The 72,089-nt window shown below is 36.2% G+C and overlaps 2 protein-coding genes across 3 annotated transcripts; both read right to left on the bottom strand.

The window, feature by feature from the left end:
* Nucleotides 1-13,023: 13,023 nt before the first annotated feature.
* Nucleotides 13,024-31,027, bottom strand: LOC129269240 (7-dehydrocholesterol reductase-like). 2 transcript variants are annotated; one of them, XR_010294849.1, is made up of 8 exons: nt 30,515-30,731; nt 23,617-23,758; nt 22,889-23,111; nt 20,028-20,297; nt 19,372-19,485; nt 18,054-18,308; nt 14,918-17,696; nt 13,024-14,546 (listed from the first exon to the last, which is right to left on the bottom strand). XR_010294849.1 is itself a non-coding variant. In XM_054906712.2 (7 exons), exons 1-7 carry the CDS (start codon nt 30,525-30,527, stop codon nt 17,232-17,234), a joined length of 1,482 nt encoding a protein of 493 aa, XP_054762687.2. In that variant the 5' UTR covers nt 30,528-31,027; the 3' UTR covers nt 13,024-17,231. The 2 variants fall into 2 exon arrangements, 1 of the variants encoding a protein (XP_054762687.2); XM_054906712.2 differs by having other exon boundaries at nt 13,024-17,696; nt 30,515-31,027.
* A 16,337-nt stretch (nt 31,028-47,364) lies between these two features.
* Nucleotides 47,365-70,356, bottom strand: LOC129270315 (uncharacterized). The gene is made up of 5 exons (XM_064106050.1): nt 70,214-70,356; nt 62,328-62,416; nt 54,564-54,693; nt 53,607-53,674; nt 47,365-48,890 (listed from the first exon to the last, which is right to left on the bottom strand). Exons 1-5 carry the CDS (start codon nt 70,354-70,356, stop codon nt 48,637-48,639), a joined length of 684 nt encoding a protein of 227 aa, XP_063962120.1. The 3' UTR covers nt 47,365-48,636.
* Between the last annotated feature and the right edge of the window lie 1,733 nt (nt 70,357-72,089).

A 72,089-nucleotide genomic window follows, 5' to 3' on the forward strand; every position in this document is an offset into this window, starting at 1 on the left:
ACCACCGATGACATCCTGCTATTCTCATAGGACCTTGACTCGTCTTCATGCATTCTCTGTATGCGGATGAGTTCTACAACCTTAATACATTGATCACAGGGATCAATAGTGGAAATAATGTGCAGGTGATGATTAATGTCTGAGGAACGGATGGATGACTAGGTTACAGCCACACCAAGAAACTCGAATCCAGAGATTTTACGCTATCGCAAGTTATAGACTAATATCGATCCGTTTTTAGGATTCACTTTTGTTGGTGTGACTCGCGCATCATCAAAACCTTTCCATTAACCATCGGACTACAAACGTAACGCGAGATGCACGGGACTTTCTTTTCGGTATCATCGGGATGGGCAAGCAACTTCGGAAGGCAATTACTGATTACTTTCACTTGGAAAGAGTGAACTGTCAAAATGTTGATTCAAAATGTGATATTGATACATTCATGTGGCAGACAGTGTCAGGAAATGACTCCCGATGATATTATTGAAATGAAAATCGAAATAAGCACATGATACTTTATCATGGTCATATTTCACGATTTCAGGCTCTACATTTTGATTCATGCCTTCAGCATCTTCAGATCAGATGCCAATTTGATCACGTGCAGAAATTGGTATCAGGATGTCTAGGGTGTCTGTATTTCGATTAGGGGTTTATGAAGCTATATGGGTAATGATGTGTAATGAATATGAGAGACTTGAATGCTTCTTTTTACTTTATTTTAGATCAGGGTATCCTTTGATTGAAAACAGAATATCTACCATGAGCAAAAACACCATTATGAACTCCTTATTCACAATATATTCTACATGATAATAGTACCAAAAAAAAACTGTTCTGCCTACCCCATTTAAGGTAAATTGTGACATTGGTTTATTCCAAACTAATCTTTTTTTCTTTTTTTCTTTTTGAATAACTGATTGATCAAATTAGAAATGTGTTGATACATATTATTGCTGTAAATCAATTATGAAGTTGATAAATTGCAAAAAAAAAATACAAACTAATGCAATGAAGGAAATTAAATAATTCGAATGGGAGGTTTGTGTAATTGCAACATACATAGTAATAATCACAATGATCGAGTATCAAGACGGTCTGACACTAACTGATTATTTCTTTTTTTTAATTCATTTTCTTCCCCATTTTCCCCATCATTGTTTAAAAACCCATCTTGACGTTATGACAATGAGCGAAAATAAATCAAACCACCAGACTGTTTGATTGATGCCTACAGATAAAATGCATCAGTGATATCCATCCCTTTCTAAATATATTGGTCCGATTCTGCTTCAATAATTACTCACACGATCTACTGCTTTTAACCTCGACGGAGTGACATCATCTATCCATCAAGGAACAGAAGAAAGCAAACACTTATTTCTTCATCTCTTCATTGGGGGGTAAATCTATAATGACCTCTGGCACTTGGAAGTACCTCTGTTACGAATTGTAATACGGGAGAGCATCTTTAGTTATAGAGTGATGAATTAATGAGACGCAGAATGGATATCGACCAATTAACCAACACGGATGGTAGTATGTGGGAAGCGTGTGTCGCCTTCTCATTTTCGACGCCATTCGTCTTTTTTTACTCGCAGCAATGATCACCGAAGGGTAGCTTCTGGACTTTGTCAAAGAAAGAGGGAGGGGAGAGGCGGTGTAATAAATGAGATCACCAGTTATGCTTTATAATTATGAAAACAGAGTACAGCGGTTCTTTAATAGCTATATTATGTATAAAGGCGCCAAAATTTTCCTTTTGTTTTCTTGGTCTTGTCGAACTTCTTACTTTGTTGTTCTTATTTATCTGCCTCTTCAGAAACTGGGTTAAAAGAGGGCGGGTGCTAGTACAACGGTGGGGGTAACGAAGAAGCCCCTCTTTACTCCTCCAAAACACCCCCATCCCCAACCCACCCAAGAAAAGTTATTATTATGCTTATTTTCAGAACTAGCGCGAAACTCGACCGCTCAAGTTTTTACAGAATTTCGATCCAAGCCCATTAAAACCCTATACCTAATTCTATTGCACGCTAAATACAGGCTACACAATAATATTCGTATTATAAATATAATTTGAGTGAAGACCTTTAAACTCATTTAAACCAAGCTCTGTTAAATTATGGACGATCGCAACAAGTTGCTCTATGAAACGCATATGGGTGTCGTCTGAGGCAATTCTCCGACCCATTATCAATCATCATACTAATGACTGTCATGAACGCTGGAAGGAAGAAATACAGTAAGACTCGTTAGTTTGAAAGCAATCGTTATTGAAGTTGATTACGGGAATGCTTTGAAATATTCCTCCAAGAATTGAAATCATTCCTTTCTTTATTTGTCCCAATGATGAAATGTTGGGAAAAGGTTTTCCTTTTCACCTTCTGAAATGTTCAGGGAGAAAAATATTTATATCGTGTATAATCATGTTCAGCGTGAATAAACATGATTTCGGGGAAAATCCCAAATAACTTCAAGGTAACTCATTTAGATTTCATGTTCATATCCGAGATATCATTTAATAGTTATCTGTGTTGACCAGAATGATTACTTGATTGCATCTTCACCATCACCATCATCATCATTATCATTATCATCATCGTCATCATAACGTAGGGGGAGGGTGGGACTGGATGTTATGACCGATTAGTTTCATTTCTTATTCTTATTGCATGTTATTTCATATTGTGTATAATTTATTTTTGATGTAATTTTCTTTTATGCTATATGAGGACCCCTCGGTAGACCAACAACACCGTGATTGATGCTGCTGAGTAGGGCCATACTCCCGTTTTTTTGCATTTATCAATTCACATGCATCATTTTATATGTATTGTTATTTGTTTTAAACGGAGATAAATAAATTCAATCATCATCATCATCGTCATCATATCATCATCGTCATCATCATCATTATCATCATCATAATCATCATCGTCAACATCATCATCGTCGTCATCATCATCATCAACATCATCATCATTATCATCACCAATATCATCATTATATTTACCACAGTTGATTTTTTCTTTCAATGTTAACATTATTTATCACAGACTCTGAAACCGTCAAGACGGTCTTATTTTTCAAACGCCGAAGAGTCTCACAAGCTCCAACTTGAAGCTATAGCTGATAACATGAAAATCATGGGAGATTTCCAGACTTCCAGAAACCCATTATGCATCGGTAGAACAGAGCTATTGGGTAAACGGATTCGGCATTTCATGTCACTGGGGTTTAGCTCTGGCTATTTTGAGGAATATGGATGAAGCAAAGGAAAGAGAAGCCGAAGCAAATGATGGAAGGGGCAACGCACTAATCCTTAGCTTCCCTTGATCTAGGTGTGCCCCAATTACAGACGTAACACGACGAGTGAAGGGAACCAAAAGGGAATATGTGAACCGAATAATGTAAAACTAACCCCATTTTAACGCCCCAAAGAAAATGACCTTTCGCTCGCTTGCATGGCATTAATGCGCTCAGACAAGACATAGAGCTCAGTTGAAACTTTACCTTAGGCATGTTAAGGCCACCGCACACCTTACGGCTGTTCGTGATCCGATTTTGGAACAAATCGCATTTTGCTCATTTTCTGAAAATGTGAATGGAACATATAATTTTATTTGAGGTTTAAATTAATTGAAAGAATACTAATATAACCATTTTGAAAGATTGCAAGCCTTTATTTCGGAGTAAAGGCCAAATTAGTTTCAAATCGTAGCCAATCGTACGACTGCTATGACGTCATTGCGACTAGATATTAAATTCGCTTTTATTCCAAGAAGGGTGATAGCATAGTCACAGATTTGAACATAGGTATTCGTACGATGATTTAGAACATTACACAGTAAGATATTCCAAGTCTCAATGTTAGCATCAAATTCTACTACATTTTATTCTGAAATCGGGTCGCAGACCAATCGTAAGGTGTGCGGTCGCCTTAAGGGTGCTCTAAGGAGAATGGGTGATCCAGGGGTTGTGGAAAGGGATGGGTGTTGGGGGAGGTGGGATGGGGTCTATCAAATTTGACGAGATCATACCTAGAAGATAAATGAACGATGCATACAATTTGTAATGTTTCAAGAATAGTTAGGAAACTTTAGGAAACTTAAATTAAGTGCACTTAAGTGCATTTATATAAACAAATGAATACATGGAATAGAGCTTTACGGTATATTGACACTTCAATGAGTAATAGATAACGAAATAATAAATGAAATAATTATCTTAATCCAAATAAGCTACTGATGAGTGAATTAAGAATTAACGGAATATATAGCCTATATATATTTTTATAATGCCATTCATCGAAATTTGGTAAACTATCTTGAATGTGATAAAGCAGTAAAGGGGATGGCAAACACGGTTTTGTGTAACATAATAATCAGAGCGCTAGAGTTTTCCTATTGCATCCCACCCGGATGTTATTTATTGAGCTCTTTTTTTCTTTTCTTAATTATCCACTGTTTTCATCTGGCATGGGAACCTTCAAATCAATTCGTCTCTTAACTCCACATTCCTGGACTATGATACATGATACTGTATTATTTTGAACGGTTGATGGCAGGAGGGAGAGGGGTGGGGTGTCTAATTCTGTCTTCCCACGAGATCCCCCCTCTCTCATGCTTATGAAAGGACAAATTGAGGGGTAAATATATAACATTGCATGCACCCACCTCGCACTCTCATCGGCAAGGTATCAATATGTAACTGGGCTATCTGTAGGTGTCATTTACATCAGATGATATCACTATAGTTTGATCATCAAAAAGATTAAGTGGCAAGATGAACCGGAACGAATTTCGAATTCTACTAGCTTTCGCCTGCACAGTGCACGCTATGCCTGTATTGAGACTGAATCACGTGTGAATTTTTAAGAGAAAGATAGTGTTGCAAGGATGAAAAAAAATTGTGAGGGATGAATAGGGAATACGGTTTACTATCTTTGAAATTTTGAGCAAGCGACGCGAGCATCCACCCCCACACAAACACGCAAAAAAGAATAAGAATGTGACATCTTTTTGAACAAACATAATTATTTTAACCACTGTGGTTATGGTATACGATTTGGAATGTAAATCAATCAAAACGGTCAGCTCTTCTTGGAAATTCAGTGATTATGAATATCATAATAAGATGTGGATAATTCTGGTACAAGAATTGAAGAAAAATAAGGCAATTTGGCGATTTCACTCTCTCCCACCTTGTAATCAAATAATTTAATTCATAAACATCAAATACGCCCCATGGCGTAATCTCGTCTTGAAATATCATTATTGGTTTTAGACGATTAAGCATTCTAAGCTTTATTTTACAAAGGAAAAGTCATGTGAGTGATATCAACTTCATCATGATACTTATTTTTTTCATTAATTATTCAATTTCATCAATATAGACTATTGTGCAAAATAATTTTAATGTTCTCCTGAGCGCCGAGGCGTATTAGTCAAGCAAAATATTTTTTGAATTAGTAGTAGGAACTCATAAACAAAAAATACAAAAAAATCTACCAAACGTTCTAGTTGGTCAAGAATCACATCGATTGGAATATATGTCATAATATTGAAAACCGTCTGTAGGTTAGGAGCTCGGTAAGCAATACATTGTCCCTCATTTCTTTAATTATTATAATTAATTATGGATCAAATGCAGTGAAACCAAATAAAAATAGAAAATGAATGCAAATGGAAATCTGAACAGATTGGTGTTAGAGAAAAAAAAGGAATCCTTCTTCATTTGACCATTTTTATTGTAATAAATGTTCATAGAGATCGAGATATTGACCGTGATTTATTACAATCGAACACAATAAAACATTCACATCGCGATATATATGTCAAACAGCTATTCAAGTACTTTACTGGATCATCATAAAAACAAATCTGAGCAACCATCATGATGAACTCTTCATAAACACTGCGAACATGAAGGAATGCAGAATGTAATGCCGCAGTCATACTTGCAAACCTACTCAAGACCGATCTTAGATATTACGTTATTACCATTGACATATCATCGGTCGGTTTGGACTCGGTTTCGTTGGTGTGACTGTATCACAGAACAGATAAAGGCAGTATCATAACTACTCAAATAGTACCCGACTCCTAACCCAAATGCAACATTATATTCTCTTGAGCACCCTCAGCACCCCCCCCCCCCCGCTTCCCAGGGCCATGTGCGTATATTACTGTTTTGTGAATATGCAAAATTGCTTAAAATCCTAAAACCTCCTTATTTTACCACATTCTTTTTAAAAATCTCAATACCAGTGATTATTTTGTTCTTCCTTTATTGTAATCAGCAGCATGTCGTCAAGGTTGTTGCTGAGGTGGACTTGGACTTTAAGCCTTTGACTGTAAATCCCGCCCTGTTCATGCTGAGATGTTTTACACCATGTGACAATAAAGTTTGTATCGCTATGATTTATTATTCAGTTTATAAACAGACAGTGGAAAATAACATGAATCTTAATTCTATATTTGGAGCAGGCTCACAATCCAAATAAATGCTAGGAACTATGGCAATTTTGTTTTATTATGAAAATGTTTGGTTGGCAGTTTTTCACAATTTTTCATTATGATATCGACCTCCTCCTTCTTCATTAGATCACTGATGCGATATTTGCTTCATCATTCTCATCCATCTTGATTGCAGTTTTCGGTACTTTCTTAAACTCTGAAAACAAATATTGGACAATTGATAGGAGTTGGCTGATATTGCCTCTAAGGCCCGTATTCTGAAGTCGGGTTTAAAGTTGTTGTTTAAGTATGGATAGCCGACTGTGACATAATTCACTAACAGTAGATATATGATATTTCAGCTCATTTGACTCTCAAATCTTTCTCAATTTCTGAGGAAGTATGAATAACTTAATTGTCTTCACCATTGAAGAATCAGAAAAGAGCACAGCAAACATTTTTTTTGTCTGTTGTTTGTAGTCTGGTTGTAATTGACCTATTGTAGATTTTATTGTTCTTTTAACTTCTTGATTTACCATGTCATAATGTATATTTTGTATGTAAGGGGATCACTGTTTAGCAAGCCATAGGCTTTTGTTGTGATTCCCATACACATTTTATTGTATATATCTGCTTTGCATTTTATGAATTATTAATAAATTGAAATTGAAATTGAAGAAACATACAATGTAATATTTTTTTTGACACTTATGGCTCCCCATAATTTTAGCACAGAGTTAGACCATGGTCTAAGTTAAACCTGACTTCAGAATACGGGCCTAAGTGTTCTATTGTTTTATTCATGTATTTGTAAAAGAGATTAAAAAAATCACAAATCTAAGTTATATTAACTATAGAGTTTTCTTGATGCTCAGTGGAACAGCGGTTACAGTCTGTTTTGGAAGATATTGATTAGAAGAAACTGAGTGATGTTTTGAGCCCCATCGCTAATGGTTAAACTAATCAATTTCATGCCGGGGCGGGGGGGGGGTGAACAGGTGAAACGAAAAGTTGAAAACATAATAGAATCCTTCTCCTGCTAATTGTGTTTGTTATATTAATTTGGTAGTAGATTATATCTGTCTAACATTATTGTTATCTATTGTTTTAGATATGTTATGTTTGTTAATTTATTAGTGGAAAAATGTATTTTTGAATGATATGAATGCAGAAAAAATAATAAAATTAAATCAAATCAAATATACCCTAACTCTAAAAATTTTAATCAGTCGTTCTGGTGAGTTCTTTGGGATTTCTGAACATAAGTGCGTATCAAAAAATGTTTACACTTTGAAAAAGCCCTGGAAATTAAAAAATATACAATATGTGGGTTCTTTTTTTCACATATAATCTTGGGTTTGGGTCTCATCTATCGAATAAAAGTAAAAGTTTTGACAGAATGTTACACTTGAGTGAGCACTGTCCATTTTTGTAAAGCTCGCAGACATCTGTTTGCGCAGAAATGCTCATTTTCACGCTGTTTCAAGGGGAAAGGGCGAAATCAAACTTACCCTGCGAAACATTTCTCATAAATTTCCCTTGCACTTTTAGACAATTGAAATAAAACGGATACATTCAAGCATTTTGTAACAATTTTGCCACCCAAATTGAAATTTCAACACTGTCTTAGTAGGCACAACATTTAACCTTTTTGTGCTAGCTGGATCTGAGGACATAAGTGAATCTAAACAAAAGTTTATTTCAGACATCTCCAGCATTTTTTCACTAAGTCTTTATAATTTAAAGTGGGTTTAAATTTCATTTTTGATGTAATACTTGTTTTTCCACACTTTTCCGAAGCTTGACAATGATTAACAAAATAAAAATCAAGCCCAAGACATTTCATGTAAATCACAGCTCAGCGTAAAGCAATTATCGTCACGATTGCCCCGGTGTGTGGGGGAGTGGTTGGGGCGCAATGCACTCTTCGAAGTGTTTTGGGCAAGGAAACAAGTTAAAAAGGTAAAAGATATCTTCTAATCAATTTTACTAGCTAAATTCCACGTGTTCTTCATGATTAAGGTCTACTTTAATGACGCATGCATGACTATTTCAAAGTCAATCATTTTTCACTAACTTTTCAAAAGTAAGTGATGCTCACTCAAGCGGAAATATTTTTCGACAGTTATATCTTCATTTGCTTAAAAGGATCTGTACCAATGTTAAAATTTGAAAAAATCTTCAGGATATTACAAATGTAAACTTTTTTGATACGCACTGTAGAGTTTTACTTTTTTCAAAATAGTGCACCATGATATTCAGCTTCTCAAAATCTCGGTTCATGATGCCATCGCTTCTTATATACAAACATGACAAAGTCACTGGCTGCGATCGAAGTTTGTCAGCCTTATGGCGAACTGGGAATTTCCCACCTTTGCTACAAATGCATCTTATTTGACAGTTACCATGACAACAGTGATATGCTGGTATAAATGTCGAGAGCATTGGGACAACATAAGCAGGGATAACAGAAAGATTTTTGCAATCAAGTCACACAGGAAAAATGATAATAATTTTAACCAGCCATTGCGGAAATCCGATTAGAAAGGTACGATACTAGAAATAGTAATTTCAATTTCGTATTACCAAAACGTGAAGGTCATAAAGGGAACACTTTTTATTTTAATGGCATCCAATTCTGTAATGCTTTTCCTAATCAAGTAAAAGCTGTTTAAGATTTTCCTCACTTTAAGAGCACCTAAAACTGGAATCTACTCGATAACAGTATTACAAGTAAAAATCACACATTTTGTCCAGTTGGTTTCTAGTATTGTAGATAATGTAGGATATATTAAAATATAATCTTGTTTCATATATTAGATAGATTATTGTTTGCTTCAGGTTTTTGCAAATTATTTGATTGATGGATATGTCTTTTTTTACCATGTTCCAGTAGTTGTCGTATTTTGTTGTTAGAATATATCAATGTTTTATACTGACAATAGGACCCCATTGGAAATAAACCTTTCGGCTTTCATGGGCTATATCCTGTCAAGGTATTCTTCAATTTCATTGTAATCTCCTGTGATATTCTTGACGATTAAAATCAATCAATCACTCACTCACTCACTCAATCAATCAATCAATCAATCAATCAATCAATCAATCAATCAATCAATCAATCAATCAATCAATCAATCAATCAATCAATCAATCAATCAATCAATCAATCAATCAATCAATCAATCAATCAATCAATCAATCAATCAACCAACCAACCAATCAATCAATCAATCAAAACTGTTGGATACAATCACCAAACATCTTCTTAAAGAAAATGATTATCATGGCTACGTCGGTAAGTAAGGCGACTAATACATTTCCTTATGTTTTATATTGTCACCTTTGCCGACGAAGTTTTAAACTTTAATACCATCTAATATTCGATCGAAGGAAGAATATTAAGAGCATTTGAAGAAGCTCATCAAACCGCCTAAAATCGATCAAGTGTTATAAGATTGTTTCCTGGAGGGCTAGCATTTTGTTTACATGTAATCATATCCCTCTTCGATATTTGAAAAAGGAGCCGAAATATTAGCCGATATCGCTGGCAGTTTAATATGAAATAAAAGTAATTACGTGGCAACCATTCTGGAGAGAGGGCACGGATTTGTTTGTTGATCTTGAGCAGACGAACGATATTGATGTAGGATGGACTCGAGCTATCGTATCGGATGACCAATTTGATTTGTCGTCGGTTCGCGAGCGCGCTAAAACCAAGCTTCGTGAATAAAGTTATTGAACATGTTAAAGGAAAATTGGTAATTGTATTCGTATCGGACGTTTCACTGTCCCCCCTCCCCCTCTTCTTTCTCTCTTTTAATATTTTACCGTTATTGAAATAACAAACTTAATACATCAATCGAACACATCGTTGATGGTTACAAGTGACTCTACCATGACTACGAGACAAATTGATCGCTCAGACAAATTGGATTATCTTCAGAAATCAAGACGAGAACAGTGAACTGAGAATTCGTCCATCATTTCAGTTGAAGTCATATTTTCAGAACATTCATTATTCTGAAAATGAAATATGTCCAATATTCTGTTAAACGAATTTAGGTTTATGTAAATGAAAGCGGATGGTGCAGGTATTTGTTAAGCTTGTCAAAGATTAATAAAATTGCATGTATAAGACTTCAAACTATTAAAAAATCAATGTGATATTGATAAGGGAAAAACACTTTTTTACAATAGTTAGCCCTATAACAAACGCAGAACATGAAATATTAAGCATTGTTTTATGGTTAATTTCAATCCATCCGAAAAAAAAATCGATATGATAATTATGGATAATACAGTCATGTTTTACCCACTGATACATATAGTAATATTCGTCAAGAAAGCCATTATTCAGGTATTCCCATCCTAAGATATTCAGCACCTGTTCAGTAATGTGCCCTTCAAGTCAAACTTATCCCAACTTTTGATCTGAAGTTACAAAATCGTCAAGCAGACAAAGTGAACGTACAGAATTTGCAATGAGCATGAATAATAATTGAGTTATAACGTGTAATCATTTCCACTTGTGAAGTGCCTTGTGCTAGTGCAGCATCATTGAGTCTGAGGCGGGCCATGTCGTTGGCAAAAAGCCCTTTGGTGAAAAGGTGCATGGAATAATTGCAATCGATATGAACAAATGTATGGGATCCTTCCTACTCTCAAACCTTAAATTAGAGTCCATGATTCGATTTTCGAGGGGCGACGCATCCATTACATAATTGCTGGAATCCCTTCTGATCGATCGATATATTAAAAGTTCTTATATTTCTCTTCAAAACAGAAAAGGAAGCACTAAATCAATGCCCTCATTAAGATCTTTTCCTTAACCAAAATGTAAAAATGTTTAATATCATAAATCATCTGATTTATTGGTTATTTCACCTATCGGTTTCATCAATGTTGACATTGATTATTGAGCATCATTAAAGTCCGGTCATCAAACAGGTGAAATTACAATGGGAGGGATGGGCGCTTGGTGGCACCCCCACCCACCAAATAAAGGTCCATAACCAAAAGATTTAAAGAATACGAAAGAGGAGGAAAAGGGGTCACATTTTTATCATTTTCCGAATGTCAAAATCTATCACAAAATTAGATTTTTATTGTTCGCTATCTCGTTTCGCTCACTCGCGGCTATAATACATCCCTACAATTATTTTTGGATACATTATGAAGTATATCTTTGTTGAAAGATATCTTGCAGTATTTCATAAGATAATGATGAACATTGACCATGTCGAGTTCTTCTATAGGAAATATGAAGTTATTCAGAAGATGATCATCCAAGCCTCGGGCAACGCTGCTCATGTTTTATATTTTTTGAGCAACGCCCCCAACGAAAGGAAGACTGAAAGGAAACCCCAGCATGTCTGAGGCGAAGTGCCTTTAACCGATTAGTCGGATGATGACCTTTAATGGGATCGCAAGACATCGATCGGTGCCTCCATCTAGCCAGGTGTTGTCGACATCAGCGAGGAAATCGATGTCGATTGAGTGGTACTCGGGGAAAGGCAGACGATCTAAGAGGGACGAAAGAACACAACTCGCGTGAGAGCGATGTGTTTGCTTCATGATAGCGGGGATGGGTGGGGGGGGGGGGCTTCTTTGCTTTCTTATGCTTTATGCCCCTGATGATAGGATGTTATTTCCTCTAAGCATGCCAAGAATTCGTGAAGACAGTAATGTACTTTATTCATCACGTGGTCAGATTTTTATCAGTCTAAAAGCAAACTTTTATAATACAAAATAATCATCAGAGACTCTCACGACACTCCTATTCAGATTGATTAAAGGAAAATACATTTTCGGATTTTTTTCAGAATTGGAAGAAGTTATGTTCCCAATAACCTTTAACTCATAACAGGAGAGGAATATTATGTATAATCATCATAATGACTTATCAGTTATTAATTCAATCATCGTAAGCATAAAAATATGTGACAACGATCATAATGCAGTAAGTTATCAGTAATCATGGTTCACATTTATTGCCTTTTTTCTTCTCTTTCTCTCTGAAAGCGTATACATTTTTCAAATATTATGATTTTCAATAACAAAAAGGTATTCACTAGTCCATATACTAAAAAAGGAGACACTGACGAACACACACACACACCTATACACCGTGACTCACGTCTCCATCTCGAATAATAATCGTTGTAAAACAATTTTCTAAAGTTCCAAAGAGATCATGAAGAATACCTGATAAAAACTAGTATATGTTCATCTTTATTCAGGTTTGAGTAAAATCACCGATTATAGTCACTAACTTTTGAATCAATACATCAATTAGGAAGTTGAATGTGGTAATTTGAATATCCATCTCAAATGCAATTAGTATGAAAAAGAACTAGGAGAAAGAGGGGGGTCGGGGAGGAGGGTGGAATAAGAAATGGATCAGGGATAGACCATGTTTCGTGCCCAGTCCAGACCTAAAACTAAACCCTCCCCTTGCTCTCTTTTACTCTCTATCTCCCTCCCCCTTTCTCAATCTATCCCCTTCCTTCCATCTCTCTTTAAAACTTACAATACCACACACAAGAGTTTGATACTGCCATTTTTATTTTGGACCAGATTTGATTTTTAATTCACAATTAACCACATAATCATGATTCCAAAGAAAATGACAAACAACAACAAAATATTCCATGAAAACTAATGAGCTTGATTTAGATTGCAACAACACGAACACACACACTGAACAGCTGCAAACATATATTACAACCATAATAACATTTATGGTATAAATCATGAATCAGGTCCAAGAAAATTGTTCGAATTATTATATAATACTTGATTGCCGGTCGGACAGCAAGCGCATGTAATAAATCGTTTTATTTGTGTTCATTTTGTTGGAACATTTAAACGCGATGTTTTGTTCATGTGCATTTTATGTGTGCATGATGCATGCATACAACATATAAAACAAACAATGTCCAAACATATTTTCGTAACATGCCGTAGAAAACCATATCATACCCATTTTGTATGTGATATTTAACTTTTTTCTCCCAAAAACTGAAAACAAAAACAATGAGACCCAACCCCCCCCCCAAAAAAAGTATCAAATACCAGATTTTAAGTTAGTGCATATAATTAGCAAAGAAGTTTGTTCAATTAATTGACCCTAAATAGCAGAATGTATTAGCATTACATTGTAAATTGATATAGCAATGCTTATAACACAATATAATATTGATAAATCAAAGTAAATAATATAATTATGAATAAAAAATTAGAAATGGATATCACAAGTACCTTTCATCTAAAACTGGCGATAAAAAGTTCAAGTTTAATTTCGTATCTTCCAGGAACTATATCAAAGTGCACGACCAAATATTTACAATCATGTTTTCTTACTTGCATATCATGTATAATCTCAGTAGATGAGACTTGACTTTTCTCTACATATGTAAACGAACATTACGCTTTGAGGTCACAATTGTATACCGAGAGCGATGATTCCGTTCACATCTGTCCATCAATGTCTTCAATGCAAGAAGGAACTAGGGCTCGTTAAAAGAAAAGTATCCCATAATGCATTTGGATTTTCTCCGTTCGAATAAAATCTTTCAGAACCAAAACTGGCAGTTACACTGCTCGAAACCTTAAACAAGATTTATTAAAGGGTTCCCTGATTTTTTTTTTCATTACTATTTTTGATCATCAGCAGTAAGAAAATAGTTGGTAAAATGACAATTAATAAAAAGAAATCGCGCATGGATAAACATCATTGTATAAACTCAGCCTGACGTTGACCATTATTGATATTCCAAATTGTTTGAAAATAGTATTCGACAATAAAAATGTATGCAACTATTAAAAAAATAAGTGGTTGAATGTGACATTGAGAGCCTGCTAGAGTATTTCGGATACTCAATGTCAGTGAATGGCAATAAAAAAAATGAAGAACAAAAACCGAAAGAAATAGATTATGAAATCCTTCATTACTTAACAGGAACAATTCCTGAAACGTCAAACTTTGGTAGACATTTTAGAAATACTGATCTATAATTTGTAGATTAAAAAGAGCATATCTACATGGATATCCTCCCCCCCCAAAAAAAAAAAAAAAAAAAACTGTCCTCAACGAAGCAATAACGCTAGGTATTAAAATAGTCATCCCCAAATAACACGTTGTTCAGCATTGTCAAGTTACTTTGAAGCACCATGTTTATTCAGTATTCATTACAAAAAAAAAAAGAATCAGCCTTTTTCCTAGACATTCATAGCAAAACTACTCAGCAGTTACTTGAGGTTGCACTCATTCACACACTGGTTAACTTAACAATTTGAATGAACGAAAAAAAGAAATCGTGTTTCTGATCATCTAGCATAAAATTGTAGAAATTTTCTTTCTTGGCAAGACATGCAACCAGAGAAGGTTGGACAAAATACCACAAAAACTTTCAACATCCCCCCCCCCCTCCCTAAAAAAAAAAAACAACAACAACATCCGTGGCACTTGCACAAAATTTATCCAAGAAAAGTCTGTCAATGCTGACTTTGTGCTGACTACAGATGGCGCTGTATAAGATTTTTATGTCGCTGGCTTTAAGTCGAACAAAAAAGAAAAAAATAATGCGCCATTGAAGGTAAATATGACCACATATGTCGTTCCAAAAACATCAATCTGGCAAGATTTATCGTAAATCATCGTCTGGTTTATTTGAAGATGAACAAAAAAAAAAGTAATTGAGTTGCCTAAATCATCGCTTTCACAAACAATAACCCTAGATTTGACAAACCCACTCTCATGCCATGAGAACAGTCTTCGTAGCAATTAGACATATACGAGTTGTTTTTGAGCAGTAATTGAATATACAATCAGCCTTATGATAAACATAACATTCTCAATTCAAATCACCGCACTTACAAAACTTTCTGAATAAAAACATCCTGTGATAAAACTCCATGCCATATTTGATAATTTGGGGCTACTCAGTCCCTTAATACTGCATTAATAGAAAAATAACGAAAAATACCCTGATAATAAAACTCGCATCCTAAGCACTCTTGTATGACCACTTTTCAATTACTCAAATGAGATATCTTCATTCCAATAAAATACAATTATCATAATGTGATATGCGCTATACAAAACTGTGTAATATTATCATTATTATTATAACATGTACTACTAAACTATACAAGACCCGTCACCATTTGCTAATATGTTTCGTTTATACATAACATATTTTGTTTTGTTTAGTTTGTTTTATTTTGATGTTCGTTACTCAAACATCACTGAAAATGTACGATTTCCAAATCCATGACAAATATGATGACCAGGGGCCCGTAACACAAAATTTAGCAATTGATCGTAGGACATTTTTCTACGATTGATTGCATTGACTACAATGTACAATCCATCGTAAAAATCAAGCTTACGATCAATCGCTAGTCAAACTCTTCTGAATAGCAGAACGAAGGTTTCAGATCTGTTTCACTTTTGAACAGATCATGATCGCTCAACCAAATTTTGACTATTACTTCTAACAGCCAGAGATGCATTGTCACCATTCTCATAACGTTTTATCACGATTTTTGGACGACGGCAACTCGAAGGAAAACCCTCAATCAACCATATTACAATGCTATTGCTCCGGCCAACACTCGCATACCCCGATAATATGAGGGAAGTCATTCCTACACACGGGGTTTCCGATTTTTCTTACATCGCGCCGCCCTGTTCATACAACCATGCTATTTTGTCTGAATGTCACAAAATCAGGAATATGGAAAACTGTAGCGTCCCCCCGTGCACAAGAGCGCTCAATATGGTTCACATTGTTATCAAGCATATATAGTCATCCAATCATCTCCTCATTAGCTTCCTAATGCCACGACTCTGAATCCCACGGAATTCGCGTAGCCTTATTTTAAAACGTAATAATCATACGATGGAGCGTATACTTTTAATTGTTAAAATACCTCTCCATAACTAAGGCCAGTCCATTTCTTGAACATCAAAAAGACTAATTGAAACCTGCAAATTGCATCAAAACCTGTTAAACATTGGACTGGAATCCCTATGACGCTTTCTGCTCGGCAAGGGATTTTGATTCCTCCCAAATATTGACAATTTTGTTAAGACTAAGCCATTCCGGTCACTTATTTTCGTTCGGTTACTTATTCTGCAGTGGATAGTTAACTGGCAGTGTTGATCAGTGTTTTAGTGTGGAGTGAACCATTATTACAATATATTCAAATACAACGTTCAAGCATTGCAACGGTGCACATATCATATCACGCATTACATAGGGTTAACAATAAAGAATCCGCCGCCTAGATATGTCCACAAATGCCGGAATGGGGTTGTAGCAATTCATTATGAATGTAATCGCAATCGAAAAGTAATCGCAATTTAACAAAGGTGAGCGAATACCAAGGAGAAAGTTGATTTAAGCTCGATAATGCATACATGTAGATACTAATTGGATAGTGAACATTAATATGATAAAAATTGCATTATTAAGGTGTTACTGATGGGTCACAAGATTTTGACATCACTGCTCAGGAAAATAAAAAAAACATCCGATCAGATCTCCTTTATGTGGGACCTATATGTCGTCTTCTCTTTCTTGCTCTAATGAAAGTTATGTTCTCGAATTGTGTCTGCTCTCAAATTATCATGGCTTGAGAAATTCATAAGAATGAAGAAAAAAATATGGGTTGGACGTAACAAAAGTTTGATTATCTCATGCAACTGCCCTTGAGGTATTAGGCTTGATCGTTATCATGAAACAAAAATTGGCGACATTATCAGTAAATGTAAGGTATAAGCCTACATGGAACTTTCTTCATGTAAAGCTCCCAGGACTTGCCATACTTGGCGTGACAGCGGTCTTCGTCTCTCCGGCAGCGGTGTATGAGCAGAATGGTCATGAATACTAGGTAATAGTATGGGAAGATGTGTCCCACTCCACAGGATAGGCACCAGGCTGCAGCCTGCATCAGATCACCGGTGTAGTTCATATGTCGGGTGACGCCCCACCAACCAGACAACAGCAGCTTGCTCTTTCTCTCCTGTCCGTCACCGCTAGTATACGTGGCGTCGATGTACTTGGGCATGGCGCCCCAAATCGGAGCCTGTCCGTTGGTGCGCCGGAAGTAATCCTTCTGTCGGTTGACCGAACGGAAGATGTAGTAACCGATGGTTCCGAGGAGGAAGATGGCGGTGAAGATGGGCCAGGAGAGTTCGACAGGGTTGAAGACAAGGTAGAAGCACTGTGAGGTAGACAGAAATTGTGGTTGAAATTTTAAAATCATCGTTTGAATACTCGTCAAATAATTATCTAGAGCACTCCTACGGTTTTTTTTTGGGGGGAGACGGATCTAGACTCGAACAATGCAAAAGAAAGGCAGAATAATAACTGAAATACCTTTCTTCATTTTAGAGAAGTCCGACTTGTGCAGGTAGGTTGTATTTTTAGGTGAGCATGACAAGTAAACATAAACATTACAAGGGCGATCGTTACGAGAGTGACGGGGATGCGGTTATCCCCTCCCGCGGGACAAAACCGGCATTCAAAACTTTTAGATCTCTACTAACAAGAACAAAAACAAAAATTCCTATAGACTCACCTGAAGGGTATACATGAACGGCAGGTAGACCATATCACCCCAGGCCAGGTACCAGCCGAAATGATCATGGTGCATGTCGATGGTATGAAGGTACCAAGCCTCATTCCAGAAGTAATCAACCACATAGATCGCCTCCAGGAAGTTCACAAGGATCATGGAGTTGGTGACGTAGCCGTAGAGTTCGTATTGCTTACACGCCATGGAGAAATTAATGATGGTCCAGGCCACAATACCCGGTCGTCCATTGAAGAAAAGCTGGATACAATACAAAAGTTAAACAAAATATTCTTATGAATATAATTAACAAGTAAATCAGCACGATGTCCGGAAGGGTTGGGGGTATTTCTAACGAAATAGAGTCCGTTTTCATAGAGATTTTTTACAATTTATAAGTGTCAACTTTCGTATCTTTCCTCCAACACCTGCGAATGGTTTAGGATGACCTTTTCCATTTCCAACAATAAAGCTGTCTTCATAGAACTTTCCTCATTCTTACAAGTTAGTTGTTCTGACAAGTTTCAAACTCTTGCGCAAGAACCGTTTTCCTAGAGCTTTTATGTTTGAAATATTAACAAATAAAATGTTGTGATTTCTGACCGCGACAATTGGCGGGAAAACACTGGTTAAAAATTGAGTCAAGAATACATTGAAGTCAATAAGACGACATGATTACAATATTTAAAGGACAAGTCCATCCCAACAAAAAGTTGATATGAATAAAAAGAGAAGAATCCAACAAGCATAACATTGAAAATTTCATCAAAATCGTGTGTAAAATAAGAAAGTTATGACATTTTAAAGTTTCGCTTAATTTCACAAAACAGTTTTATGCGCATCATGGCTGGTATGCAAATGAGGAGACTGATGACGTCATCCTATATTTCTTTTGTATTTTATTATATGAAATATTCTAATTTTCTCCTCATTGTCAAGTGATACAACGATTAATTCCTCCCTGAACATGTGGAATTAGCATTGTTTAATACTATATGTTTCAGTCAAGTTGGTCCTTATTGTCAAATCTATAAAAAATGAAATATTGTATAATTCAAACAATTAAAAAACAAAAGAAATAGTGAGTGATGGACATCATCAACTGACTCACCTAGTTGTACATATCAATGTTTTGTGAAAAATAAGCGAAATTTTAAAATGTCATAACTTTCTTATTTTACATCCGATTTTGATGAAATTTTCAGCACTATGCTAGTTTGATTGTTCTCTATTTATTCAAGTCAGCATTTTCCTGGGGTAGACTTGACCTTTAAAGAGAGTAGAGTATATTCCTAGGAGTATATACTTCCTCAGTCTTTCCTACCTTGAAATCAAACATCTTTCCGATGCGTGGATTGAACTCGATTCCCATCATGTAATCATAGAAGATGTTACCAGTAAACACACGATCAGCGGCGTGGGTAGGGAAGAAGTAAGCCTGTAAAGTTAAAAAATTAAGAGTGAAAAAAACCCTCAAAGAAACATCCCTTATTCTTCCAAGTACTGGGAACTACTACTCACAAGTTTTATAAACTTTTCTGTAGTTTCCAATTTTCTCTGATATTATTTGTCATTCCTGTTCATATTGTTTTAAATTTAATTTCTTATGCTGAGAAGATATATAAATTGAAAAATTGAACTGAACTGAATAAGTGAACGAGAAGGAGATTGGGGGAGTTTCAGATTAATGAGTCTGAGAATAATTCATCTGAATCTGTATAGAAACAAAGGGAACATTTCATGGTACTGGAAATAATAACGGTATTTTCTTTGTAGCAAAGACCGTTCTCCAATCTGTCTTCTTCTTTTGTTTATAGATCCCGAACGCAGTAAGAAAAGATTTACACTACTGTATTTCATTTTTTTTAGTAACATCGCATCTCTTGACTTGGTTTTGTGATTTTCTGTAACCGTACTTAATCCATTGATAACCAATCTACCAATTGAATAATTTTGCTGCTCCGTCCGATGGGCCCTCACCTTCACGATGGCGAATGTTGCTACCGTCACGCCAACAGCGTTGGCTGTCCACAGGAGCGCACCACGGTGGTCAAACACGATTGATGGCGAGAACCAACCAAAATAGAGGGCGTTTGCCACAAAGATCCCATTGGAGATGAACCAGGCCTGCAAACCGTTGATGTTGTACGGGTTCCGGATACCCGATGGCGTTACGGCACCCAGTTGGATACCGCCCACATAACCTGGAATTATGTACCGGAAGAGGTCTGGCAAGTAGAAGAGGACCACCTGCAACATAGGATATGAATAAATGAGTAAAGGTATAAATTAAATTGAAAAAAAGCATAATGAAAGTTTCATAAAGACCTTTCATGAAATGAGGCAAGATAGAGTTTTTCAATGGCAGGTTCGCAACATCAATAAATCTGAATTTTCAAAAGGCAAATTATGTACAAGGGGGAAATTAGCCATTTGGAAAGCGATTATCATTATTTTATACCCATGATAATGGTGACGATTTTGAACAATGGGCAAGAGCGATGTGAAGCTACCAGAGCGAAAGGAGACGGGGCCGGGGTGAGCAGCACAACAATGAAATACATTATATATATGTAATTCCACTGCCATATTAGAGTCTGTTTTACAGACTAGTATCCATCGAACGTTTATCGCCCGAGCAATACCAGACATCCTCTTTTCTATTCAGGTGCACCAACCATGACTTGTCTTTTCAAAATTGAATAGTTCAGAGGTAAACTGTCCTTTTTCTCCTCATATTTTAAGCCTAGTAAACAACTGCCCGTCACGCCGAGTAATAGAAAAGTCACTTGAAAATACCTGCCAAAAATAACACTTACAAAAAGAAAAGCAAAAATAATAACCCCTCCATCGAGATTCTCCAATGGCCTAAATACTGTACATGAAGATCGCTTAGGAATATTCATGATTCCCTACCCCCCCCCCCCCCAAAAGAAAAATGAAGGAAAAAAAACATAGCCCTGAAAATACGAGAGTGAAAATGTTCAATTTGTCATTCCAGACACATCATTCAGCTAGCTGTTTTTCTAGCAATACATGTATTTCACAACAGCAGATTCCTTTCAAGTGTTTTGGCGGATGGGGGGGGGGGGGGGTATCATGGGTCGAATTCAGATCAGACTGTTCAGACGACGAGTGAACTTTTGATCACACATCGAACGCATGTCCCTTGCAATACACAAACTTTACACTAATAGGAAAATCAAGCTGTAATTGTTTACCGATGATAAGGCAGACCTAGACAGAACAATGAGTATAGGAAGACAATGGAAGTACAAAATATCTTTTAATAATATTGGGGAACAGAGGAACATTTTTTTTCTTTTTACAGTTTGTCTAAAATGTGGGGATTCCTCTAACGAATTTAACCAACATTCATCGCTTGTCCTGCGGTGAAAAGCATATTCCGACTATATGAGATCAATATTTGCTCATAATCAAGAAGATAACCCTCCTTTAAGTAGAATATCGACATGATTCCTTGAAGAGTGGCCGTGTTAAGTAGCTGATACTAAGAGTAAACACAATCTGACAATCATCAAGCATGTATACCCATCCAATTCGGTGTATGTATTATTTACCTCTTCTATACAATGACACCATGTTAACAACAGTCATTGTCAGCCAAGGGTTATTACAAATGCTGGTATTGTTCGCACGTTAAGTGCTGTAGTCAGTACACCCCACCCGAGTCCGAGTAGAAATAAATAAAATGTTTTGAACTAGAGAAAGCTGGAAAAACAATCCATATCATACAATGCGTTTTCTTGGTACAAATCTTCCAACTCCTCCCCTTCTATTTTTTTTATTCATAATTCATCTATTTTGTATATTCCCCTTCAATTTCATATTCTCATCCTCATCCTAGCTTCTTCTCATCCTTCTGTAACCCATTCATTATAAATTCACATAAAACTGTTCTTGCATAAGATAATGCCTATCATTTCTTTTTTTCCCTTGATGTATCTACCTGACCCTCTCTTTAAGTATTTGAAAGTAGACCATTCTAATGATAGATTTACCAGGAAGTAATCAAGAGTGGTCATGCTTTATATCAATGACAATGATCTCGATAGAGCAATTGAGAAGGAAATAGCGAATATCCCAACAAATCATGAAATTCCATACATGTACGTGAAGCATACATTATACAGTGCGTCCCACAAAAAGGAAACCCGCTTTAAAGCAACATATCAAAACAATTGGATGTGTTTCGATCATAAAATTAGCATTAATCGTAAGAATGGAATCTCCTCTTTGATTCCAGACAAAATACTTAATGATTTGTTCACACATTGCGGAGTAAAAGCAATGAATTCTGAGGCATGTCAGAAACGATTTGCGCAGAAACTCACAAGGAACTTCACAAAGAATACAAAAGATATGCTAATAAGCCATCCCTTTCTTGCGTATATACGGTCGTAGCATTCTAAACAGATCTCGACCAATCCGTCTTGATTTTGTCATTTGATTTTCATACTCTTACTCATTTATGCATAAACTACTCATATCATGTTTGTTATCAAAATAAAGATTTTTAAAAAAATTATGAAGGTGTAAATGAAAGACCATAAATCGTTTGGGTATATTAAAAAAATAATACCTGGGAAACCCGGTTTCCTTTTTCTGTGACGCACTGCATTAGGATATAAAGCAGGATAATATTCAATTTACAAGTTCACTTTCATCCTTGTGCTGAATGACAATACCTCAATTCTCTACCTTTTCTAAAGGCATGTCGCCATGCTTTTTTTTTTTTTTTTTTTTTTTGGGGGGGGGGGGACAATAAGATCACAGACAGAAAAAAGGGTGTACGACAGGCGTAAGAGTTGATCTCTTACCTGAAAAGCCATCCATATTGCGAGGATGGTCACACCATCCCAGGTGATCGGTGGCATCTGATCCCAGAGCATCATGGGGGTGAGGGCGCCCTTCCTCATCTCAAGGGGTGGAGCGATGAGGGAACACTGGTAGTGGGTACAGGATACATGGACGTAGAAGACGATCAGTGGTATGAGGGTCAGGAGGAGGAGAACACCAACAGTGGTGAACACATCTACCTCCCTGCGGAAGGATTTGGGAGGGAGTAGAGGGGGTGTGGATAGGGAGGGGTGAGGTAGGGGAAAGATGAGGGACGGTGGGGGTAGGAACGGGGAGGGAGAGGAAAGGAGGACATAATAGGGAGTGCATAGAAGACAGAATGGCGAAGGAATAGATAAGGGGAAGGATGGTTAAGGTTAGGGAAAGAGGAAAAGAAATACAAAACTGTTATTAAAATCTTCTTTAAAAAAGTGATATCAAAAGTTTTTATTTAATTGATAAAGAAAAAACGGATGACATATTATGCATTCTTTATTTTATCAGCTACACTAAACATTCAAACTAAGGAAACAAACATCCCATTTTCACTGATGACTTATCCTCCTTTTTCTTGAAACCTCTTGCAACAAAAATAATGCTTGCAACTGCTTCATCCCATGCAATTAATGCTAACAATCTCATTAATCATATAAGCATACAGATACATGGAGTACGATGTCACGGAATTCGTAATTAGTAGAGTAATTACCATGCACGCCCCCATTGTCCAGCCTTCGGGTCTACAGATGACGTTCCATTTGTAGTGGGCTCCGTAGTCTCCTCGGACAGGCGTTTTGACTGCGATCGGGTAGTCGGCCGGGAGTACGAGGTAGGCTCGGTCATCGTAATACCTTGAAAGATTGGAAGTGGGTTAAGAGCAACAGAAAAAAGAAACTTTGTTTTCACGTCGATAACTTCAGACAACGTACCTTATTCTTCTATTAGTAAATCCATCATTTCTGTCACTATTTTTTCTCAGTTTTGTATTTCCTATGCAGGTCTTTAGATCAAGACTACTAATATGCAATGTCGTGATTGTGAAAGATTATCTTTTAAGTACTTGAGCAGCTAAACTGGTTTTCAATAGCTTTCAAACCTACATTAATTTTCACAATTCTTCGAGAGAAAAGCAAACATGAAATGAACGTTTTAATAGTACTGTCTGGTGTAGCGACGTGGGTGAAATGCAAATATTATTCGAGTTGCATCGCAATCTAAAGTCTGGTCTCCCCCCCCCCCACACACAAATCTTTCTCCTCTCTTTTATTCTTTTTTCTCTCAATCTATCCCTGTCTCTCCTAATTTTCATCGCCGATATATATTAGTCACGTCCAAACATATCTTATGATTCATTATTTTTGTTTGGTTGGTTTTTTGTTCGGTCACATTCAACAATCTTGGTGACAAGTGAACTGAAAACAAGAATAAAAACGGATCAATTCATTTTCAGACTTATTAAAACGTACAAGAACAATAGGCCCCCCTACAATAATTCACAGAAAAAAAATCATGCAATATAGCAATAAAAAAAAAACTGTTGAGAATAATGAGGAAATAAGGAAGGAAATAGGACTAGAAGCCTACATTGCCCCCTTATAGCACAAGCCTATCATAAGCAAATGAACCTATTTAGTATTAACAAAAAATAGCTTCGAATATTATACTTCAATTTCTTTAATTCTTTATTCCAATTCCATTCAAAACATAATACAAATATAAAGTAATACAAATCAAATACAATTTTACAGACGAGTATTCTTACTTCGTAAACAGTATAATATTGAGCATAAATGGAAATGATACTCGCCCTTACCACTTATAATGATGATGACGAATCAAAAACTCAACTAAAGTCAATAATTAGCAAAAGGGTACATAAAAATGTATTCAGGTCATCTATTTTATAACGTTATAAATATTATAGGCCCAATATAAAATATATCTCAATCTATGCAAAGCCCATTGGAAAGGCATTACCCGAGCGGGGTTATAATTTTAAAGATACACATTGGCCAAGGGATCATTAAAATAATATCATATAAACAAAGAAAGGGAACTTATAATATTAACAATGCCTTCTGGCGGTGCAATGTAAATAGGCTAAAGGGGCGTTCGATCGGGGGTAACGAACTTTTTTCTTTAATAAAGAAAACACACGCTGTATATTGTAGCATGGACCTAGATATAGGAAGAGTGTATAAAGAATAAGCAGGAGGTGAGGAGGAGGAAGAAAAAGAGGAGGAGACTCAGGAGAGGCTGAAAGGGAAAGGAGAAGAGTGTATAGGAAACATAGTGGTCATACACTGTAAAAAATGAAGTGCTAATTTAGCACTTATAGTGCTTGTACATGTATAGTGACTGCACTACGAGTGTTGATTTTCTAGTTTAAATTTGAACTAGAAAATCAGCACTAGTAGTGCAGTCCCTTTACAAGCACTGTAAGTGCTAAATTAGCACTTCATTTTTTTACAGTGCAGAACGAAGAAATAAAAAACAAAATAATAACAGGAATTTATTTAGGTTGAAAAGTAATAGCGACATTTGTTCAAGAATGTATTCATCTGTTTTCGTATTCAGATTATTTTACTTTGTTTCCAGAAATACCATTCGATCACGCATGTCTTAAAGTTTTGCACTTAAAGTGTAATTTGTAGATTATGTATTTTAATTTCGTTTTCCACCCGTCTCTTGTATATAGGTTATGTTAATTAGTATTGAAACTATGTTTAGGGACTTGCCTTTTTTACAAGCTCTGCTTTTCTTGGCAAGTCCCTCCGTTCAGATAATTTTATCTTCAATATTTGTTATGAAATGTCATAGAACTGTATGTATTATTTTGAGTATGTATTATTTTGAACATGTATTTACACTGTACTTGGATTATATCTTTTGTTTGAATGGAAATAAATAAATAAATCAAATCAAATAGGGATAATAAATATAGAATATAAAAATAGGCTTATAGAGGGCTAATCGCAATAATCACAATGAATAACTTGATATGCTATGGTCCTATTATATTATGCTTGTATATTGGTTTTATTGTATTTGTTTTTATCTATTCCATTTTATGTATTTGGTTATCGATTCATTTATTTCAAAATCATTATCCAGGTGGTAACTAAAGAAATGGTCTGTTCCTTCTATCGTGTCTGAACGATATCAAGACGTAAACGCTTAGCCTGGGCGGGAGAGTGGGGTTGCAACCTTACACCTTAAAAAGCTGAGAAAATTTATTGTGTTGAAAGGAGAGATAAAGGGATCACAAGTTCAGATCGTTCCCTTGGTTTGAACCTCATTAAATCGACCTTATCATGACCTTACAATGATCCAATGTCATTACCACGGAACAACCCACGCCTTTTCAGAGAGTTGGAAATTGAACCTGAAAAAAAAGCATTATTATGAAAATGTGGAACGCCTCTGGCAGCCTTGCCTGCATTATACGCGACTCGATAGACCTGAATTTGAATTCACAAAAAACACCATTCATTTGTCATTTTCTTTTCAATAAACCCTTTCTTCTTTTTTGTCTGTCCTTTTCTTCCTATCTTCTGCCTCTCTGATCCAATAATCATGCTGATTAATGCGTTCTCTTTTTATTTTTATTTTCTTAATCTGTATGCCTTTAATTGTATAGGACCAATTATTTCATTGCATGTATTCGCTCTGAATAATCTTTGAAAGTATTGGTCTCCTGAATGTAGTCGTGGATTTGAAGTGATTCTAACCTTATCCTGCATACTTTTCTGTAATATTGGAACATGAGACTTGTGAATGCGACTTCCAAAACAAGACTTTAAAAATCTATGATCACGTTCCTGGTCAAGTCATCATATAAAAAAATTCAGCTTGGATTTCAACTCTGTAAAAATGCAATATATAGCCTTGTCGGACTCTGAAAAGGGGTAAAAAGCAATCACCACTCCCCTAAAAAACTTACAAGCAAAATCCCCCTAGATATCCGCTCCTCCCTAGTATGATAATATGAGATTGCTGACCGCAAACAAAAAATCAATTGCAAATAATGGACTGTTCATAAAACTACATGTTTTGTTATTAAAATATAGGTAAGGTAACCAATAATTATCACCAATAATCATCGGAAAATATCATTATCAAAACGAGTCTTTCTATATCACGTCTAGAGTCCCCGTATAGGAAGTTCAATTTGTTGAAGTGGCAAATGAACAGGTGGAATAAGAACTAAATCAATAAAATTGCAAGAAGCTTCATATCAATTATCGAATTCGCCTGAAATTGGTACTAGCAAAAAATGTACGAATGCTGTGTACTGCCTCTATACTTCCTTTAAAAATGAATAGAATTGAACCAAGGATAATTCCTAGATTACCAAAAGACATTTGCAAGGTTGGAGATAAGGAAGTATTTTCTTTTTTATCTGATGGATTAAAAACCTGCTACATGTGGCTGTGTTCCATTGCATTAAAAAGGACACTTCTAATAATGGTTCAAATTTTCTGTCAACACCTATCAATGAATCTCAATCATGACGTCTCTCCTTCTTCCGGTTCCGTCAAGCATTGCGTTCACATCCATTTCACCCATAATTCCTTGCCCTCAATTGGTTGGGCTTGAAACAGACACGACAGAGGCATGAAAACGGCTTGACTGCAAGCCCAAACGACGTTTGCGTTTTGATTTGTGATTCATTTTATATTTGATTGAGAAAATAGACTGAACGCACCCTATATCTCTTCCTTATCTGAATGTGCGATTGGAAAGCCAATGATATTTGTCTAAACCTGCAATGACAAACAAACATCTGTCAAAATGGTATACCGTAGAAGTTCTCACTATTGAATGCGTAACAATGCAGTCTCAGTGTTTTTTTTTCATACGGAATCCTTTGGTCTCCTTTTAATTTCTACCACCATAGTCCATGCTACCACTGAGTGTCTTGTTCTCATCGCAAACACCCCCCTCCCCCTCGATCAGAGTATTCATATTGAGATTTGATCAAAATAATGAAAGCTAAAATCTTTTAAGTTTTCCCATCTTTAATCGTTAAAGGGGAAATCAACCCAGACCCATTAAAGTTTAAACACGTGAAAATTAATCAGTATGATAGGTCTGACGAAATTCAATCAAAGTTTCGCGCTCAATAGAGTATGAATATTAAAAATTCCGATTTGCGTCGTCACGGGCGAGCAGCTCCACTAAAAGTTCCCTAGTTTCCAATTATGTTTTTTTTTTCTTTTCTCATATAGAACCGTGTATGATCATATTGAATGATAAAATTGCAGTTTTGTATTTTTTTTTATGGATTGGTGCTGCTCGACAATTGGTGTAACGGCTAGTCGCGTCCTGATAGAAATCACAACACAAAATGACGATTGATCTCAAAGCATTGTCCAGTACGATGACCTTCTTTGACTTTGTGATCGTTACATGGGCTGACCAGGGTAAACAATGTCTAGGCCTTAGACTAGCTCACTTTCTCAGTCCCAGCTGATTTTGTGGAGCAATCAGCTGTCCACTCATCGCGCGTTCCAGGGTCGTCTATTGGTCACGAGTGGGCTCGTGTAACCTAGTCTATAAATATAAACCTTGTACACGTATATAATTTCCAAAAGGGGAAAACCCGTTTTCTGACAGGACAATTTCTGAAACGGGAAACAATTTTCTCGAAACATTTTGTGTAACATTTAGACTCACGGTAAACAGCTGCTTTTAAAGGTAAAAGGGAGTACTTGCAGCAAACAATTATTTCATCAGAAAGTCTAAAATCAGTCTTAATTGTCACATTATTAATTAATATCATACATACGGATCTGAAACATTGAAATAAACTGATCCTTGTTAAAATCATTCAATCTTATCTAATTCTGATGATCATTAAACACAAAAAGGCATAGGTGGGACAGTGTATTTAATACTGCTTGGAAAAATACTTGACATTAATTGTGATGGAATTTCGTTTATTTCTAAGCAATACACGTTTTCTTCCAGAGTAATTTGGCATTTGGTATTTTTTGTCTATACATACAAACACTTGGGTGGCCATTATTGGATTCTGTTCAAACTCATTTGATATCATTACCACAACCGGTGGGTGTTTCATAAAGCTGTTCGTAAGTTAAGAGCGACTTTAAGAACAACTGGTGATCCTTTCTTGTGGTAAATGATATATTCATTGGCGATAGTTAAGCGCGTAAGAAATGATCACCAGTCGTTCTTAAAGTCGCTCTTAGCTTACGAACAGCTTTATGAAACGGCCCCCTGGTATTTATATTTAAAGCGGCCAGCTTTCACAATCATAAGTGTATTGGATTAGACCATAGTTATAAATCAATAGCAAACAAAGTAAAACAGATCCCCTATAGCAGTACTACTAGCATTTAAAGAGCGACGAATCATCTCAGGGAATCACATTCTCTTCCAATGCCTCTTTTGCTGGATGAATATGACCAAACCCACTGTCATGTCAAAGAGTAAAAGGGTGTAAAAACGTTTGTAATCTAGACTAGATGCATCGTACGATATATGCACTTGTATTCGCAGACATGTAGTGTAGCGATGGGAGCGATGAACGTTGATGAGGCACAGAATAAAGGAATAATGAAGGTTCTTTCATTCCTAGGTGCGTGTACAGCTAGTGTACATTCAATTCAATAGCTAGTTTTTGCTATAGATAACAATTCCTTGCTATGGAATAAATCAATCCATTGTGATAGTAATAAGAATAGATCAATTGTGATACCATACCTGGTAAATTGCATGTCTGTCCAATTTGCATTGTCTGCGGCCTCGTTTCCTGTGAGACCCCCCCCCCCCGGGTTTTTGGAGGAAACAAGGCCATTTAAAAAAAACAAATACGTACTGCATATAAAAATCCTGAGGATTCCAAGTACCAAAATTGCCTTTATGCTATATGATTTTGGATTTTTTTAATTGTCACTATCTGTCTGAATATGCCCATATAGCACGCACCGTGACGCACGAACACCCCCCCCCCCCCCCGTCCCAAAGATATATTTTCACAAAGGGGTTAATTTTCACCAGGCGCATCATGCCGCCCCGGGCACATGCTCCCTCCCTTTTAAGCGTGACACTGACTGAAGTGGTTAATCCATGGATCTAACTAAACATGTGCACGGTAAGGATGATACCTAGTGTAACACTCCCACCCCCTCCCCGCCTCCCGCCCCCTCTCAACATTTTCATCCGCGAGTGTTGGTCGTCTTCTTCTTCTTCTTCCGTTGAGTACAGTCCTCTTTACAGAATATAGTCGTCAACGTGGCATCTCGGACAATCATCCTCTAGCTGCTCTGGTCCATTCATTTTTCTTTCTTTGGCGATGCCAATCTTTCTATGTTTAATAATTAAATGCCAATCAATCTAGAAAGAAAAGGATAAACAAAAGCTGCTCCAGGTCGAAATATCCACACCCAACTCAATTGTCATTCGTATATAAGTACGTATGCAAATAATATAATGTATTATTCTCATTCACAGACTTATTACCGTCTGATGCACTCCGCAGGCCGTCTGGCCTCTGGCTAATTATTGTTCACGTGTATCAAATCACAGCCGGGATTCACAGTCTATACTCTATATAGTCTTACTATACATTGGTAACTTACCCCGAGAAGCCATGTTTGAGTAGAATACGATTCAAATAGATGAAAAACGCCGACAAAGTACAAGTCCAGTGATTAAATAATACCCAGCATAACTGTCCAGCGCCTGACTGCCTTTGAAGTGTATAGGCCTAGTGCGGCTTGAAAACTACATACCCGGCGTTTTTCATAAAATGTGAGTGTAATGATGCGATAGTCTCCGTTTACAGACCTTAATCTCGTCCTTCGTGCCAACTCCAATGTCCTGTCACAGTGACTCCATAATCGATAGGAAAACATGGAATCAGTATCAACAGAGTGTGTTTGGAATATGAGAGGAAAAATAACAAGGGGGCAAACATGCAAATATAATACCAGATGCCGGGAAACGGGCGGGGGCCATTTTATGCCATTAGCAAGTACCCTTTTGCCCCGCCTTTAGCCATCTTATAAGTGCCCATCTCGTATCAGTGCCCTCTTTTACCAGAGAAAATTGCCCCTCATGAACGTGTTGTGCCCCTTTCACCCGAGAAGGACCTGTTTTATGTGTAACGAGTGCCCCTTGCCTTCTCAGGTGCCTGTACTTCGTATCAGATAAGTTGTCCTGAAAAAAAACCCCACTCTTTTCGTGCCCGATGAGCGCCCGGTTTCTTTATTTAGCGCCGTTCTGCTTCCTTCTGCAAGTACATAATGAACGGAAAAAATTGTAAAAATAATCCTATGTGCTATAAGTTTCATGAGTCATGTGAGTGGGGTAGATAATTTTTTTTAAAGATCACGGCCTACGCAGCGAAATTTTACTGCAGATTATCACAAAATTCACCATAAGTACGCACAAATTCATCCCAAAGCTCCTCAATGATTAGCTCGGTCGTTTTGCTCCCTTGCTTTTGAATTTTTCCCAAAAGTTTATGCATGCTGCCCGCCGAGCAAAACAATCTGTATACAGCCATGTTTAAGATAGTGCCCTTTTCGAAAGAATAGGTGCCCTTTTTTCCTGTGCCCCCCCCCCCCCCCCCGCCCACGTTCAACTTCGCTCCTACACCCCTGTTTAACAGCTGAACACTTTTGATTAATTCATTGAAGATTAAACATCGATTTAAAAAAAAAACTTTTCGACAAATTATTATTACTGTTAACGTTTCTAACAGCTTTAAAATTTTAATCAGCGTTTTTACAGTGTACATAATGTCCCTGATTATGACCGCGTGATCATCATTGATATACAACCATAAAAAAAATCGAACTGGCAGGTGAGACAAAAAGCACTGTGAAATCAATGTGTTGTGATGATAGGTAAAAACCATGTAAACAGATTGGAATAAAATAGACGTTGGGTTCTGTTGCATTTAACCCCCCCCCCCCTGTCTCTCCCTCTGTATACCTCTTTCTTTATCTTTGCATTTTATACTAGGTATAATATACAGTTTCTATTGAATCTATTTTTATGAAAGGGGAAATAATTTATATGGTGGCCAAGATAATAATCCTTGACCTCGAATTTTTAACGGCCAGTTCCACTTCAACAACAAGTTGAGAAATAAAAAAACAAACGAATCGGAATAGAAAAGATCCTTTCATTATCACAAAACAATGTACGGTATACACATTTGGAAACTGACGAGATCATAGCTATTACTTTTGAATTGTTTTCATGTTCTTCCTATAATTTTTTTTCAACTTGACTCTTTTGTGTTAGAATTGACCTGAATGTTTGAATTGAACTTTATTTTTATAGAATATAACGGTCCTTGAAGTGTATTTCTGAGTACGGTACACACATTTGGGTTAATAAAATTGTAGATCATCTTCATGGGAACACTTGATATGATCATTGTGTTAGGCGGTGAATATTTTGATTGTTATTTTTCTATCTGATCAATAATATTAATCATGTTTTTTTCTGACTTTTATTTATTATCATTTCTTTTCTTATTTTAATTACAAAATATCATTTTGTAATTAACGCGCTTTAAAAAATGTTAAGTAAAAAAAAAAAAAAAAAAGATATTGGAATATACCGGTACATGAAATTTTAGGAATATAGTTAACAAAGAATACAAAATGTAAAAAACATCATTACTGCGACTAATTAGAAATACAATATAGAAATAATTGAAATTATTCTCTGCCAACCCAATGTTATACCCTAATGCACATGCTCTGTATACTTTATTCTGTCCCAAAATTGTGTTCTTCATACTAATCAGTCGCTGATGAGCCTTAGGGTGAAACAGTCTGTACGACTAGCTTAGTTAAGCAATCCAACCAATAAATTATTAATTGAAATTATACAACTTAAAAAGGATCGATGTGTGGATCATTTTTTATTCAATAATGATTATTCAAATAATTATTATTTAAATACTTAATACAATATGATTTACAATAAGTTTGCCTCTGCATATGAATATTTAAAGGGGTGCTCCAGGCTGACGAAAATATGATTTGAACAGAAAAAGAAAAATCAGAAAAAACAATGAAAATTTGATCAAAATCGGACAAGGAATAACACAGTTATGGCATTTCAAAGATTTGCATCATTCCGCTGAAACAGTTTTAGGTATCTCTTCATGAATATTCAATGAGCAAACTGATGATGTCATATCCCCACTTGTTCTTTTGCAGTTCATTATATGAAATTGGGTTTATTCAAATTTTTCCCTTCAAGAACAAAAAAATGGAAAGACAAATGATCTGGATTACATATTCATTGCTGCAATTTCATTACAAGGGAAACATATCCCCAAAATAAAATTATGATTCTATGTAAAAACATAAGAAAAGGGAAAGTGGGAATGTGACATCATCAGCGCACCTAATGATATTTCATGACGAAGTGCATACTGTTTTCACAATATATTGCTAACCTTTGAAATTCAACAATTTCGCTATTTGTTATCAGATTTTGATTGAATTTTCAGCATGTTGCTCTGTGAATTTTACTCTATTCATTTAGATATAAATATCTTCAGCTCGGAGCATCCCTTTAAGTAGGAAATGATTTGTTGAAATAATAATTATGAGTGAAAACCATACAAGAGCAATAACAGTCCGAGTATTTTTCCTCGCCTCACCATATTGCAGACAAACTCAATATACTCGTCTTTGTTCTCTATTTACTAATCCATAGGGGATAAACTGAATAGAAACTATGGCATGGACGCCATTTGGCACCGTATTATCTGCGTTTATAGCTCCATGGTATCACGGTGTCATTGTATTATTATGCGTGAATATATTTTGAGCGGGATTTTTAGAGAGGATCGAGGGAAGGGGGGGGGGGGGGGGTGGATGTGGATTGGTGGTAAAATCATATCGCAGTGTAGTATAATGTGCCAAAACAAATAATAACCTCTATCGAATGACCACATTTGAACCTGGGAAAGTGGAAGTGAATTGAGTGTTGTTTACACGCAAACAATATATATAACCTTGGTCATTGTCTATTCAAGAAAAATAGGCCTATATATAGCCCCATAGCTAGGCTATACCTGTATATGTATACAAATTACAAGTACAAATTACACAACCTAAAATCACACCCTCGATGAGAGCAAATGCTATAAATAGACTTCCAGGAAATAGCGGGAATGATTTTTTTTTTGGAGGGGGGGGGGGGGGATTAGAAATCAAAACTGTCTGTAAACGAATTTCCTGATTATCATGATTATATCGACCCGATTTCTCTGAAAATAAAAGCAGCAAAATATTGGAAAAAAATTAACATTGCAGTAGGCCTATATTGTATTCACAATCTTTCATGTTTAACGAAACTGTAGACACCTTCGTGTAGTTACATGTACATGAATATATCGAAACCATACGCGGTTATTTCCCGAGATATTTTGTCCATCTAGGGGGAAGGGGTGAAATGACCCTCTCCCCCAGACCCCGGCCTGTACAAAATTAGAAAATCAAAGGGGGGGGGGGGCATCCCCCAAGATCATCGACACTGGCAGTGATTTATATCAATGTAGGACTAAATACCAACATAATTATAGGGAAACAACTTTAAGGCTAAAATATCACTCCTTGTTAAAGGGGAAGTTCACCCTGGCGAAAAGTTTGTTGTAAAACTACCAGACAAAAAAATATTGGTGAAGGTTTGAGGAAAATCCGTCAAATTTTAAGAAAGTTATTTGAATTTAAAGATTCCGATTTGTGACGTCGTATACGAGCAGCTGCCCTATTTTATTATAAAATGCATAAATTCCTATTTTTTAATGGTTCGCGATGACTATTTATATTCATTTCAGGAGCAGTTGTGAAATCATATTTTTGTTGATATACTAAAGGTACAATAAAACCCATTTTCATTTTTTTTCAGAAAATGACATTTCAAATTGATATTTTTAATTCACGATACATGAGAAGTTGCTCCCATAATAACGTCACACAAAAAAATCTAAAATAACTTTTTAAATCTTTGATAGATTTTCCTCAAACCTTAATTGTTTCTGCTATCTTTACAATAATCTTTTTGTCAGGATGAACTTCGCCTTTAACTATATAGGGTCCATAATTATGATAATAATCCATAATTTTGTATTACTACATCAAAATAATTGACATACCAAAAAATTAACGATTAAGGAGCCTCTCAACTATAGGCATGTTTTACAATATTTTCCTGACCATTGCCAATGAAAGATAATTTGGAGGCTTACATCGTTTGAACATTTAAATCGCTTTTAGCCGTTTTCTAAGGGATAACCTTAATTTTTCTGCTTCGACTACATGGCCTACTTTTGTGGAAAACATGGGGGAACCCCCCACCTCAACTCTTAAAGGGGAATCCAGCCTTGGCCATGAAATGTTGTGTTGGGAAGGAGAAAAAAAAATTAAACAGAATGGTGAAAGTTTGAAAGAAATCGGACAAGCAATAAGAAAGTTATAGCTGTTTTAAAATTGAGATCACTAATACTATGTAGATTTCAAATTGGCAACTGGGGAAGTAAATTATGACAAGGGACATAGGCCATGTACTTTATTATCAGGGATTTGTGGTTTTCTCATAAGTACCCATTCCCCTGGGGCAGTAATCTCAATATAACCCAGGAAGTATATTGTTTTATGTCCTCATGAAAGAAAAATATAATTTGAAATAAAACTTTGAGGAAAAAAGACATTTTAGCCATAATATGTATTGGAGTACATGAAAGAGTAGTCCTTGCCTTACATCACTATGACATCACATATATGCGGCCAATTTGAAGTCTCCATGGGTATAGTGATTACCAATATTTACAACTTTTACAACTTCATAACTTTCTTGTTGTTTGTCCAATATTGTTCAAACTTTCACCTATCAACTTGTCTGATTTTTCTTTTCCTTATAAAAACAAGTTTTCATTTGGGTTGGATTCCCCTTTAACCCCCATGTTAAGAGTTGGGTCTGAGGTAGGGGGTTGGAAGCTGGGCTTAACGTGCAGATTAACCCTCGGTTTAGGTCTACCACTGGTGAAGGCATATCCATCCATGATCATGATGATAAGGACCTATATTTCAATGCAATGCAAACGAGGCTTCCAAATACGATCAAAATGAAATATTTAAGATTGTTTCATAAAGAAAATTTTCTCACACTAACATAGTCATAAGGAGCAAGGAAATGACTCGTTAGTTTTTTGTATAATCTTTTGTTCTTCTAGTACCAGTAAACTTGATAATCGGGTACCAAGGAAGACCTTCAAAACAAGGCCTTCCGGTGGGAAGGAAGTTTCCCCGAGTGTCATTCATCAACAGAGATAATGGTGTTTGCCAGCTTTGGTACTTGTATAGAACAGGTATTTATACTTTCAAATTATATCCACTGCATAAACTCATACTTGTGAATGCGAGAATGTAGTCGAATCGGTCGATATGATTAGCATCAGAACCTAGATCTAGATCGATTTTGTGGTAGGGTCCATTACTCCATGATCTATGGTAGTTGATAATCCGGTTGATGATAGATCTACATTCAAAGATATATCCAATAAAAAAATCCTATATTTATGCACGTGCATGTAGTTCCAAATTATCTATAATCATATAATGACGTATTTAGATTCAATAATCCAATATATTTTTTTTTCTTTATTTACTTCTTATTCAAATTTTTAGAGCGCTAAGCATATTTCAAGTGACTTGACTGTATTTGCGCTATTATCATTACATGATGTAGATCTAGATTATAGATCTATATATTTAGCCTTACCACATTTAAAATGCATAAGCTCTAGTTTTAAGAACAACAAAAGCAAATAATGTAACATCAGTGATGAATGGTTAAATATGATTAACATGATTGATGTATTTTTTACGTCATATTCAACGTTGACGACAGAAAAGCTAAGGGCTAGAGACTTATAGATATAGGCTAGACACACTTTGTATTGGATTAGCGCAAGGGATAAGTAACTCTGCGAGTGTGCAGTGGATGCAGGTCATCAAATTTGATCATTTCTCTCCAATGCAAATGACTAAAATCCCGAATGCATAATTAATGATAACCTATCACGATTCGCGTCTATTCGTGCACATATTGTTTCCTCAATGTCAATGCTATATGGCATATATATGCCAACATCATCAGATTAGAATCAGAAATACATCATATGTATGTAATTACTCACCGGTCTTTGACAAACTCAAAATGTGTCTTGGAGCTCCTTGAGATATATCTTCAACTACGGTACTTCACGGCTGTGTTTGCTTTGCCAATCTGAAGTGCTTATAATCTCGATGTTAACACATGTCCAGTATGAAATTATTAACGTGTACACATACGTAAAAATCGATTTTTAAAGCAAATAGACCCGCATAATCACAGACATCTCAGCTGTTGAAAAGGCCTGCTTGAGCGTAGTCTTTGTCCAGGAGTCTGCGAGCGAGCTCGATAGTTTATACCCTGTCATTGGAATTGTATACATATACGTACAGGGAACTCTCACTACTATAAATCGATGGCTGGATAAGTAGATGCATGAGCTCGCGTGGCGGCACGCGACGGACGCCCGATCGCAAGCGAAAACGATTAGCCCTTTGTTGGGTCAAATTACAAGCACAACGTTCAAATGGAATGGACGCTATAACAGTGGCGTAGCTAGGACTTCTTTTTTCCTGGGGGCACTGGGGGTCCTTGCTTTTTAAGGGGGGGGGGGCAACAATGTTTTCCGTGTATGAATGTGTCACAGGGGCTGATCCAGCTTTCGCCAATAGGGGGTGGGGCCCGAAATTATTTCCCCCGATCGGCGATCGTTCAATGTTGAATTTTATTTCTTTGAAGGGGTATAGTCCTCACAGTCACTTCTAAGAGATATTATTATAAAACAATATAAACATGAAATAACCTCATAAGCCCTATGTAAAAGGTGCGAGCGCGAAGCGCGAGCTAATTTTTTTTTAACTTTCATGTTTTTGTCCTGAAAATTTAACGTTCTGGGCAATGTTTGTGATGCGTAGATGATTACCGCGAACGCCAGAAATTTCTAATAAATTTTCTGGCCTGATCGAAAAGGGACCTGTCGGACCGTTTGCAGAACTAGTTCAACTATTAAATAATGCGAGCGCGAAGCGCGAGCTGATTTTTTATATATTTTATTTCGACCGAAAGAGAAATTGCCATTCTACGCACTGTTTGAAATTATGAAAGGGATAGGCATGTAAAGCGTGAGCGGAAGAAAATTGAGATTTTAGACCTAAAAACGAGACACTCTATTCATGTTTTGTAAATCATGAATAGGATGGGTAATTGGGTATCTACATCATTAATAATGCGAGCGTGAAGCGCGAGAAGAAAATTATTGATATTCTGATCTGAAACTGGATAATCTAAGCACGTTTTAGATAAAGAACAAGCTGCCCATATCAATAAACATGTGTGCATGCACCTGTTTTAGATTTTAGACCTAGAAACTGGGCATTCTGTATACATTTTTTCAATCATGCCAGCTTGAAGCGCGACCTCAAAGCATTAATATTCCGATCTGCATGGAAAAGGGTCAATTTAAGCACTATTTCAAGCACTTTGTAGGGAAATTGTGAAATGGATGTGGATCACACTTAATAAATGATGCGAGCGCGAAGCGCGAGCTGATTTTTTCATAAACTGTAATCAAAAGGGGATTTTAAGGACGTTCCACAGTTAAAGTGAAATCCATGTCATTTTCACCAAACTTTGCACTTAGATACTTTAGAACCTTAATATTCGAAATATGCAAAAATTAACATAGGTCCATGTGCTTGATTTTTTGCTATAGATCTTCAAAGTTCACCCAAATTGATGTTCTTAATTAAGAATTGAACAGTCAAAAGAATTTGGCATTTTTAGACCGCCCAAGATTACTACAATGAGTTTAAACCTCTATTACTCAGTCACAATACATGAAAAAGTCATCAAATTTCGCAAAAGAGTTAATAATTGTATCGTTAGAATGGAGAATCTATTTATAGTTCTATTTGTTTGCAATTTTAAGTTTAACAGCACTGTCAGTTCTTAAAAATGGCGTAAAAGCTAACAAAAGTTCATGTGCTTGTTTTTAAACTATCAGCATTTTTATTAGAGCAAATGTGCTTTTTAAAAACAAAAAATGCGCCGAATGCTTTGTATCTATGTGAAGAAAAAAATCAAAACCACTCTACCATTTATTCAAACTTGGGGTAATATTCGTGATTCTTGGCAGCACTGCAGAGTAAAGTATTTTGAAATTGTAGAGATTTTTTTTTCAATGGTCCATGGAATAATTCCATTTTTTAGCTTCATGAAATAACTCATCGGATCTGCAGTTAAAGTGCAGAAGATGAGAAAAATTAGTTCATACCCGCAGCTAATTAATCACCTGTTCATCCATTGTGACGTCAGCGCGCAGAGTGTAAACTATGCGCAGATCATAATGCGCACAAACATAACTGTGGAAGCTTGTTATATAATCAATATACACGAATAAGTATACATAACTCACCAATCAAAATGGAGCGCGTAGCACTAGTTGATAGGCCTACGTTTTCACAATCACATCTAAAAAGGGATATTTTGAGAATTTTGTGGAATTAAAGAAAACAATAGGAACCTTGCAAATCAAATAATGCGACCGCGCAGCGTGAGCTGAAAATGTTGATATTTAAACCACAAAACAGACATTTTACAGAGCACTTAAAATAAATATATTCGTAAATAAAAAAAATAATGAAAGCTCGATGTCCAAGCTGAAATCTTTTTTGTATATTATATTGACTTCAAAACTTTTGAGCTCCTTATCAGCCTATTGAGCAAAATATGAATCTCATCGAACAAGCAATGCGAGCGCGAAGCGCGAGAAAAATTTTTATATAGTGACATGAAAGATTTTTTGGCAAGTCTTCCCCTCACCTTGTTTTATTAATTCGTCTTCTTCTTATTTTTCTCTTCTTTTTCCTTCTATCCTTCCCTTGTTTTCTTTCTTTCTCCCCCTTTTTTTTTTGCTCCGCCATTTTTTTCAGGGGGGCACACCAAATCTCAGGGGATGGGGCACGCGCCCCCCTCCCCGTAGCTACGCCCCTGTGTTGAAATATGCGTTTTTGCCTTCAAAAGACTGCTACATTGCAAAAATAGGACTGTTATTCAATTGGCTTCATAATAGTAACTAAAATCTAAAACCGAGAACAAAATATTATTGTTACAGTTATTTAGGGCCCTAGTTATTACGATCAATTGCCAGTTCATCCACTGCCAACTCGTCCACTCACCCCAAGGTCTACCTTCATTTAGTCTAATGCCATTCCGTCCATCAATATTTCGTCTAACAACCATTTGGTCCAATAACCATTTGGTTCTATCATCACTTCGTCTTATCACCAGTTCGTCTATTAACATTTCATCTAATAACCAGCTGGTCTATATTACCCATTTCTTTTCATTCATTTTGCACAATTAACACTTAAGTTTAATTAGACCACATGGTATATGGACTAAATGGCCCGTATTCTGAAGTAGGGTTTAAGTTAAAGGAAACCTTCAATAACAAGCTTTGCTTTCCAGAAGGTTCCTATTTCATTTCAAAATGTTATATTATATTTTGCTTTACTTTGTAACTTTGTTGAAATTTTGAAATGAATAAATTCGTTGTCAATCAATCAATCAAAAAATCAAGTTAGACTTAGGTTTAAAGATGTGGTTTAAGTATGGACAGCCAATTGTTACATAAATCACTAACAGTATAGATATAATATTTCAGCTCATTTGGCTCTCAAATCATTCATAATTGTGTAGGAAGTATAATTAGATTATTGTCTTCACCATCAATGAATCAGGAAAGAGCACAGTAAGCATAAGAAACATACAACTTAATACAAATTTTGACACTTTTGGCTTCCCATAAGTTTAGCACAGAGTTAGACCATGGTCTAAGTTAAACCTGACTTCAGAATACGGGCCAATGGGTATTGGACCAATTGGATATTAGACAGAATGGCACTACACTAAATGAAAGTAGACCGTGTGGTTAGTGGACGAATTGATGGTAGACCAAATGATAGTAGACGAATTGGAAATTGGACGAATTGGCATTAGACGAATTGGAAATAAACCCTTTTTACTATAAGTATTATAAGAAATGTTAGGCCTCTATGAAAAAACATGATATTATTTTTACATCATGATGGATATCAAGTCTAGTAACCTATCATTATCATGATCATAGGGATGGTCCAGGCTGGAGACATTAATCAATAAATAGAGTAAAATCCACAAAGCAAAATGCTGAAAATTTGATTAAAATCAGATAAAAAGGACGAAGTTATTGAATTTTAAAGATTTGTATTATTCCGGTGAAACAGTTCTCTAGGCATGTCTTTATGAATATTCATTAGGTGGGCTGATGATGTCATATCCCCACTTGTTCTTTTGTATTTTATGATATGAAAATGGATTTATTCAAAAATTATCTACCAAGCAATAAAACTATTGGATTGACAACGATTAAGCGCATTAGTTATTTATTGCCGCAATTATGTCATCATAATGGAGACACATCATTCACACATGTATGAAAAAATGAAACATTTATTATTTCATGTAATAAGATAAGAAAAAGGGAAGTGGGGATGTGACATCGTCAGCCCACCTTATGAATATTCATGACGATGTGCATTATAACTGTTTTCACAAAATATTGATAAACTTTAAATTTCAATAAATTCGTTATTTGTCATCCAATTTCGATGAATTTTTTTAGCATTTCGCTTTGTGAATCTTACTCTATTTATGTAGAAATAAATATTTTCAGCCCGGACCATCCCTTTAACGGCGCACACAGTGAAAGAAATAATTGAAAATAGACATACAATGGTATATAAAACCGAATTTTATGAAAAATGTCGTCACTGGTACGAACTGAGATTGTTGGTTAGCGTGATAACTTCGTTGTGACAGTATCCGTATTTTTTTAAGGCATGTTTCATATTATTGTGTATAATGATTAATTTTGTTAGCAGGCCTTCTCGTAAAACAAGCTCGTTATTTATATTAAGCCCATGTAAAATTTTACATATCGGACCGAATTCACGAAGGTAGCTTATCCTTTGAGAAATACTCGGTGGGTTAAATTAATCAACAGGGTTGTTGGTCCATTGGACCAATAAAATTAGCCCACCTTCGAAAATTCGAGCTATTCAATATGACCCGAATTCACAAAAGCGGGCTTATAACCTCACTCTTTAAATATTATGGACTCTTTACTTGACATAATGATATATGATAAATCGTGTAGGCCCCTTTTCGAAAAATCAGCAAGACAATGCACTGATCACAGAATACAGAATTCTTCAAGGAGCATTAATCTTGCCTCAAATTTTTTCTTTGACATAACTTTGTGACTTTGACACTGTCTGATCGATAACTTCCTTGGAATCTTAATTTTGACTGGTTGCTACATGAGTCCTGTTACCATGGTTACCTTGTAGTTACCAAAGTAAATGTCAAAGTTACTCTTCACTGAAACAGGCCCAATCGGTCCCTGGTTGAATTACAAGCCAGCAGGATTAGAGACCCTATTCAGTCCCTGCTATTGATATACTGCCCTCTTTGTCGATATTCTATACAGTAGGATTTATATCAACTTGGTCCACTAAACTGGTATGTTCGTCGGCCTTCTTCTATATGAACTAAACCATATACTTTCAATGTGGTCCTATGAATTTACAGTACACTTCACTTGGTCTAAATACCTCTTCATTTAGTCTAGTGCCCATATTGTTTAATTTCCGCTTCATATTGTGCACTTTTACGATCATGATTTTTTTTTATTCTTAAACACGTTATGTGGTGTTAGACCAAGTAGATATTAGACGAAATGCGTATAACCTGACTGAAAATTGGACGAAATGATAAAGGGTATTTTGCAATTAGAGGAACTAAGAGTAGACTAAGTGGGATGAGACAAAGCCGAAACTACGAAGCGGTAATAGACCAAGTGGCACATTGCAACGTCCAATTTTTTGTTTTTATGTATATACCATTTTTTCTGAGTTCCTTGTTTCTCTTCCTCTTTCTTCTTCTATTCCTCCTTCTTCTTCTCCTGCTTTTTTTTCATTCTTCTTCTTCTTTTCCTTCTTCTTTTTCTTATTCATTTCTTCTTTATATTTTTGTTTATATCATCTCTATATCTTATTTATTGCCAATAGTTAATTCCAATTTGTTTTCTTTGTGTAAATAGTATAATTTTACCTTTTATTATCGCAATTCGTCATGTCGAGGACCACACTATGGAAATAAGCTTTCGAGCTTTCGTGGGTCATCCTGTGCAAGCCTGTTTGTTTTTAATGCTACTGCATGTATACACATTAAGTTGTGGTGACTTGCCAATCAATCAATCAATCAATCAATATTAATCAATCAGTTCCAAGGCTCTCATCAAAAAGGGGGCGGCCCGCAGGAAAGCACGGGTGGCATGTGCCCCTTTTTGGCAATGATTCCCTGCACCGGCCCCTCCTCCTCCCTCGTGTTTATTATTGCCACCATGGTCCCCTTAAAACTATAAAGAAAAAAAAGGTAAATGAAAAAGATCAAATGACGAATGAGGACTATTACATTTTTAAAAAAGCAAGTCCACCTGAGACATGTTAGAGAGGGATTACACACCTTTTGTTTTGTTTGTCAGAAATTATGTGAAACAACGTCGTTCAATTTTTTACATCCCCCCCCCCCCGTTTGTGAAGGGGTGTTTCATGAAAAGACTTGTCAAATGCTTTATCCGACAAATCCCCTTTTCCGACAGTTACCATAGTAACAGTACTTCCAATATAATCAAAATCGAGAAAAGCTTTCAGATCTGACAACGTGTCGGACAAAAATCTTCTGCCTTTGATTGTCACATTCCACATGTTCCAAGAAATGCAATATGAAATGCACTGAAGAACTTTCGAAGCCATTCCCGCACCCATGTTCAATTCTATAATGATTTCCTGATACCTCATGCTTCCAACTGAAATTCACCTAAAACAATTTGCATGCCTTCATATCCCCCCCCCCCCCAATTTCATGGAAAAGGCTATAGGCTCAGAGGAATTTGTTTATTTCCTTGATTATTTCCGGTATTTATTTAAAAATCGGTTATTTGTTTGAGATATAAAAAACATCTTAACACAATCATGAAAATGGTTAATATGCCATTAAAAATATTATTAATGTGCAAAATATTAATAAAGAAATGCTACATCAATCAAAAATATTTGTTCGGTAATATATTTTTCCAAGTTTATTACGAAAAGCGGGTACAGAATAACACATAACACCAATTTAAGGTAATGATTTAGTCACTTAACAAGACAGGTTTATATAAAATGCAGGAAAAGAAACACACCCACGCATATGCTAATTTTTATATTTTAATGCTATTAAATGAGCTATAATGACAGTACATTGCATGATAAAGCTCGACAATAAGACGTATCCACAGCGAAATTATGGGAAAAACACCGGTAGCGGCGGATCCAGGGGGGGGGGGTGTCGGCAAGACAGAAAGGACACATGAAGGAATACAGGGAGGAAACTAGCAGATAACAGAAAAAAAAAGAAAACAAAAAAATGAAATTATTTTTGAAAAATAAATAGATTAATAAATACGTAAAAAAAATTGGGGGTCGATCTTTCGTCCTCTTGCCAAATTTCGCTTTAGTTCATCGTGTCAAAATATCAAAATATTCCACAGGGTTCCCCACAGAAATTTGAAAACAGAATTCCATGACTTTTCCATGACTAAATTGCGGCTTTCCATGACTTCCCGTGACGTCCCAGGAGTTATGTAAAATTTGGGATGTCAAAAAAACTGGGAAAAATGGAAATCATGAACACCAATTATAACAGCAGAGTATGGTCACAGAGTACACCTGTATGATAGAACTTTGCAAGACACGACAAACTGGAAAGCTGCCATAGCCAAGAGGTAAATACAATTCCATGACTTTTCCATGACTTTTCACAAATTTTTCAAATACCCTGACTTTTCCTTCACTTTTCATGACCACAAACTTTTCCAGGATTTTCCGTGACTGTGATTCCAGTAATGTGAATATGAGTCTAAAAGATATTTTCATATCCTCACAATCAAAATATTTAAGCGACGACCCTAATTCCTCACATTAAACATGAATCATGCCAATATATATGGTGTATTTCAGGGGCGGATCCAGCCTTCGCCAATAGGGGGGGGGGAGGGCCCGGGTTTTTTTTTCAGCCATATTTCCCCCGATCGGCCGCTCGAAGATGATTTTTGTTTGTTTCTTTGAAGGGGTAGTCCTTATCATGCTTATAGTAACTTCCTAGCTTTATTCTTATATAAATCAGCATGAATATATAATATCCAAATCCTAATTCATATAATGCGAGCGCGAAGCGCGAGATAATTTTTTGGGTGAAATTTTAATGTATTTTTCCTAAAATTTGAACATTCTGAGCAATGTTTGTTATCCTGAAAAAGATGTATATGCAACTAAATAATTACTACGAACGCGAAGTGCGAGCAGAAATGAACTGATGGAAAAGGTATTTGTAACAGATGTATTGCAGTTAGCCTTGAAGACGTTACATTTTTGAACAATTAAATAATGCGAGCTGACATTTTTTTACATTTTGACCTAAAGAATGGAAATTCTTTTTGAAACTTAAAAAGAATAGGTATATATATAAACAATTGATGCGAGCGCGTAGCGCGAGCGGAAAATTTCGAGATTTAGACCTACAAACGAGACACTCTATTCATGTTTTGTAAATCACGAAAAAGATGCGTAATTGGGGGTCTTCCTTACATTAATAATGCGAGCGCAAAACGCAGGCAGAATTTGTTTTATACACGTTTTGAACTGATTGAAAAGGTACCTGTTAAGGACTGCTTGCACTTAGCCATGAAGACCTTACATATTTCAACAATCAAATAATGCGAGCGCGAAGCACGATCTGAAAATTTTTGACATTTCTACACAAAGAATTGAAAATTTTAATCAATTTTTGTAATCGTGAACAGGATAGCTATATAACTAAACGATTGATGCGAGCGCGAAGCGCGAGCGAAAAAATCGAGATTTAGACCTAAGAACGGGACACTCTGCTCATATGTTTTGTAAATCATGAAAAGGATGAGTAACAGGATATCTTCCTTCATTAATGATGCAAGCGCAAATCGCGAGCATGAAATTTCGATATTGTGCTCTGAAACTGGATAATGATTTACATAGAGAACAAGTTGAGTATCTGAATAAACATGTGCGCTCGTTTCAGATTTAGCCCCATGCAGGCATTCTAAATACATCTTTTATCATAAAAATCAAAGCGAGCGCGAATCTGAAAAAAATCAATTTCAGCTCTATATTTCAAGCAGCTTGTAGAAAAATTGTGAGGTGGATATGGATCGCACTTAATAAAAAGCTGATGTTTTTCATTATCATTACTTTGAGTTTTGACATAGGACCAGGACATCCTTAGGGCATGTCATCATAAGAAAATGATGACTATCTTCCTATTCCTCTTGCTAAACGCAAGATGAAACAAAAGGGACAATGTAATTATTAAATCTTATTCATTAATGCCTAATGGGGTGAGAAATCTGATAATATAATGGCCTGAAAACTGGACATTTCAAGCATATTTGTAATTAGGAATAGGATGCATCAGTTAATCTATTTTTAACCATTAATGCGAGCGCAAAGCGCGAACCAAATTTTTTTGGATAAACTGTCATGAAAAGGGGATTTTAAGTAGTTTGTTGCAAAATCAATATTGAGACATACATAAATCGCCAATCAAAATGCGAGCATGTAGCGCTATCTGATACGTTTTGACAATCAGACCTGAAAAGGGATATTTTGAAAACAAAATAGAATACACGAAAATGATAGGTACCTGATAAATCAAAATTTGCGAGCGCGCAGAGCGAGCAGAAAAATGTTAATATTCAGACCATAAAAATTTTATTTTTACAGAGCACTTTTTAAAAATTGATTTGCAAACCACATAAAATAATGAAAGTTCGATTTCCTAGGTGAAATATATATTGTATATTGACTTCCAAACTTGATATTTAAGATTAATATTGAACGAGATAGGCTGGGAATGCGAGCGCGAAGCGCGAGCGAAAATTTTAGTGACATGAAAGATTCTTTTTATTTTCCAAGTCTTCCCCTCATCTTATTTTATTGACTCGTCTTCCTCCTCTTCTTTTTTCCTCTCTTTTTCCTCCTTTTTTTTCTTTTTTTTTTGCTCCGCCAATAGGGGGGGGGGGGGGGCCCTCGGCCCCCCCCCCTGGATCCGCCTATGCATACGTTTTCATTCCCATTATTGATCCGCCGCCTAAAATGGATCATCCCCTGACCGGTAAACTTTGGAGTATGGTAACTCAATTGTGCATCATTTTTTTTTTACTTTGCGAATGTGTTGACACCCTCTATTTCCATTATCTAATTTATATAGTGTGTTGTTGTCTACCGTGTGCATTCTTAATGAATAATAATATTATGTATATTGTTACATATGTGATGATAATTCTTAATAATGATGATTTAATAATTAAAATTGATGACACTGCTAGTACACTTACTGCTGCTGCTACTGTTACTGGTGACTGGTATTTTTGACCATTAGTGTCATTAAATATACAGAACAATTGAAACATTTATGATTACTTATATTTAAAAAATGAAAGTATAATACAAAATGCCTTGAAAAAGCCTTGAAAATGCCTTGAAATGCCTTGAAATTGCAAGGCTCAAAATCCTCAAGGCCAAGGCCCTCTCAAGGCCAAGCCTTTGAAAAAATAGGCCTTAAGGCGCCTTAAGGCCAAGGCCGAGCATCAAGGCACTACAACACTGAGATTATACAGTACACAAAATACATGAAATAGTAAAAACTAATGATATATTTCAAACACAAGAATAGTGATAGGCAGTGAAACGAAGAAAAATGTAATCATCTCTTCATAAATTATGCTTACGATATTCATGATAAGCTCGGTTTCTTAACTTGTTTTTATCCGAATAAATATACTCATTTATATAATAAAGGCAAAGTGTATGGTTTATAAGAAATTCACACAAATGAATATTTACAAATTAATAAATTTACAGACTTTCATCACCTTCTTCTTCTCCTTTTCTTCTTCTTCTTCTTCTTCTCCTTCTCCTTCTTCATCTTCGTGCGCGTCTTCATGGCTTTTAACTTTAACCTTTCATGCACCTCTAACCTAAGTTTGTAGTACTTCTCCATGACACTGAAAAACTCAAATTAACGCTTTTGCATAATTAATTATCTAAATCATGTAAAGGTTGCATATGGCATTTTTTTCCCCACTTCGTCTAACTGTAATCTATTCTAATGCCCAGAGTGTATGATAATCCACTTCGTCTACATACATTTTTTACACTACAGTCGAGGTCAAATTTGTTGTATATAGATTATAATACATGGAGTGGGGCACGACCAAGTTATTGGATGTTATAGATTTAGCCTAAATTGAAATTTGAAAAAATGTAAATGGAATAAATGGCAATTAGACGAATTAAATGGTTTGTGGACAAACTGGCTGTGGACGAACTGGGACTAGACCATCATGAAGGATGAGACCAAATAGACAGTAAACAGAGTGGGTTTAGACCAAGTGGGAATTTAACCTACAGAATACCAGGGATGATGGAGATTACAGAATAACACAACCCTGATTGGTTTCCCTGTATTTCATGACCTTGTCACCAACGAGGCAGCATTGATAGAGGGCTTCAAGGAGAACCAGATGCTTCTCGGCATCATACTCGTGATCAGACGTGGTGTAGTTCTCGACCTCGTACACGTAATCGATGCGCTGCTGCTGCAGTCCCGTCAGGAAATCACCGATGATTTCTTCCCGTACGTCATGGTGTTTCCGGTGGGTGATGACCACGATAGGCGGTTGCCCTGCAACCAGGATTATTATCAGTAACAGACAATGAATTGGCATAAATTGATAATTGGATTATAATGAATTGATTGATCAATAATTGATATATATTGATGAATAAAGTAAAATAATAATTATATAACCAAATTGATAAGCATAAACATAAGCATTGATAAGCATAAACGAAACATGAAAATATTTACATGACAAGCAAACGGTTGCATTGGATAATTATATGCTGTTTTTCCGAATAAAGATGAACATTTTTTCACCTCAACATTACTCAACAGCAACACCTCAACAGTCCCCTTACTATAATGACGGGGATGTGGTATAACGATAAAGTGACTAATAAAGGGGGGGGGGTTGAGGAGAGCGAGTTGAAAATGGTTTTTATCATCAATAATCAACATCATTTATTTCATAGATTTTGCTTGTGAATTAAATCGGTCAGACATTGAAGGAAATTTCTTCAAAATTGTAAATTTGGAAAATGAAAATGATCTTTCAAACACAATAGCCTGTGTTCATGCCCTCGATAAGGAAATTTAGTTTTGGTTGGACTTCCATTTTGCCTTTCTTTCTTTTGGCGCAGGCCGCAGGTATATAGTTTTGTATGGTGGCCCTGAGGGGACATCGCAAATCGACTAAATCGCGAATATTCACGACGAAATTGGCGACGAAATTCACGACGTCGCCAATGTCGTCGTGAATTTCGTCGTCAATTTGAATATTCACGACAAAATTGGCGACGAAATTCACGACATCGTGAATTTCGTCGCGAATTATTCACGACGAAATTCACGACGTCGTGAATTTCGTCGTGAATTTGTTTTGCTTGTCTGGGCGGTATGCGGGTTGGAACCAATTCGTCTGCTGCTAATTCCTCCACTCACAACAGGGTCTACATTCATTTAGTCTAATGCAATTCTGTCCATTAACTTTTCGCCTAACAACCATATGGTCCAATAACCATTTGGTCCAGTCATCACTTCGTCTAATCACCAGTTCGTCTATGACCATTTCGTCTCATAACTAGTTGGTCTAATATCAATTTTATTTTCCTTAATTTTGCCCAATTAACACTTAGTTCAATAAGACCAAATGGCATATGGAATAAATGGCAATTGGACCAACTTGGTTATTAGACGAAATGGCAGTTAGACCATGTGGATAGTGGACGAAACTGATGGAAGACCAAAATGATAGCAGACGAGTTGGCATTAGACCAATTGAAAATAAACCATTGAAACGACAGAACGATGTCCACTGCTATCCATATGCATAGGCGGATCCAGGGGATGGGGCCGAGGGGCCCGCCCCCCCCCCCCTATTGGCGGAGCAAAAAAAGGGAAGAAAGAAATTTTAAAAAAGGAGGGAAAAGAGAGGAGAAAAAAAAAAGAAGAGGAGGAAGACGAGTGATAAAAATAAGGGGAAGACATGGAAATAAAAAGAATCTTTCATGTCACTATATACAATTTTCGCTCGCGCTTCGCGCTAGCATTGCCTGTTAGGTGTTCCAGGGGCGGATTCAGCCTTCGCCAATAGGGGGGGGGGGGCCCGGAATTATTTTTCAGCCATATTTTCCCCGATCGGCCGCTCGAAGATGATTTTTGGTTTCTGTGAAGGGATAGTCTTGTTATAAATCAACATAAATATATAATATCATAATCCTTATTTAATGTGAGCACGAAGCGCGAGCTAAATTTTTTGGAAATCTTTTTTTTCCCCTAAAATTCGAACATTCTGGGCAATGTTTGTTTCCTAAAAAAGATGTGTATGCAAATAAATAATTGCTACGAACGCGAAGCGCGAGCAGAAATAAACTGGTGGAAAAGGTACCTGATAAAGACTGCATGCAGTTAGTCATAAAGACGTTATATATTTTAAAAATCAAATAATGCGAGCGCGAGCTAATTTTTTTGACATTTTTACCTAAAGAATGGAAATTCTTAGGACTTTTTGTAACTTAAACATAGTAGGTAAATAATAAACAATTGATAAGAGCGCGAAGCGCGAGATGAAAATTTTTGACATTTCTACATAAAGAATGGAAAATTTTAATCAATTTTTGTAATCGTGACCAGGATAGCTATATAACTAAAAAATTGATGCGAGCGCGAAGCGCGAGCGGAAAAATTCGAGATTTAGACCTAAATACGGGACACTCTATTCATGTTTTGTAAATTTTGAAAAGAATGAGTAATTCCTACATTAATGACGCGAGTACAAAGCGCGAGCAGAAAATTGTTTATATTGTGATCTGAAACTGGATAATGATTAAAATAGAGAACAAGTTGAATATCTGAACATGTGCTCGCGTGTTTCATATTTAGACCTAGAATCTAGGCATTCTAAATACATCTTTTATCATGAAGCGCGAGCTTTAAACTATTTGATATTCCGATCTGAAAAAAGAGTCAATTTCAGCTCTATATTTCAATAACTTTGTAAGAAAATTGTAAGGTGGATATGGATCGCACAGAGCTGATTTTTTTCATTATAATTACTTTGAGTTTTGACTTAGGACCGGTACATCCTTAGGACATGTAGGACATGTCATTATATGAAAATGATTACTGTCCTCCTATTCCTCTTGCTAAGCGCGAGATGAAACAAAAGGGACAATTCAATTATTAAACTAATATCTTATTCATTAATGCCTAATGAGGGCGCGAAGTCTGATGGTATTATGGCCTGAAAACTGGACATTTCAAGCACTTTTGTAATTATAAATAGGATGCATCAGTTAATATATTTTTAACAATTAATCTGTCATATTTACAGAGCACTTTTTAAAAATCAATTTGTAAATCACGCAAAATAATGAAAGTTTGATTTTCGAGATGAAATATGTTTTGTATATTGACTTCCAAACTTGATATTTAAACTCCATATTGAACAAGATATGAAAATCACCTAACAGGCAATGTGAGCGCGAAGCGCGAGCGAAAATTTTATATAGTGACATTAAAGATTATTTTTATTTCCATGTCTTCCCCTCATCTTACTTTATTCACTCGTCTCCTCCTCTCCCTTTTTTCTATCTCTCTTTTCCCTCCTTTTTTTTCTTTCTTTTTGTTTTTGCTCCGCCAATAGGCGGGGGGCGGGGCCCTCGCCCCCCCCCCTCTCCCCTGGATCCGCCTATGCATATGGATAGCAGTGGACATCGTTCTGTCGTTTCAATGGTTTATTTTCAATTGGTCTAATGCCAACTCGTCTGCTATCATTTTGGTCTACCATCAGTTCGTCCACTATCCGCATGGTCTAACTGCCATTTCGTCTAATTACCAAGTTGGTCCAATTGCCATTTATTAATTCCATATGTCATTTGTTCTAATTGAACTAAGTGTTAATTGGGTGAAATTAAGAAAAATAAAATTGATATTAGACCAACTAGTTATGAGACGAAATGGTCATAGACGAACCGGTGGTTAGACGAAGTGATGACTGGACCAAATGGTTGTTAGGCGAAAAGTTAATGGACAGAATTGCATTAGACTAAATGAATGTAGACCCTGTTGTGAGTGGAGGAATTAGCAGCAGACGAATTGGTTTCAACCCGCATACCGCCCAGGCAAGCAAAACAAATTCACGACGAAATTCACGACGTCGTGAATTTCGTCGTGAATAATTCGCGACGAAATTCACGATGTCGTGAATTTCGTCGCCAATTTCGTCGTGAATATTCGCGATTTAGTCTATCTGCGATGTCCCTTCAGGGCCACCATAGTTTTGATCATAATTTTAAAAGCCATTGCAAAATTTCCATTGAACAGGGCTTTGAAAGAGTAGACCTTAAAGGACAAGTCCATCCCCAAAAAAGTTGATTTGAATAAAAGGAGAAAAATCCAACAAGCATATATTGAAAATTTCATAAAATCGGATGTAAGATAAGAAAGTTATGACATTTTAGAGTTTCGCTTAATTAAAAACAAAAACAGTTATATGCACATCCCGGTCGGTATGCAAATAAGGAAACTGATGACATCACCCACTCACTATTTCTTTTGTATTTTATTATATGAAATATTCTAATTTTCTCCTCATTATTGTCCAGTGAAACAAAGTTTTATTTCACCCTGAACAAGTTGAATTGCCATTGCTTAACATTTTATGGTTCAGTCAAGTTGGTCTTTATTGTCAAATCTGCAAAATTTGAAATAATGTATAATTCGAACAATAAAAAACAAAAGAAATAGTGAGTGAGAGCCATCATCGATTCTCTCATTTGCATGTGACTAATATGTGCATAAAACTATTTTGTGAAAAATAAGCGAAACTTTAAAATGTCTTAACTTTCTTATTTTACATCCGATTTTGTTAAAATTTTCAGCATTATGATTTTTCTTTATTGATTCAAATTAACATTTGTTTGAGGTGGACTTGACCTTTAAATTTTGAAGCCAAATTTATTGCTAGCTCGGTAGCTTCACTATTTGCTTACAGTCATGCTTTCTTACAGTGTACGCTAACGAATGTAGAGGGCAGCAACACACGTTTAAAGTTCAACTTCATTGTAATAATAATAAGTTAACTTCATTGTAATAATTTTGAAAATGTGTAAGCTCATTGATATTGATATATTTATTTGTTTCGTATACATGTACAAAATCTTGATTTATATGAATTGTGATTGTAAACTTATTGATTTGAAAGAGGAAGAAAATAAAATATTATTCAAAAAAAAAAAAGTAAAAAAAAAAAAAAAAAAACCCGATGAGGTTACATACCAGTCATTTTTTTTATCTGATCAATGAGTTCGGTCAAGTCTTCGGCTCGGAGGCTTAGGTTCAAAGCACTTTTTCATTAAAGAAAGGAAAAAAATAATGAAATCATTAAACATATTAATCTTCTTAGATGGATCGAGATAATCAAAAGGAAACAAATACCAAAATACAGTGTCGATTGATGATTAAATATGCATTCGGTATAGTTATTGGCGCCCTATATTATTAGTTGAAGGCCTCCATCAACTTCAGATGAATTTTGATGCAAGTTCAAAAAATGGGCTGCAGTGTACACATAAATGGTCTTAAAATATTGTCAGTTTGCCTTGAACTTTTGTTTCGTGATAGTTTCGTTGACTACACACATACCTTATCTTTTTTTTAACCTAAATTACAATAAGATGTAGAAAACAAAAAATATGATTAGACAAGAAATGGAGAACTCCGGGGAATCTAAACGAAGTGGCATTTAGATTTTTTTTTGCCAAGCAGGTAAGGTACCAAGTAAATAATTATGTTTTTAACCCAATACTAGCAATTGGACCAACTTGACATGAAACCAAAAATTCCAATTGGCGTTGTACGATTAGAAGGGGTACCTTAGGCTGAAAATTATGTGATTTGAATAGATTAACAACAAAATTGATGATTTCATCAGACTTGGACAATGTAGTCTAGAATAAATTATAACCATTCAAATTTTTGTATTATGTCAGTGAAAAGTTCTTTGTAAGGCCTCTTGAATATGCAATGGAAGAACTGTTGATATCATATCCCCATTTTTTCTTTTGTCTATAATAAATTTAAAATTTTGAAATTACGTTTATTCAATATTTGTAGTCCAAGAATGGAAAAGTATGATTAACTGCTGATTTACTCTATAACCATTGATGGACTTAATACAATGAAGACATGTTTAACACATATGAAGATATGAAAAAGTGTAAATATATCCCTTACCTGATGACGATAATGGCGCAGTGGATTTCACATTCTGCTTTAGCCTTGAAGGTCCTCTCTAACCCAGCTACCAGGCCTCGTAGAAAACCAATATCCCATTCAACTTCTTGCTCATCATTATACACACCAGCTGTTACGTAATAAAGACAAACATTCACCATTTTATGAGAAAAAGTTTTAAAAGTTCAACAAAATACATGAACGACTGTTTATAATGAAATAAATAACAAAAGTCACGTAATGTATAGAAGTAGACGAATATGCCGATATTTATGTTCATATTACATTGTTTTCTCCTTTCTTTAGTAATATCTCACACTCTTTATCGTTGCCTTCCTCCACTCTGTCACTCACTTCTTTCTTTCTTTCTTTCTTTCTTTCTTTCTTTCTTTCTTTCTTTCTTTCTTTCTTTCTTTCTTTCTTTCTTTCTTTCTTTCTTTCTTTCTTTCTTTCTTTCTTTCTTTCTTTCTTTCTTTCTTTCTTTCTTTCTTTCTTTCTTTCTTTCTTTCTTTCCTGTTCTTTCTGCCAACAATTATCTTATGTTAAATTTGTCAAGACATTATTACCGATAGGACATGCGTCGTTAATTAAAAAATGGATTATGCTTAACTTAGAACGAATGGATATTGCATGTATCCCCCCTTGTTTTTTGTTTTTTTGTTTAATAGTGTATATAGGATTATTTTGATATTTCTGAAAATCAAGCTCTCTCTTGATGTATTTGATAAGTATCATCATACACGTCACAAAAAGTTGTTTAGTCCTTTACGTGGAAGCGCCGTGGTGTAGCGATTCTGACTCTCGCCTTGTAATCAGAGGGTCGTGTGTTCGAATCCCACCATGGCCTAGCGTCCTTTGGCAAGGCGTCAATCTCAATTTACCACTCTCCACCCAGGTGGGTACCCGGTAGGATGCGAAAGCCTATGTAGTGTGCCTAAACATAGTATGGAGTCTTGCAATTGAGTCTTGGAACTCTTGTTGGAACGCTCCCCAGGGAGTGGAGATGGTGCATACATTGTATGCGGGCATGCAAGGATCCAATGACAGGGGTAATAATATATCTGTAAAGCGCTTAGAGACGTCGTTCCGATGTATTAAGCGCTATATAAATGCGGACCTATACAGACCTATACCCCATCTATGAAACGCGAGCGTGGTCATCTAGCATCAGTTGCATACAACATTCGCAGAACCAAGCAGTTGAAAACCAGGAGAAAGAACCAAATTACTGCTCCAGACTAAAAACCAAACGCACCTTTTTCACAGTGGTCAACTTGGACCGACTAGAATTACTTATCACATGCAACACCATGACTATGAATCTATGAAATCATATTCAGTGAATAATAGGAGACTGAGTCCAATTCGATCCCCATAGTTCAGCAAGGAAGAATGGAGTAGGCCTGATCCCTCTTCTATGCAGGTATTATCCCCATTTGAAAATTGCTAAATAATTAATGAAATTAAACTTGTCCCATTTTCATCCATCAAAATGATCCCTTCATTATGAATTGAAACTTGAGTAATTATGTAAGCCGAAATTGAAACAAATTCAAACAATAATTTATATTGCCATGATTACTGTACATGTTTACCTAATACAGTTAATACAACTGCATTTTCTCTTATTATTACTGGATCCTAGATTGTTTGACCCTTTCCAGTAATAACTGATGTCACTTTCATTTTTCATGCATAATTATTGGAATTTTATGTTTTCTTAAATGAATACATTATTGCATTTTCCCTTTTACAATTTGACTAGATTTTGGGGGGCATAGCCCTGAAACCCATAGTATGTTATGTAGACTGGTAAATTGAAACAATAACCTCTATTGCTGTGATTACAGTACATGATTAGCCAGTCAATACAACTGCATTTTCTTATTGTTCATGTTCTTACTGGATTCTAGATTGTTTGACCCTTTCCAATAATTAATGTCATTTTTATTTTTCAAATTATTGGAATTTTATGTCTTCTTTAATGAATACATTTTACATTAAGATAAGATGTTGTGCTTAGTCCAGAAAGCCATAGTAGGTTATGTAGACTGGTACATTACAGGTACATGTAAGTAATATTGACTATTAATGTATGTTCCTCTGGTCATGTCATGCATGCTTCCTTTATTTCATTTTTTTTTTCACCAATATCATCCAAATGGATTGAGGTAAATACCATTACCTCAAACGGATAAATAGACAATAGTGTGCTAGATTGTGTCAGGAACCTGGGAACGATTTTTTCAGTGGGGGTGCTGAAATCTCTCCTAAAAGGTGGGGGGACACCCGCACCCACACAAACACACCCTCACCCACATATATATATATATATATGACAGTCACTTCTTAGCTTTCTTCTTATAAAAGAACATAGATATATAATTAGATAACTCGAGCGCGAAGCGCGAGCTATTTTTTTTTTTGGGGGGGGGGGGAATTTCATGTATTTTGTCCTAAAAATTTAAAATTTTGAGCATTGCTTGTGGTTCTGAACAAGATGCGTATGTAACAAATAATAACTGCGAACGTGATCAGCGCGAGCAGATATTTCTATATAAGCTCTGGCCTAATCGAAAGGGACGTGTTATTTATTTATTCAGTTTTACAATGTATGTAAAAACAGGGTAGTCTTTTCAGATCCCAAAGGCCTGCTTTACAAAATAGCCCTGTAGACATAGAAAGATTTGTTTAAAAGGACTATTTATAAGGACTATTTGCAGTTACCCATTAAGACGATACATTTATCAACAATCAAATAATGCGAGCGCGAAGCGCGAACTGAAAAATTTGACATTCCGACCTAAATACTGGATATTCTAAGCACTCTTTGTAATCATGAAAAGGATAGGTATATAAATATACAATTGATGCTAGCGTGAAGCGCGAGCGGAAATGAAATGAGATTTCAGACCTAAAAACATAACATAATGCGAGCGCGAAGCGCGAGCTGAAAAATTTGACATTCCGACCTAAATACTGGATATTCTAAGCACTCTTTGTAATCATGAAAATGATAGGTATATAACTATACAATTGATGCGAGCGGAAACAAAATAGAGATTTCAGACATATAAACGGGACATTCTAGTCGTGTTTTGTAAATCAAGAAAATGACGGGTAATTGGATATATTCTGACATTAATAATGTGAGCGCGAAGCGCGAGCAGAAATTTTTTGATATTCTGATCTGAAACTCCGCACTGAGTGTAATATGGTTTGAACAGATAAAGAAAAATCAGACGAACATAAGAATAAAGATTTGATCAGAATCCTACAAGGAATATCAAAGTTATTGCATTTTAAAAATTAACATTATTCCGGTGAAACAGTTTTAAGCATGTCTTCATTAATATTCAATGAGCAAACTGATGATGTCATATCCCCACTCGTTATTTTGTATTTTATTACATATAATTAGGTTTATTCAATATTTTCCCTTCAATAACCAAAAACAGTTTAATTGACAACTGATTTAGTCCATTAGATATTCTTTGCTGTATCTTATTTCATTATAAGGGAGACATATCATTCACACTGGTATGAAAAAAATGAAACAATTTTGATTCCATTTAATAACACAAAAAACAGGATAGTGGGGATGTGACATCTTCAACCTACATGGACGAAAATCCCAGAGGGGATAGGGGGACGTGTCCCCCTACCAAAATAGTAGGGGGACACAAGATCAAACGTCCCCCTAGTACTATTTTTGGTCTTTCATGATGGAGAAAACTACATCACTTCACAATCGAAATAATACATGTATTTTGGACTAAATGACCTTACATTTTGGGTGAAAACCTTTTTTTTTTTTTTTTTTTTTTTTTTTGGGGGGGGGCTTGTCAAATTTTGTTAGGGTTAAAATGACCTTACATTTAGGGTGATAACCTTTTTATTTTTTGTTTGCTTGTCAAATTTTACAGGCACTGGTCCCCCTACCTTTGGGGACAGATTTCCGCCCATGTCAACCCACATATTAAGTATTTATGACGACATGCATATCACCATTTTTATAAAATATTGCTGAACTGTAAAATTAAATAACTTAACTATTTGTTATCAGATTTTCATGAAATTTATTTATTTTGATAAAATATATTTGATATAAATATTTTCAGCCCGGAGTACCCCAAAAACAAGCTGCGTACCTGAATAAACATGCGTGCGCGTGTTTAGAGTTAGAACTAGTATCTGGGCATTCTACATACATTTTTTAATTATAAAAATCAATAATGCGGGAGCGAAGCGCGAGCAGAAAATATTTGATATTCCGATCTGAAAAAGCGTGAAGAATTTAAACACTATTTTAAGTACTGTGTCGGAAAATTCTGAAGGGGGGTTCTACAAAACGTCGTTCATTTTGATTACATTTCTGTCATTTATCATACCTACCACTAGCTTTCCAGGAGGTGCTGCCTATGGAAAATAATACATGCAGCACCCCCCAAATTTTGAGGGTGCTTCACCACCAGCATCCCCGCTTCCAAGGGCCATGGTGCAGGGCGAAAAAGACTGTGAAATTTGATTTCTATTGTCTGACTTTTAATTGTTTATACAAAACACGGGAGGTCGGGCGCGCGCACACTTGATTCGACATAAAACCTGGAAGTTTCAAGTCCAACCACACCCATATCCCATTATGTCCCTCCCTGCTATCGATTAGTGTGTAAACCATAGTGTTTAGGTTTATATAACTCTATGGTGTAAACTATGGTTATCACGTATCGCGCGCGACCACGTCTATTTCGGAATGCCGGAGCTTGATTGAGTCGCGTTATAGGAGGGATGTTATTGGAATATGTGAAAGACTATGTAAATGATTTGCGATTGTCGGATGTGATAATTATGTAAATTATAACATATTGAAAAAAATACAGGGGGGAACCTGATTTCGTGGGGGTGCTGCCTTTGGAAAATAATACACGCAGCACCCCCAGCACCCCCGCTTCCCAGGTCCCTGGATTGTGTACACCTTCATGCATGCATTATTCCTCTATTTGTAATATCTAGTGATCTACTCTAGTATCTACATAACTTCCTCTTTGTGTGGCCGAACCCTAGCCTGGTACCATTGCATATATTTTTCATCTTCTCTTCACTGCAACCGTTGAATGTTGATTCTATCATGCATGCCCTTTTAGTTATTCTAAATGACTGTTTTTGTTTTGCTGTTTGTTTTGTTCTTTCACCTTCATGTGAAATACCAACATTATCCAACTATAAAAATGAGTGAAGTCCTGTGTTCATTAGCTCTTTATCATGCCAAGCATGCTTGCATCATTATTCAACATTCTTTATTTGCCCTAGCAATAATAACATTACCCAATTAGAGAATGAGTAAAAATCTGTGTTTATTTGTGAGCCCGTGACCATGCTTGCCAAACATGCTCGCATCACCATTCATTGTCTGTTCTACTATCGATCTCAAGTTGAATAATCTACATTTTGTTTAAAAAAAATTGCTTTCTATAGTAATGTCTACCCTTTTGTGATAATAGCTTCCAATGGCTGGTTTTACCAAAATGGCAATCTTCCTTTATATTACCATTTGGTGTTTGAACATGTTAACTCCCAACCTTTTGTTCGCTTTCGCCGCACCTATAACATAATTAATGAGAATTTGGTGATTGGTATTCCTGATTGTTTCTCAGAATACAAAAAGGACTTGTGCTTAAATAATTATGTTCACTTATCATGCCACGCATGCCACGCATGCCATATCCCTCACATGTTTTAGTATCTTGCAAAAAATATATGTGCATGTTATTCAGCATTCGTCTATTTTACTATCGATTTCCAGTTGAGTAATCAACTCTTTGTGCATGATTATGGTAATGTCTGCCCTTTTGTGATAACTTCCAATGGCTGGCTTCACTAAATGGCAATCTTCCGTTATATTATCCATTTGGTGTTTGAACATGTTGGGCATGATCCCTTCTTTCAATTCGTTAACTCCCAACCTTTTGTTCGTTATAAAAAAAAATCTGCGTTTACTTGCCCTTGATCATGCCAAGCATGCTAGCATCACTTTTTATTGTCAGTTTTATTATGGATTTCAAGTTGAATAATCGACATTTTGTTTAAACAATTTACTTGTAAAGGCAATGTCTGCGTTTTGGTGATAATGACTTTCAATGGCTGGTTTCACCAAAATGGCGATCTTCCTTTTCTATTATCCATTTGATATTTCAACATGATGGGCATGGCCCCTTCTTTCAATTATTGACTTTTTTTGCTTGCTTTTACCACACCTATAGAGTATTTGGTGATTGGTATTCTTAATCGATTCTTAGAATATTAATAGGACTTGTGCTCAAATATGTTAAATTATCATGCCATGTATGTCGTATTCCTTTACTCATTATCAATAAATGTCTTAGTATCTTGCAAGTTTTCATGATAAAAGAATGCTAAAGATGTGCATAGTTAACTATGCTGTTTGATTGATGTCATGCAGGCCATACTCGTTACTCTTTCGTATTAGTCTTTTACTACTTTTGTCTTTTTTATTGTTCACCTTTGCAATGCCAACATTCTTCTATAAGAAAAAAGTAAAGAAACGTTTTCATTGTGAGCTATTGATCATGCCTTGCATGCTTGCATTACGCCTTTAGTCGATTTGACAGTCCCATAGGCTCAATACACCAACCTAGAAATGTCCTTTCCGATGAAGTTTTTTTCTTGATTCGTGTTCCCATGGGGTCCTAGAACAAATTCAGCTTGGTTGCCCAAACGGCAACCTTGGGCAATTTTGCTAATTTGCATAAATCCAAAATGGCCGCCACATGCCATCTTGAAAATCTAAATTTTGAACCCCTTGACCCAAAATGATGAATAATGACTCTTTTTAGGGGTTTAGGGGTGTGTAGAATCGATTTATGTTATCATTTTTGTAATGAAAGGTCATCTTCAGGTCAAATCCAAGATGGCCGCCAGATGCCATTTTGAAAAATTGACTTTTGATCCTCTTGCCCCAGAATGACGAGTAATACCTCTGTTTAGGGGTTTTGGGGTGTGTAGAATCCTTTTCTACTATACATTTTGCAATATAATGTCTTCTTCAGGTCAAATCCAAGATGGCCGCCAGAAGATGCCATTTTGAAAATTAACTTCTGAACCCTTTGTCCCAGAATCATGAATAATACCCCTTTCCCCGAGTTATTTGGTATGTTGCTTCTATTTCTGTTAAAAATTTTGCAATATTAGATCATCTTCAGATCAAATATTACATGTTCAAAATGGCCGCTAAACGCCATATTAAAAAAAAATACTTTCCGTGACTATTGAACCTTGAAGAAGTACTCTCCCTAAAAGCGTACACGCTGTCCTGAAGAGGTATACTATCATGTGTAGGAGATCATGTAAGGGAATTTCCGAAAGGTAAGAATGATTCATTTCTTATAATTGCTCCATTTTTAGTTCGAGGTCAAGTCATGTCTACGATGGTCAGATGGTTAATATATTTCGTCATTAACCGCTCAGTTTAGAATAAAACATTTAAGGTTTTGGCTATGAGCTATTTCGGGAGTTTTAATGCTTGTTTATGTCCAACCGTACTTTTGTAGTGAAAGGATCCAGTAATTTCTCCGTATTTTTACCATCCTTTTTATAACTATCATTGGACTTTTTATCCTGACAAGAGCCATTTACTCGGAGCGCACTATTTAGCCTCCTGCCATGCCTGATAGGTAGGTTCCCCCAAGACCGTTCCCTGGTCGTATCATTCCATGAGTACAGTTTGCTGGAACACCTTAATTGTACCTTTCCTCAGTTGAGTCAGTTCCTGTGAGCAGTGGCGTGGAGCAAGGCTGCGCCTGGCCTTGACAATCTTTGGGATCTTCTTCTCTAAGCTTCTCCAGTATGCATTTGGCGAATGCACAGAAGGCTTCTATATCTGTACCAACGCAGATAGGGAATTCAACATCGACCGACTACCTGCCAAAACAATGGTCAGAATGGTTCTCATTTGTGAGATCTTATACGGAAACGATGTAGCCACTGCCTCTCAAGAAGCAGGAGTACAGGACCGAGTGATACAGCCGCCTGCCATGTGCATGTAAGGAGTTTGGATCACCCATCAGCCTGTGAAACAGAAATCCTGATCGACTCAAGACACTGACTGTCCTCCAGATATATCTATCAACAGCACGCACTCGTCTGGTTGTGGTGGACTCCTCACCAACATTAGATCACCTATCTGCTTCTAGCTCCCTTTCACTGGACAAGGAGATAAGCATCAGGATAGGAAAGTCTGCCACAGTCATGGCAAAGCTCTTGTGCGAAAGTAAGTCCTGGAAAACGTACGCAAACCAAGTGGAAAAAAACAGATGCCCTTCAGCGTACGTGCTTGCATCCCCAGCTTATTCTCGTTCCCTAGTCATGTTAGTCAAAGGCGCCTCAAGTGGTTGGGGCATGTTCGCCAAATGAAACATTGGCGAATCCCAGCTTATTCTCGCTCCTTAGTCAAAGGCGCCTCAAATGGTTGGGGCATGTTCGCCGCATGAAACCTTGGCGATTCCCAGAAGGGGATTCGCAAATATAACGTGGGCTGTGTGCTTGGCCTCACCCCATTTGTAGATCACACCTTCGTTATAAAGACACCTGCAAACGTGACATAAAACTTGTCGGCATAGACACTAACACTTCTGAAGATGTAGATGATAGTCGCCATTCTATGGAGAGCTAATAGGTACAGGGGTCAAGACGTCAGAAAATAATCGGAACGCTAAATTTACAGACCAAAGACCTAGTAGGAAGAAGGCTAGGGCAGCATCTCTATCTATACCTGTCTCAGCACCATCCCCCTTCACCTGTACAAATTTTCTCTAGAGACTCTCTAGCCTCTCTAGAGCTGAGTTTTGCAGCCACTCTCGAAAATGTAAGACCTAGCGCTACACCATTGTCTTTTAAAATGAACTGATGCATACCGATCATTGGACACATTGATATAGGAAAAATATGGAGAAAACAGTTCCAAATTCAAATAAGACTCTAAAAGCCTATTCAGTACAAAAGTATGGATGGACATTAAAACAAATAAAAATACACACGAAATGGATCATAGCCAAAACCTAAAGAGGATTCATTCTAAGGTGAGCACTTAATGTCAAAATCTGACATCTTAGATGGGACTTCACCTTGACCTAAAACTTGAGAATTAATAAAAGAAAATTCTTACTGAAATCCCTTTAAATTAGCTCTTACAAGTAGTATAAGTAGTTCTTCAAGATAGCGTTTGGCGGCCATCTTGGATTTGATCTGAAGATTATCCTTATGCAAAATTACAACATAAATTGAATCAACATACCAAATGACTCACAAATAGAGTTAATATTCATTATTCTGGGGCAAAGGGTTCAAATGTTAATATTTCAAGATGGCGTCATATGGCGGCCATCTTGGATTTGACTTGAAGATAACATTATATTGTAAAATAGATAGCAGAAATGGATTCTACACACCCCTAAACCCCGAAACAAAGGTATTACTCATCATTCTGGGGCAAGGGGTTCAAATTTAATTTTTCAAGATGGCATCTGGCGGCCATCTTGGATTTGACCTGAAGATGACCTTATAATGCAAAAATAATAATAGGAATGGATTCTACACGCCCCTAAACCCCTAAAAGGAGTTATTCCTCATCATTTTGGGTCAAGGGGTTCAAAACTTTGGTATTCAAGATAGCATGTGGCGGCCATTTTGGATTTATGCAAATTAGCAAAATTATTTTATATTAGCAAAATCTGCTCATTAACACAGGGGCTTGCGGACTGACTGTTTGTGCCTAACTTCTATTGGTTGACTTTACTGAATGGTAATATTCCCTTGTAACTTCGATCTTATTGTATTATGCATGCATAAACGACTTTACTATATACGTACTTGAAATAATATCTTGATATTTGAATTTGCTATATATATTTAGGTGTATGTCACTATAGTCCAGGATAGGCCCCATAGACAAGGGGTCGAACCTTGTTTTTTTAGATATACAATGTTTTTTTATGGTTTCTTGTCAATTCGAGGGTGCTGATTCCGAATCTGAATGATGCCACTCTTGTAACCTTGAGCATTTTCCGCAAATTGGCAAAATCCAATATGGCCGCCAAAATATGCAAATTACCCATGAAAATCATAAAATTGCCCACACATTAGCTATAAAATGCATGTAGTTGTTGTGCAGAAGTGAAATACCAATTGGAAAAGCGATATTTGACAAAATATTTATTTCATTGATATTCAAAATGGCCGCCATAACCCCTGTATACTTTATTATGTAGAATATGAATGGGGGAAATTTTTTTTTCAAACAAGAGCACTATTATTGCAGGTGATTGTGACCTGCGAGTGGACTACTGTCTGAAAACATGACTATTAACAAAACTATGTCATTTGTATACTATCTAATGTGATAAATGCTGTATTATGATATTCAAAATGGCTGTCATAGACCCCTTATACTGTGTACAATATATAAAAGGGGACAAATAATTTTCACAACCTTTGAATTTGTTTGACTTTAAAATGCCAATAACTGCGAAATATTGGTGTCACACTGTCTGACAAAAAGGATTTCTAACGAAACATATCATTAACCTTGCAATTTCGGTAATTATGCTGCATGTTGACATTCAAAATGGCTGCCATAGGCCCTATCTGTATGATGAACAAAGCGAATGAAGAAACTAATTTTCACAAGAGTAAAAACAATAAAATGAATGTAATTGTAATCTACGAGCGAAATATTGTCTAAAAACATGTTTTCTGGTGAAACATATCATTTCCTTTTTCATGCATGAGATAAATGCTGTATTGTAAAATTCAAAATGGCCCCTATGGGCCCTTACAGTATTATCTAAAATGTAAATGGGGACAAATACTTTTGAAAGAATTAGGATTTGCCTGACTATGAAATCCATATAATTATGTTGTATAAGGAAAATATTGTTTGAAAACGTGATTTTTTTTAATGAAATATAAAATTTCCTCTCCCATGTAGGTGACAAATACTGTATTTTGACTTTCAAAACGGCCGCACAAGCCCCTACAAATTCTGTAACATGCATATAGGGAAACTAATCATCACCAGAATGAGAACCAAAAACGCACGTAACTATGTGATGTATAGGTAAAATTTGGTCTTGAACATGATTTCTGACTAAATACATCACATAATGGTTGAGAAGGTAATAAAGGCCTTACTTTGAAATTCAAAATTGCTGCCATAGCCCAAAGTAGTATGTACATTGTAACTGGGGACAGATAATTTTGACAAAATTTTTACTATGAAAATGGCTTAATTTTGATGTAAGTGTTAAGTATTGTCTAAACCCAATGATTTCTAACGAAATGTATCATAGCTTGTGTCATAAAGGTGATGAATGCAGCTTTTTAAAAATGAAAAATGGCCGCCATAGTTCCTTATCTTAATATGTAAAATTTGAATGGGGAAAGATAATTTCCACAAAGAAACATATTGCAGCCATTTTGAAATTTAAATATAGCATTTATCACCTAAATAACATAAGAAATGATCTATTTGGTTAGAAATCATATTTTCAGACGATATTTCACTCATACATGCAACACCATTTAGTCAAGCTAAGCCAAATTCTGTTAAAATTATATGTTCCCATTCACAAAGTACATAATAAGCCTACCGTTAGGGCCTGTAGCGGCCATTTTAAAATACATTATTTATCACCTACCTGGCAGAATGAATGATATATCTTGTTAGAAATTATGTTTTCAGACAATATTTTACTCTTAAATCACAATTATATGCATGTTATGGTGCTGACTCCTGTGAAAATTGGTTTCCCAGATCGATTGTACATAATACAGTCAATGTCTTTTGGCGGCCATTTTGAAAGTCAAAATACAATATTTAACACAAATATGAAATCCGAATAATATATTTCGTTGCAAATTATATTTGAAGACAGTATTCCACTAATTTACCACAAAAAAATACGTTTTAGTGCTCACCTTGTGATTGTTTTTGTCCTCTCTCACATCGTAGATCACAATTTTAGGGCCTTTGGCGGCCATATTAAATATCAAAATACAGGGTTTATCACATACATGGCATGTTAAATAATAAATTTCGTTAACAATAATGTTTTTAGTCAGTATTCCACTCGTTTATCTTAACAAAATGCATTTTAGTGCTCACTCTTGTGATTTTTTTGTGTCACCATTCACATTGTACATAATAGTGTTAGGGCTTTTGGAGGCCATTTTGAATATCAAAATACAGGATTTATCACATAACTGACATAACAAATGATATATATCGTTAGCAATCATGTTTTCAGACATTGCTTCACTCATAGATCATAATTACTTGCATTTCAGTGCTCAATTTTGTAAAAATTAATTTTCCCCATTCATATTGTACAGGGGTCTATGATGGCGGCCATTTTGATATCAAGAAAATAAATATTTTGACAAAAATCATTTTTTCAGATATTATTTCACTCCGGCAGCACAATTGCATGTACTTTATAGCCAATGTGTGGACATTTTTATGATTTTCATGGGTAATTTGCATATTTTGGCGGCCATATTGGATTTTGCCAATTTGCAGAAAATGCTCAAGGTTACACGAGTGGCATCATTCAGATTCGGAATCAGCACCCTCAAATTGACAAGAAACCATCAAAAAACATTGTATATATAAAAAAACAAGGTTCGACCCCTTCTATCCTGGACTACTACAGGGATTCTCAAATAGCGGCGCGCGAGCCACTTGTGGCGCACCGAGCCTTGCGGAGTGGCGCGTGGGAACCGGTACGAAAAAAATGGAGAAAATATGTATGTAGAATTGATGTTTGATGATAATTTTACACAAAGGGAAAAAACAAGTCAGTTATACTTTAAACTTTATTGATTTTATTTTTATTTATTCTAACGCATTAGCGTACCTAAGGGGGGGAGGGGGACAGGGGGGCAGACTGCCCCCCTGACGAGTCACAACTCATGCAAGGGACGTATCCCTGCCCCCTGACGAGAACGTGAAGACTTTTTTGTTTTTTTGCTTGTCAAATTTTTTTGTGCTAAGAAATCCTTTATTTGTGGTTGAAGACCTTATTTTATTTTTTTTTTTGGTTGTCAAAATTTTTCGCGGACGAAATATCCTCCAAAAAATTTGCCCCCCTTCTGGAAAATCCTAGGTACGCCAGTGTTCTAACGTTATGGTTTTTATATGCTTGGTGTATGGATTCATGTGCGACTGTCAATAGTAGGCATGTGCATCATGTTATAGGTAGGCCTATAACAAATGATCTCTATGATCACAAGTGATCTGATAGCCCCGTTCGTCGGTTGGATATCTATCACGTTTTCAACTATTTTTTTACGGCTAGTAATTTCGCATTTCCAGATTATACATTGAAAATTGATGGAATTGCTCAGATGCAGCATTTGAAATGATGACAATAAATACATAATTTAACATTCTTATACTTGACAAGCCATGTTTTTAATCAACAACTTGGACTCCTGGCAAAACACATCATATCGGAAAATGTGGTGACATATATACAGATATAAAACAAAGTTCTTAATTTGCATATTAATTTGGCATCACGAAAAGTAAGTCGGGTAAGTTTTACCAACAAATAATTTTCACAGAAGTAAGGAGTTTTAGACATATTGAAAATCAGAAACTTTGTTTCCAAAGCCGATTATTTAAAATCCTAGGTTGTGAAAGAGAAATGTTGCAATATGTGCACGCCCTTGTGAACTAGCGGTGTTGTGAAAAGTCACTTATCATTTGAAAAATAATAAATTGTGTAGTTTGTTTGCATTTGTGTTTCTTGTATTGATATTAATTAGATCCTCTCTTGGCCATTTAAAAAGCCTCATATTCCAAAGCTTCAAGGGGCTCCGCCCCCTCGAGCCCACCAGGGGCCCTAGCTGGCCCTCCGCAATATTTCGCTCATTAGCGCTAGTGGAGCAGTACAGATTCTCAACAAGAAATGTGGAGCTTCAACAAAAGTAATTGCGAATGACTGCACTACATATTCTTTTATTTTGGAGCTTCTCACTTTATGTCCTCCGCCAATGTCTGTTTCGCTTATATTATGCTCGTTCTGTTCTCATTGACTTTGCATCGTTCACACTTAGAGGTCTTTGCCCTACGTTATCGGTTTTGTGTAAAGGCCACCGCACACCTTACGACTGTTCGCGATCCGATTTTGGAACAAATCGCATTTGCTCATTTTCTGAAAATGAGAATGGAACATATAATTTTATTTGAGGTTTAAATTCATTGAGAAAATACTAATATAACCATTTTGAAAGATTGCAAGCCTTTATTTCGGAGTAAAGGCCAAATTAGTTTCAAATCGTAGCCAATCGTACGACTGCTATGACGTCGTTACGACATAGATATTAAATTCGCTTTTATTCTAAGAAGGATGATAGCATAGTCACAGATTTGAACATAGGAATTCGTACGATGATTTAGAACATTACACAGTAAGATATTCCAAGTCTCAATGTTAGCATTTTATTCTGAAATCGGGTCGCAGACCAATCGTAAGGTGTGTGGTCGCCTTAAGAATCCATGTAATAGAGCATGAGAAAGCTTTGAGCTATTCGGGACATTCGGCAAGAGCGCCAAGAATTTTAAAACTGTTTAAAAATTTGAAGCGATCTGTCACGGATTGCGTAAAGCGGGGAGAGCGTATTAAAGCTTATCAAAGCGTCATAAAGCTTAACAAAGTCGTAGGAAAGCTTAACAGAGTTTAAGAGAGCTTGGTTCAAAGCGGTGACCCCAATTTTGATAATTTGCCCATAGGCCCTACAGTTAAGAATTCGTTCAGCCTGATTTTTACCGCTTACAGACCTTTGCAAGAAGTATTATAACACAAAAACCACTGAATGTGATTTTGGTATTTTTGGATCAGTTACTAAATGAAGAGTTGGTCTCTTCAATGAAACAAAAAATAATGAAACAAAAAACGACCGGAAGTGTACCGGGCATTTTTTTTATGGGACACCCTGTATAAAACATAATAACATAGAAAAGGCATTAGAATTAAAAAAAATAGAAAAACTGTTAAAAACTTTCAGTTTTCCACAAAGTTTTTTCTATTTATTTTTTTATTATATTTCATTTTTTTATTTTATAATGTTTTATATTTTATTTCCTTTGTTCTATTTTCTCTGTTACAATAAGGGTTATTTATCTCACATATAAAATTGATTTTCTTACAAATTTTTTTATTAGTAAGAAAATCAATTTGTAATAATCAATTTAACAAAAAATTGCGTATTTTAAAGATCTTTTATCGCACATATCTAAATTTCAAATTCTGCAACTTGATTCCTTTAAATTTTCACTCCTGATTTACAATAGTAGTATTATCTGATTTTTCATGGGTAAAAATCAATAAAGTCTGTATTTATATTTTTTACAAGCAGATGAAATACATAACAACAACAATAGCATCTTCACAAGTACACATAATACAAACTTATATTTTAAAAAAATGTGCATATGGGAGAATGTTCTTATTTCCAGACACAAAAGTCTTTATCTTCATCATCTGCTACTGACGATATATGAGCCACTCCTTTCTTAACTCAATCAGGAAGTACCACCCAGTCATTCTTTGTTGCCAGTCAACAGCACCCACTAGAGAGACGAAGTATTCTCTGAGATGATCTCTCTGATGTCTGGCATCCACAGTGGCGAGGTTCCCCCTTGCAGGTGGTTGCGGAACATCTTCCCAGTGAGGTCCATCTCTCCAGGCCCCTGGTGCGAAGTTGTGCTCTTCATCTTCGTGGTCCACCGTATTGGCTGCCAGCGCCACCCTCTTCCTCAGCAGGTTGTGGAGCACCACAGCAGTCTCCACCAAATCTCTGACGTTATACCTTATGTTCCAGTGTTCCCAACAGGCACCGGAACCTGTTGGCCACTAAAGGCATTCTCCACCACTCTTCTCCCCCTTGAGATCCTGTAGTTGCAGATCCTCTGTTCATCTGTCATCCCTCTTCTACTGTATGGCTTCATCATGTAACTCTTCAGGGCTAAAGCATCGTCACCCAGGATGATGTAGGGAATATCAGGCTGATTTTCTCCAGGGAGAGGGCATGGTGGGGGCAGCCCTATGGACCAATCTTATAGGCATTCGAAGAGCTCAGAGTCTGTGAATATCTGGGAGTCAGACATATGTCCTTTACCTCCCAGCTCAATCCAGATGAACTTGTATAGAGAAGAACCCCTTGTAGTTGTGGTAGAGACTGACTTGCTGGCTTCTTAATGGCTATGTGCTTTCCATCCAAGGCACCAATTGCATGGGGGATATTCCATCTCTGTTCAAACTGCTGGGCTAGGGTGCTCCATGCTTCAGGGGTGGTAGGTATGTTGAAGACCTCATTTTTATACGCCTCTACAATGGCCCTGCACACTCCTGGAATCAACTCTGATATGGTTGAGATACCACATCTGAAACCATATGCCAGTGATCTGTAGTTGTCCCCAGTGTCCAGATGTCTCAAGGTGATTGCCAGTTTGAGGCCAGCTGACAAAGGGTGCCTGTAGTTAGTCTCTTGCTTCTGGATGACTGGTGCCACTCTCGCAAGGATCTCATCGAACACCTCAGGGGTCACTCTAGTGAAGTTTGTGAAGGCAACAGGGTCCTCTAACCTCAGTTGTGTGTCCAAGAGGATAGTGTACTGGCCATACTGCTGTCTTCTTTCTTCAGTGAGCCATGGCCTGGTCCAGCAGCACCTGATGAATGGTCTTCTCCCTCCTGCTGGTGGTTCAATCTCCCCTTGTCTTTGCTGTTCTTCCTCTCTCTCCTCTGCCTCGAGGGCTAGGATGTAGTTATATAGCAGGGAGACAAAGGTCATGTCTACATCATAAGATGGTTCATACTCTGGTACATATTTAACTTCCATATCTTGTTCTTCTACCAAAGATGCAATGATTTCGTGTATCTGCTGCATCTTTATATATACTCTGGATCAGAGGCGGGATGCAATCAGAATCTCGAATTTTGTCATTGCGTAACAGAGCTTAACAGAGCCTATCAATGCACAAGAGAGCTTGATAATCGTATGAGAGCGTTATTTAAAGCGTGATAAACGCATCAAAGCTTATCAAAGAGTAATAAAGCATATCAAAGCGTGATTTAAAGCGTAATCAATCCTGATCAATCGGCATCAAAGCGTAAGAAGCCGTAGCTATTCGGGAAATAATTTGTCGCCCAAAGCGGGAACGAACTTCGTTTCAGAGCTTATCAGAGCATAACATATCTGAGGAGATCGTGAGATTTTTTGAAAAGTAAACAAAAATGACGCCGAATTGATCGCCGATTTAAAGCGCGGCATTCGCCGTTGGTGTGAATTGTGTGTTCTTTGCCTTCTCCCCTCGCTCTGTTACTTTGCTTGACTGCCTTTTATATGACCTTGACCAACACTTTATTGGGCATGACACAACACTTTCGGATATGTACTAACTTCTTAGCATAGACGATGTACACCCCAGTTTCCATTTACATCATTAGA

This window comes from Lytechinus pictus, chromosome 10, assembly GCF_037042905.1.
Source record: "Lytechinus pictus isolate F3 Inbred chromosome 10, Lp3.0, whole genome shotgun sequence".
NCBI lineage: Eukaryota > Metazoa > Echinodermata > Echinoidea > Temnopleuroida > Toxopneustidae > Lytechinus > Lytechinus pictus.

Excerpts from the sequence above, each read along its gene's own strand:
- LOC129270315 (XM_064106050.1), bottom strand. The coding sequence starts at position 70,356 with ATGAAGAGCACAACTTCGCACCAGGGGCCTGGAGAGATGGACCTCACT. Across the intron at positions 54,694-62,327 it reads ACTGACTCAACTGAGGAAAG|CTGGTGTGTATAATGATGAG; the intron begins GTACAATTAAGG and ends ATTACGTAACAG. Across the intron at positions 53,675-54,563 it reads TGCGCCATTATCGTCATCAG|TGCTTTGAACCTAAGCCTCC; the intron begins GTAAGGGATATA and ends TTAATGAAAAAG.
- LOC129269240 (XM_054906712.2), bottom strand. Across the intron at positions 23,112-23,616 it reads GGACAATGGGGGCGTGCATG|GGAGGTAGATGTGTTCACCA; the intron begins GTAATTACTCTA and ends ATCCTTCCGCAG. Across the intron at positions 18,309-19,371 it reads GAAAGATGTTTGATTTCAAG|CTTTTCTTCAATGGACGACC; the intron begins GTAGGAAAGACT and ends TATTGTATCCAG.